The sequence below is a fragment of the Pongo abelii genome, chromosome 3 (genome assembly GCF_028885655.2).
Source record: "Pongo abelii isolate AG06213 chromosome 3, NHGRI_mPonAbe1-v2.0_pri, whole genome shotgun sequence".
NCBI classification, from domain to species: domain Eukaryota; kingdom Metazoa; phylum Chordata; class Mammalia; order Primates; family Hominidae; genus Pongo; species Pongo abelii.
In genome coordinates, this window is record NC_071988.2 from 151,474,519 (window position 1) to 151,546,607 (window position 72,089).

The 72,089-nt window shown below is 35.4% G+C and overlaps 1 pseudogene; it reads left to right on the forward strand.

The window, feature by feature from the left end:
- Positions 1-7,114: 7,114 nt before the first annotated feature.
- Positions 7,115-14,837, forward strand: LOC100439193 (elongation factor 1-gamma-like; annotated as a pseudogene).
- The last annotated feature ends 57,252 nt before the right edge of the window (positions 14,838-72,089 follow it).

Here is a 72,089-nt window from a genome sequence, read left to right on the forward strand (position 1 = left end):
GCAAGACTCCGTCTCAAAAAAAAAAAAGGAGATTTCATGTGCTCTTGCCACAAAAAAAGAAAGAAAATGGTAACTGTGTGAGGAGATGGATATGTTAATTTGCATGACTGTAGTAATCATTTCACTATGTATATGAATGTATATTAAAACGTCATGTTAAACTTCTAAAATACGTATAATTATTTAAAAATAATTTTCAAAAAGAGAGAGATAAGATAGAATGACAAAAAGTTGATAGATCCAGAGAAATAATGGCTCAGAAAATGTTGATAAAATCCTTTCCTATATTCTCCAAATGAAAAGATCTTTAAAAGAGTAGATCTTTGTGAAGCTATTAAGGAAAATGAAAAATGGTTTGTAAAATTTGAATTTTGAGGCTATTGGGAACTCTGAGGAGCAGGAGAGAATGTGGGCAGATGAGACTGAGCAAAAGATGGGAAACAAGAACTTATTAAGTACCTGCTGTGAGACATTAGTTGGAAAATTAGCTCTATTGGTTATGGCACAATGTTAATGAGCCCAAGGTTGAGTGTTCCCTATTGACTTTGGGATGGGTTAGGTGTGCTGTTCAGTGGCCTCTGAATCCAAGAAAGCCTTGGCAAGCTGTTTACATGTGTTGCTGGGGCTCAGGGTACAGAAATGATTGTGGGAACTCCATAACTCATCATTTCTGCTGTATGCATACTCTCAAGCCGTGCACATTCCAGTGGCTATTGAAGCATCATTTGGCTCTCTCTCTCTCTCTCTCTCTATATATATATGTAAACAAAAATGAGATTTCTTCTTTTTACAGTTATTTTCTTGATATTCTCTTTTGATGCTATTATTGGAGAACGTGGTGACAGTTCAGTGAAGTATTGGATATTATGTATAAGAAATCATAAACAGTTTCATATACTTTAATGTAACAATTTATCTTCTGAAAATTTAGCTTTGAAATAATTTGATAACTAAAAGCTCATATCTATAAAAATAAATTGTAGAGTTATTTATGTTAGGTAAAAATCAAATACAAGCTAAATAAAATGTCCAATCATAGAAGAATACCTCCACAATTTTAGATCATTACTGTATATAATGTTATTCATGAATAAAATAAATATAATTATGGCAACTGAAAAAGAATATAGGAAAAACTTAGAACACTGGAAGAAAAAAGCAGCATAAAATGTGAAATACATTATGAATACAACTTTTGAATATTTTAATATGAGTACTACAATTGAAATGCACACACATGCACTGACACACACACACACAGAAACAGAAAAATGTAAGAACCTGGTTAAGAAACAGAAGTTGGATTAAGTGGGGACAGGCAGTATAGATGAGTGCTCATTTCTGCAGATTCTCCAGTCACATTGGCATGGTCTGGATTTTCACTCCTCCATTTACTACCTATGTGATCATGAGCAAGTTATTGCAACATTCTGTACCTCAGTATGCTCATCTTTGAATATGGAATCATAATGCTCCTAAACTCACAAAGATGTTTCATGGCTGGACATGGTGCCTCACGACTGTAATCTCAGCACTTTGGGAGGCCGAGGCAGGCGGATCACAAGGTCAAGAGATAGAGACCATCCTGGTCAACATGGTGAAACCCCGTCTCTATTAAAAATACAAAAATTCACTGGGTGTGGTGGTGGACACCGGTAGTTCCAGCTACTCAGGAGGCTGAAGCAGGAAAATCGCTTGAACCTGGGAGGCGGAGGTTGCAGTGAGCAGAGATTGTGCCACTGCACTCCGGCCTGGCGTCAGAGTGAGAGACTCCACCTCAAAAATAAATAAATAAATAAAAGATGTTTCACAATTGAATGAGATGATATATGCAAAGACTCTGACCATATATTGGTACTCAATAAATATGTATTGTTATTAGAACAGTGATCATAGTAATTATTTTTATCATTAGTCATTTTGTATTTTTCCAGTTTTCATTTTTTAATATTAATAATGATAGCAGGAAACATTTAAATGTTTACCTTTTGACAGGCAGGGGTCAAAAATATTTACCTCAAAACCAAGTATACCTGAGTTTGAGAGCAGCTCTGTAATTTTCTAGTTTTGTAGTATCAGAAATCTTAGCCATCTTCCCTGTTAGTTCCACTTTCTATAAACAACCCACTCATGGGGTGTTGCACAGATTAATATATGATGAGGCTTATAAAGCACTTAGAAATTATTCAGTAAAAGGCAATTATTTCACTTACATTTTACAATTCCAAAAGATAGTTACATACAGGATCAACCTTATGTATTGCAGTTAAGGAAACTAAGATTTGGAAGTCAAGAGCCTATCCCAGCCACGCTGCTAATGAGAGGCTGAATCAGGATTTTAACTCCTAATTGATCCAGTTTACTATTGCTATTACTATTTGTAAATAACCATTTGCTATAGCCACATCAATTTCAGAAAAATAAAGCAGTAAATAAAAGGCTGGAGTCACAGCCCTTTGAATCCTGGCCTAAGGGGAGGGGATAATGTCGTGGGTGAGGGGTTAATGGAAATCCTTTGAGGTTTTCACAATTCCCATCCTTTTTTTTGCTCTCACTTGGGTCCCCTGGCTTGTGGTGCCATGTAATGTCCTGGCTCTGCCATCAAGCAAGCTGCTGCAGTGCTTGCTTACCCTCACTGCACTGTTTCTTGTATTTCTTCTTCTTCATGCCTCTCGACTCACATTCACATGGCCACGTTTGGGGTAATGTACTCTGACACACCTGAGATATCCGGTCAGCTTGAGACATTGGATGGCTTTCTTCCTTATTTGCTCCTTCTCCAGCTGAGGAGGCATCAAACTGCTCAGATTCCTAGTCCCTTTCCTGGACTGGAACTCCTCACCCCATCCTCCCAAACCTGTAATCCCCCGAGAGTCTGGGTGTGAGGAGAAATGGGTGATTGAGACACTCCACCACTAACTGGTGTCATGGGCGGAAGGAGAGAGAACTTCACGACATGCCTCTGCAAGGTGACTTTGTGTAAGAAAATGATCAAGTAAATAGCAGTTTCTTGTAATGTAGCATAAAAAGACACATGACATTTAAATAAAAATGTTGTTAGTATCTTAGCTTGTTTCAATAAATGTTAAGCAGAAGTATATTTATTCAGATATTTTCTCCTCTCATATGTTTTGAATCTACAGTCAAATGTTTTTCCTTTATATTCAGTTTCCCATACCTTTTCCATTTGGAATCGTGTCAATCAGTTTTGCAGCTAAAGACAGTGACATGCTGAAAGAAGGTGAAGACTACACGATCTGGTGTCTGCTTAAGTTTGGTGTTTAATGCTCTAAAAATTTGGATAAATTAGTTTTTAAAAAGCTGGTAGTAAAAGCCTCATAAAAATTAATCTCAGTTAATAGTATTGTAGGGAATCCATGTTGCCAGAGGAGGATAGTACTTAAATCACAAAATCTTGGCTTGAGAAGGAACCAGTTTTCTTATTTGAGGGTGTGTGTGTGTGTGTGTGTGTGTGTGTGTGTGTGTTCATCTTCTTGATGTTTGTGAACCTGTTCTTGGAACTCACTTTCTTCCCATAATTTCATGAGCCGTAATGCAATGATTTATCTTTTTTCCTTTCATTCATGAAAGGTCTTTTTTTTTCCTTTTTGCTTATATATATTCTTTTCTGTTCCTGCACTACTCAGTTCCCACCTCTTGTTTTGAGACTGTATTCCCTGCCCTGTATAGTTCATGACTGTAAAAATACCAAAATCTTCATCCCAATCTCTGAATTCTCCCACGTAAAACAGTGTCAAATCTCCAAATATCTACTATAACTGAGTTCTTCATGGTTACCTGAAACTTAACATTGTCAAAACAAAATTCATTAATTTCTCTCCACATCAACTTTATGAATACTTTCATGTCATCACATTTATATCCATATATGCAAAATATCTATATGTTCTAGGCTTATGTATCAGTAGAAACTGAGGCCTACTGCCAACAGCTACATGTGAGGGCTTGGAAGAAGATACCATGATTCTAGTTAAGCCTTTTGATAACGGCAGCTCCAGCAGATAGCTTGTTTGCAGCTTTATAAGAGACCTACCACTAGAGACAAGTAGCTAAGCTTCTTCCAAATTCCTGACCTGCAGAATCTGTGTGAGATAATGAATGTTTTTTAAGCTAAGTTTTAGGATAAATTTTTGTGTATCAGAAGATAACTAATGCAATAACTTTCTAATATAAATAGCATATCCATGTGATTAAACTGTTTTTTAACATAAAAAGGATGGAGAAGGATCCAGCAGAGCTTTGCTGGAGTTGTGCCTTCCTGAGAAGTCAGCCTTGGGGTAGAAAAAGGACTTGGTGGTCCTGGAAGCATGGATAAACTATCCTTGAGTTTCTGTTGGAAATCATAAAGGATTTGAGTCATAAAGATGGTTAAAAGTCATCTAAATTAAAACTTTCACCTAAAGCAGCCATCTTCTCTCCAGTCTTGACAAATAACTGAAAGGATCTGAAAAGAAGAGATTCACTTAGGAGGGTTGAAAATTATATGGTGGCTATAGTGAGGACCCAAGTCATAGCTCAGGCTCTGGTGAAAGAAAGTGAGAAATCGCTCCTTTATCTTTTAATCTTCTAATTATAAAACATGAATAGACAAACTTTTGCTACACAGATGGCAAATCTGGCAATGCTGCTGGCACTATGCATGAAATAGTTGGTTTACAGGATGTTTTCTACTCTAAAACAAAATATTCTTGCAGTGTTTCATGTTCAAGAGTGTATTCATCAAATTCCAAAGAGTTTTGGCCTGACTTCAGATAACAGGTAAGCCGACATCAAAGAAAGCAAGAGTTCCTCAGAAACAGACTTAGCTGATAAACTGGAAGCATATGCTCAGGATCATGCCACTTTGCAGAATCAAGAGAAGACTAAAGCAGCAGCAGTCTCCATGGAAGTTTCAGCTGAGATAACAACATCATTAGCAGTAGTTTTCTGCAGCTTATTACTGGCTTTAAGCGTGCACTCATAGGATGTGCTCAGAAAGTGTGATGGTATATGTTCCTGTGAAGACTGAAGTCGATCTACCATAGTCTTCTGGACTTCTGGAAATAGGAAATTTGCAAATTGCAATGCCCTATTAAGATATGAATTTTTGAAAATTAACTGCAGTTCAGTTTTCTGATGTAATATATGTGCTCCTTTCATCACACTGGTTTATGAACTGACAGTGAGGAACAACTTGTCTACTCGAAAAGTATTCAACATGAGTATACAAGTTAGAAAGCTTTCCTAGTGGAACAATTTAATGTGTAAAGGAATATCAGAGGCTGGGTAATTTATAAGGAAAAGAAGTTTATTTGGCTCGTGGTTCTGCAGGTTGTATAAGCATGGCACCAGCATCTGCTTAGTTTCTGGTGAGGCCTCAGTAAGCTTTTACTCATGGCAGAAGATGAACAGGGGCAGTCATGTCACATGGTGAGAGAGGGAGCAAGAGTGACAGGGAGGAGGTGCCAGACTCTTTAAGAATTAAATCTCCTGGTAACTAAAAGAATAAAATCTCATTACAGAGAACTAATTACCACAATGGGGGCACCAAGCCATTCATGAGGGATCCACCCTCTTGATTCAAATACCTCCCACCAGGCCCCACCTCCAATATTGGGGATCACATTTCAACATGTGATTTGGAGGGGAAAAATATCCAAACTGTATAAGGTACCAAATGCTTCTGCCTAATATTTCAAAAAGTTTTCCAAAAGTGTATAGGACTTTGATCTTTGAATGAGAGTAGAAGTGGCTGACAAGATGCAATATGTCAAACACGAGTAGCAATGGCAAAAACTATAATTTACACTCATGCAAAATATAAAACAAAGATAAGAGTGGAACCACATGGGAGGCCCATTAACTCATCATTTTGGTTGATTTGAGGTATAAGTCATAGATTCAACATATCTGTTATTAAGAAGAAAAAGGCTAGATATTTTTATACATTTATTTGGTAAGATATAAGGAGTAGACCAGAGTAAGAAATGGTTCAAACAATAAAGGATATTGAAAAATATAGACTCATTAAATCTATAATACGTGTTGCACTATTAGAAAGGTGCTGGCTGATGGACTTCTAATGATTGAGATCAATAATCTGATTGGTGTTGTTATTATGCACTTTGCCCTTATATTTTCTCTCTTGGCTTCTATGATATTAACAAAATTGAAATTACTCCACCCAGAAGTTATACGAAACTTCCTTTTGAGTGTTTTGAAAACTTTAGAGAAACTGAGTCCATTACTTAACCAGTAAAACTGTTTTTAAAAATAAGTTATAAATCAGAGATAGCATACAGAAATGATAATAAAAGAGGTAGATTTTATGAAGCCACATTTTGTATGCATGGCCACAGCAACTTGAATTATTCATTGTCTCTTAAGGATATATTTTGATGGATGGGAAGGCAATATTGATCAGTGGGTAGAAGGTGAGGCCCTGACCTCTATCCTGTAAGGTGGTATCAATTAACTAGATATCAACTACAGCCTTGAGTAAAGTACACACAGATTCCTCAAAACAGAAAAAAAAAAATCTAATCCCAGCAATGCAAAGGATATGAGATAAAAGTTACATTATATCTAAGGAGTCACTAGGAGAGAATTATAATAAAGGCACATCTGATCAGGAAAGCAGTGGCTCTGCCAATTTCTACATTTAAAAAAGGCCCATCCACTGGCTCATAAAAAGCTTCAGAGGGGAATTTTACACAAAACAAATTTATTACCAACCCAACTGTACCATGGCCTAACATTCAACAGAGTGTTGAGATTTGTTCTAGATTTGTCAGGTGGCTGAGGAAACTATTTTAGTCAACATAGTGGAAGTGCCACTGTATGAAGACAGACCATTTTTCTATATTTGAAGTCTTCAAAGAAGTTTTAGTGCTTTTTCACTTCGCATTTATGTATTTTGTTAATGAGAACCAAAAATTTAATTCTTTGGTTAAATTATTAGTAATTGTGGCACTCTAAGGGTTAAAAGAAAATTAAAAATGGGCTTAGCTGGCAGGAACAGAAACAGGGATAGAGGACAGCGAATGTTCTGAGAAACTGGGCCAACTGTAAATGGCTCACTTGCAACCAAACATTAAACCCAAGTGCTCAGCTCATGGCTCACCTATGCCGGGTCCGTCCTGCAGACCCTGGTAGAGAGAAGGATGAAAGGAGTACTCAGACACAGGTATGCAGTGTAACAGCAGCTAGGGGGCTGCCGGCACTAGTGGCTGAAGAAAAGAGCAGCCTCGAACAGCTGGAGCTGCTTATTCAATACACACATAATGCTGAAAGCCTGGAGCAAACACAATCTGTGGGTAATTAACATTATCGTTGCCCCTTTCAGGGAGCAGTCACACATGTGGATGCTCAAAGGTCGTTTTCTGGACAACAAAAGTAAACAAGCCTATTTAAGATAAATCCCCCTACACTCCCTTGTACCTATTCCTCGCCCTCTGCCTCAGGGTAGGAGAACAGCTGCCTTCAGCTTATTCTCCCCCAAAGCTATGCAGAGTCTTCCAACCTTTCAGAAGGCCTGCTCCTTTCCCTATAGCTTCTCCCACCACTCTGACTGATCCCCCACACACCTGCACCCAAGCATCCTGTTTCAAGCATTTAGCCCAAGCAGCATGACCCTTTAAAAACTCCTCTAGTCTCCACTTCATCGCAGACCTTCCCTCTGCTGTTTTGCCCATTGCTCTCTTGCAATATATCTCCCCTTTCTCTAATATATCTGCCTTTCTAAACTTATGACTGTCTTGGTAAGTTCTTTTACCACCCATGCTGGCCTCAGGCAGTAATTGACCATGAAATTTTGGTGACCTGTACAGGAAAACTCTCTCCCTGCAGGAGACTCTCTCCCCTCTTCCTTTCTGTCTTCCCACTCAGGATCCTCTGTGGACAGCACCCAAGATGGAAACAACTGACAGTCTACGGCCAGGGCTATACTCTGGTGAAACTGAAGGGTGTCTGCATGGAAGTGTCTGACTACCACCATCCACTCAGGTGAGGGACCTAAGTTCATTTTCTTTTTTCAGACTTCCAGCAGCCGACCTCTAGTAGCACTCTGGTAACTAGTGGTATCTGGCCAGGGAAGCTTCCTGGTGTTGCCTGAAGGCCAAAGGGCAAACATCTGGCTGCCTTCCAGAAGGGAAAAATGTTGTTTCCTATCCTTTCTGGTCAGAGGTCTCCAATCCCTGCATGTTGCAGAATTAGCAGCAGCGGCTCCTCTAGGGCAAATCCACACACATTTTGGGTGACATAAACCCTCTCTTCCTCTTACTCTAATTCTCACATAAAGGCAGCCAGACCTCCAGCTCCAAGTGTTCCCAAATCAGGCGATTGCCAGTGGCCTCAGAGTGATGAGTCTCCCCATTCCCATCCCTTCTCCTGGGGCTGGTTCCAGGCTGAGTTCTCCCTTCACCTTTATACCTCCTGCCTGGACAGGCCATCTAGTGTAAGGCCCCAGCGGTATTATCCCCAGTGCTGGGAGGTCTTTCCAAATAGGTGCAATACCCCTCTAGGAAGGACATCTCAGAAGTACCCCAGTGGACTTGAGTGGTATCCTTTCCCCTGTCAGGATGCCTTGAGAGAAAGTACGCTTCATGTCCCTAGCAGATATCAGCCTCCAGTGGCTCATCATTTTCCAGTCCCAGCATGGGGCAAACTTTGTGTATTCCTTCAGACTCACCTCTGTGTTGCATCCTAAAACATTGAGACAAATTTCACCCTCAGACTCTCAAGAAGAATTGCCTAATTTTCTTGTGTAATGTGGTTTGGTCTGTTGATAAACTCTCAAATCAATTAGCCTAGACTCTGAATGGGACTTTGGATTTTAATACTTTTTGCAACTCAATCTGTGTTGTCAAAATTCCTCCAACTGGCCTGAGGTTCTTTTTATCCAGGCTTTTATGTCCCTGGGGTTGGGACCCAGACCTTCAAGGAAACTGTTGAATGTGCCTAGAAAAGTTCTTACTTATCCTGACTCCAGACATTTTAGATGAACTCTCTTTCATGCTCCCATGGTCAAGATACTCCCCACCTTCCTCCTCTTCCTCCTCCCCAACAGTGTATCTACTCCTATGCCTTCCCCTCCTTCCACTCCACCTTCTACCTCCTTCTCTCTGCCTCTCCGCTACCTGGAACCTTTTTCTCCCCTCATATACTGGATAGGGAGCCATTTATTTTCCCACTTCACCCCCAGGAAAAATTTTGCCACTCTGAGAAGTGGCAAACCACTTTAAAAACAATCGGAGTCCATGTTCCTTTCCCATTTTGGACTTCTATCAGATACAAGGTAAACTTGGCTCCTTTAGGACCAAGGCCAGGACCCTTCTCGCTTCATAAAAGAATTCAGAGTACATTTTGTTTTCTCTGATCTCATTTGTCTGGACATTTATATTATCTTTACCAACTGTTGTACTCATGAGGAAAGGTCCCACATTTTGTCTCTAGCTCAATGGTGGAAAGATGAAGTTCATGACCAGAGCCCTTAGGATTCTGGCCTGGGGAGAACAGCAGTTCCTGATGTTGATTCTAGATGGAGCTACCAAGAGGGAAACACTGGCAGGGAATGCCATAATCATATAATTACTTGTTTAACTGAAGGCATGAAAAAGGCTGCCATAAAACTGGTCAACTAAGCCAAACTAAGAGAGGTAACACACAGGTCAAATGAAAACCTAGCTCTATTTCACTCCAAGCTGGCTGGAGCCAAGAGGAAATATACTAATGTGGACCCCAAAAGCCTAGAAAGCCTAGCTATTTTGGCTGGTTTTTTTTGTTTGTTTGTTTGTTTGTTTCATCAGCCAGGCGTCTCCAAATATTAGACACAAACTCCAGAAACTACACCAAAGACTTACAAACACCATTTCCCATCTTGCTGGACATGGTCTTCAAGGTCTTTAATAATGGGAGGAAATATCACAGTCTGAATGGGATAGGAAGGATTGAGAAAGAGATGAGTGGCAGGCTCACTACCTGGCTGCTGACATTGCAAACTCTCTGCCTGTATTAAGGGCCCCCGGCCAGCCATCAGCGTGGAGCCTTATGGGCACAAAGGAGTTCACTATCTGCTATTGCTGTAATCAGCCAGGGCATATCAGCCAGAATTGCCAAAAGCCTCCTCAACCATCTCTTATTTACTGCAAATAAGTTGGGCATTGGAAATGGATTTCCTCTCTCTTCCTCTTGTAGAAGGGTCATCCCACAACCAGAAACCCAGTTTGGGAGCCAGTTTGGAAGAACAGCAATGGCAAATGCCCCTAACTCTGTTCCTCAACTGCGAGGAAGCTGATGGAACTGAGAAAGCAGAAAGAGATGACTGACAGGGCTCAGAGGCCATCCAGGCCCCTTATTTACCATTTCTATGGCTGAGCCTCTGGTAACTCTAAATAAAGCAGGGAATAAGATTGAGTTTTTACTTGACACAGGAGCTACTTATTCAGCCCTAACTAGTTTTTCTGGACTTACCTTTCTGTCCTTGATCCTTCTCACCAGCATAGATGGCAGACCAAGCAGTGATGCTTTATCTCCCCTTAGTATGCACCCTGGGGAAAAAATGTTTTCACTTACTCTTTCCAGGTTCTACCAAGCTACTGTCCTATCCCATTGCTTGGGACATAACAACAAACTCCAAACTAGCTTTAAATTCCCTGAGCATGCCTGCTCAATATTGGTATTACTAGCTCCTCCCACCAAATGCCCCAATGTCCTAAAATCCTCCATTTTACAAGTTCCTCCAGAGATATGGAATATCTCTACTCCAGAAAGTTCTTTGTTTGCAGACTCTGTAAAAATTCATCTAAATACCTAATATTTTCCCTAGGATCCCACAACATGCCTTAAATCTTGAAGCCCAAATGGGCCTACAGACTCTAATAGAAAAATTCTTGGTCAGGGGGTTATTAAGTCTTTGCAGCTGGCCATGGAACCCTGATGGTAGCTGTGAAAAACTCAGATAGCACATAGAGAATGGTACAAGACTTAAGGGCCATCAGTCAGACAGTAATCCCTACACACCCCAGTCGTTTCCAATCCCCATACATTTTTAGGGCAAATTCTCTCTGGCACTTCCTGGTTCACAGTATTAGATTTTTAAAATGCCTTATTTTTCATTCCAGTACATTCAGACTTCCAATTCTTATTTGCCTTTGAATGGGAAAACCCTTCCACCCATGTTTCTCAACAGTTAACCTGGACAGTCCTTCCCCAGGGATTTAGAGATAGCCCACACTTGTTTGGACAGGCTCTTGTTAAGGACCTGTCCACCCTCCAACTCTCTCCAAATAATGCCCTGCTTCAGTCTAATGGAGAGGGGCCCAAAAACCTGTCCCTCTCCTTAAACCCCTTCAAAGATGAGGGACTCTGCCAGGGGAGGACTGGCAACTAGATTTTACACACATGCTTACTTGCTAGTCTTTGTGGATACTGTCACTGGATGGATAAAAGCCTTTCCCACAAAAACTGACTGGGCCTTTGAAGTCATCATGGCCCTTTTGGACCAGATACCTCCCCATTTTGGGCTCCTTTGTTCCCTACACTCAGACAATGGCCCCACTTTTATTTCTTAGATAACACAGGGAGTAAATGAAGCTCTTCAAATTAAATATTACTTACATACATCCTGGCACCCACAATCTTCGGGGAAAGTAGAAAGAGACAAACAAGTCATAAAAATATTCCTTACCAAATTACACTATATCTCACTCTCAAATCTGACCAAATTCCCACCATTTTGGGCCTCATCTCAGTTAAGACAGTACTGCTCCGAAAATCAGGATTATACTTTATTTGTGTAACTAATGCTTATATATCCCTGCTTGTTCTCTGGGATATGTAACCACAGCTCCCAACTCTATACTGCCAACTTAACTGAACTAATGCCAATGCTAGGCCTCCAATAGTCTCCCATATACTGAGATGAAAGGGCCATTCACCTAATTTCCTTTCTTGACAGTTTAAGTATAACTGGTGCTGCAGTGGCAGGAATTACAGACGTTGTCCTTAGCTCATCTTTACCCAAGAATTTGCAAAATTCCTAGATACAATCAGAGAAACATTAAATGCAATGAATCAACAATCATTCCCCCTGCTGGAGTAGTCCTACAAAATAGATGAACCCTTAATCTACTCACAGCAGCCCAGGGAGGAACATGCCTGTTTCTTCAGGAAGAATGTTGTTTCTAAGTAAATCAATCAGGAAAAATCCAACAAAAATCAAGGGACGTACAGGAACAGGCCACTTGATTATTAAGAAAACCACTTTCAAATGCCTAATTTCTTAAAGAAGGTTCTAGGAGGCTCTAGGAGGTCCCTCTATGGGGACCAATTGCATCTATACTGCTACTTCTTTCCAGCCCTTGTCTTTCTAACTTACTGGTTAAATTTGTTTTTTCCTGAATGTTGCAGTTTCACACCAAGCTTCTGATGATGCAAGGGTATCAGCAAATTGTCCCCAGAGACCCCAGAGTCTCCTTTAGACTCTGCTAGACATCAGTTCCGTAGAAACATGCTCTCTCTCCTAAGACCCATCTTCCAGGTGTGCCCAACCTTTTAAATCCCATAACCAGAGACAGTGGTCCATGGGGGTCCCTTGACCCACCAATAACTGTAGGTAGAGTCAGCTGTATGTCCCAGGCCGGTGGAAAGTAGTTGGAAGATGAGACCTCTGCCCTAATGCCTAAGATTTGTCCTTGTTATTCTGTCGGAGAGGGTAGAGCAATGTGGAGCCCAAAAGAGTTAAAAGAAAATTAATAAATGGGCTTAGCTGGCAGGAAAGAAACAGGGATAGATGGGAGTGAATGTTCAAGAAACTGGGCCAATTGCAGATGGCTCACTAGTACCCAAACATCAAACCCAAGCACTCAGCTCACTGCCCACCGACACCCAAACAACCTGTTCCAAGCATTCAGCTCAAGCAATGACCCTTTGAAATACTCATCAAGTCCCTGCTTTGTCGCAGACAGCCTTCCCTCTGCTGCACTGTCCACTGCTTTCTTGCAATGCATCTCCTCCTTTCGCTAATAAATCTGCCTTTCTAAACTCATTACTGTCTTGGTAAATTCTTTAACTACCCTTGCACCAGCCTCAGGCAGTCACTGACCACGACAGTAATCAGATTAAAGAAAATGATAGAAGAGTAGAGTTGTGAATATATGGAGGAACTGAAGATGTAAATAAGGCTATGGGGTACAGGTTGAATATGTCGGGATTTCAGAAGTTATACCACTCATATATCTAGTGTGCTTTCTTGTAGAAATATGCAACAGAATCATCATGATTAATTCATCACCTGATTGTGAAAGACATAGTTAATATTTAGGATGTTAGCATTTTACTATAGCAATGTTTTCCACTTTTACGGAAGTATTTTCATTCACTGATTTTCTATTTGGAGTTCTATATGATGCCAGAAAGCACTACAGACTGTTCCATGTTGCATATTTTTATATGTTATATGTTTATATTTTTATATTGTATATTTGCTATAAATTCAAAATTATCCTAACACTAAAATATTAAATTGGGAATCACCATGGTAGCTGGGACCCTGTTACACACATCCTAAAAACTAGAGGGGCTTCAAGGCCCTCATCGCTGTTCAGTACAGCGGGGCTCAGGTATGCGTGCTCTCTGCACTATCTCACTTCCACTCTAGCCAGACCAATAGCAGCCCCGAATTTATTCGCAAATTTCTTGCCAGCAAGGTTCCAGCATTTGAGAGTGACGATGGATTTTGTGTATTTGAAAGCAATGCCATTGCCTACTATGTGAGCAATGAGGAACGGTGGGGAAGTACTCCATAGGCAGCAGCCACTGCACCAGATGGTGCAGTGGGTGAGCTCTGCTGATAGCAATGCAGTGTCCCCAGCCAGTACCTCAGTGTTCCCCACCTTGGGCATCATGCACCACAACAAGCAGGCTACTGAGAATGCAAAGGCGGAGGTGAGGCGAATTTTGGGGCTGCTGGATGCTCACTTGAAGACGAGGACTCTTCGTCTGGCTGACATAGCAGTTTTCTGCACCCTGTTGTGGCTCTATAAGCAGGTTCTGGAGCCTTCTTCCTGCCAGGCCTTTCCCAATACCAACCGCTGGTTCCTCACCTGCATTAACTAGCCCCAATTCCGGGCTGTCTTAGGGAAGGTGAAACTGTCTGTGAACATGGCCCAGTTTGATGCTAAAAAGCTTACAGAAAGCCAGCTTGAAAAAGACACCCCATGGAAAGGGAAAGGTTCACGGGAAAATAAGCAGTAGCCCCAGGCTGAGCGGAAGGAGGAGAAAAAGGCAGCTGCCCCTGCTCCTGAGGAGGAGATGGACGAATGTGAGCAGGTGCTGGCTGCTGAGCTCAAGGTCAAAGACCTCTTCGCTCACTTGCTCAAGAGTACCTTTGTGTTGGATGAATTTAAGCGCAAGTACTCCAACGAGGACACACTCTCTGTGGCGCTGCCCTATTTCTGGGAGCCCTTTGATAAGGACGGCTGGTCCCTGTGGTACTCACAATATCGCTTTCCTAAATAACTCACTCAGACCTTTATGACTTGCAATCTCATCACTGGAATGTTCAAGCGACTGGACAAGCTGAGGAAGATGCCTTTGCCAGTGTCATCCTCTTTGGAACCAACAACAGCAGCTCTATTTCTGGAGTCTGGGGCTTCTGAGGCCAGGAGCTTGCCTTTCTGCTGAGTCCAGACTGGCAGATGGACTACCCGTCAAACACATGGCAAAAACCGGCTCCTGGCAGCGAGGAGCCCCAGACCCTGGTTGGATCGTACTTTTCCTGGGAGGAGGGCCTCCAGAATATAGGCAAAGCCTTCAATCAGGGCGAGATCGTCAAGTGAATATCTCTTGCCATCTTCCACCTGCCTGCATCTGCCCTTCAGGGTGATAGGAGTCATTAAAGGAAAATGAATATTGAAAAACTAAACTAAACTAAATAATAAAATAAAATAGGGATGGTCGACAAGAGTCTATTTATGGGATCTCATACTCCATGTTGGAGAATTGAGGAAATATAATATTGTCCTAAGTTGAATTTCTTTTTCTTACTAAAATATACACCCCTTCCCCAGGAATGAAATTCTCTTGTTTTTCTGATGTTTTCCTCAGTCTCTGAAATAGTGTTTGGTATAACCAGATCCCAAAACAGGTGTTCTGAATTGCCAGGAAAATCAAATTAAAAGTTGTTTAAAGGTAAATTGATTTCACATTTCAAAACATTTCATCTCTACTTTAAGTATGTCAAATGTGTTAGAAAACTAATCTGCAAGGGAAATTTTTTTATTTTCTTAAAATTGAACACATATGACAGGAATTATCTTTCACTGATTCAGTAATAATTTTAACAATAATAACTGACTTACGTGTTTTTAAACACTTTTTTCACCCAAATTTTTTAAAACGTTAAAAAGAGATGTTTATTTTCTCTATTTTTTAAAAAACTTTCTAATAAATTGTGACTGAATGAGAGAATTTTAGCTTTTCCAGTGAGGAACAAACACTAAATGTCAAAAATTAACTGCGGATGTTCTAGAAGTGTTGCTGGATCTAAGCCTGGCCTCTTCAAATGGTAATATTGATCATTTCCTCTCGAATACAGGTAGAGCTAATTACAAATTAGTCAAAATGATTAACTTCTGCATTCCTCAGCCTGTGAATTACTTTAAAAGATGTCAATGAAAAGCCCAAGGAGACTATTGTTGTTAAGATTTTATTTGAAGCCAAAAAATGCACAGAAAGTTAAAAACTATTAACTCATCATTTACATTAGGTGTACCCTAGAACTTAAAGTATAATAAAAAAAAATATATAAAAGAAAGTTAAAAACTAGCAGTTTGCTCTTCTAAAATACTTTCTTACTTCTCAGTGTAATAGCATTGGTAATGTTCACAGTTTTACTTCATTTTAAGCAAGAGGCATTAATAACAAAGTTGCTACTGGAAATAAAATTTGTTATTTTAAATGAGTATATGGAACCATATGTTGACATTTTCTGAAACTGACTTTTTGGAGACATAAACACAGTTCAAATCAGCACATGTTGTTTTTCATTAGTTATATATGTATATAATATATTATTTATTATTATTATTGTTTATATTAATAATATAAATTATATTAATAATAAATATTATTATTTATTATTATTAGTTATATATATGTAATTTCAGCTGATAAATTAATGGACACATATCGTAAACCAGTGGTCCTCAACGTTTGCAAATTTATGGGCCCCATTCTAGAGCTAGTCAATTAGAAACTCACAGGTCTAGACTAGCAATCTGGTTTTAAACCAGCCTTCCAAGTGATTCTTATCCATGTTCAAGATAGAAAAGTATTGTCCTAAACCAACATCATTGAGGAAAACCTACTATTAAAAATAGCATTGTAGTACTTCCCAAATCTGAAACACTGAAGAATGTTTCCATAAAACCAAATGTCTATAATACTTTCAAAATAAAGGTTATAAGAGTTTTTGTTTTCAGGGTCAGTGAAGTAAACACAAATCTTGGTTTTCGTTACTCAGGCACAAGAAGCCAATTGTAGGGGAACTGTCTGGGGAACTGAAAGAAACATTTAGGGATATGATTTGGTAATTTGGTTTTTTAATTATTCATTTGTAGCCATGTTTATTAGCTTCCAAATCTAGAGCAAAATGATGTATTGGCTATTTTAGAATTTTCCACTCAACTATGAAATATATATCAGTAACATCAGTGCAAAGAGATATCCTTGATTGAGTCCTGTGAACAGCAGTTAAAGGAAGATGAAGAATTCTGAACATCAAAATGAAATTCAAATTTCTGTTGATTAGGAGGATTCTTTAATTCATACTAATAATGAATAGAAAATAACAATGCATTGGACTTTATGTCTTAACCATAATTCCAATTATACAATTTAATGGTCCAATCCTCCTTTATAGTTTGAAATGGATTGCTCACCTTGGATCTATGTTTTTGATGTTCATATATATTTTGTGGGTATGTGCGGGTTTTATGGAGAATGACAGGGAAGAAGGAGGAGTTTAAACTCTATTTTTTTCTTTTTTGCTGTGTATGAAGAAAGCTAAAGCTGTTATTAGCTTACAAACCTATCAATACCTACTTCCATCAATCTTTGTATTATGTTATTATGTATCCTATACTAATTTATTAATACAGCAAATTATTTTAAAACTTAAAAAAATAGGTTCAACTGAGCTTCTCCTTTAGTTTTTCATTTGAAAAAATGTCTAAATAAACTATAGTCTTTTGGATATATAGATCACTATCTCTGCAGATTTGATATTTAATTTTTGGATCAATTGTATAATTTGAGAAAGTAAAATTCTCACATAAGATATACATATAGATATAGATTTATAGACACATACCACCAAATTCTTCTCCAGAAAATCCGGTATAGTGATCTCTACAGAAATTTTATGTACTGTGCATGTGTGTGTGTGTGTATATATATACATATATACAATTATATATGTAATATCAGTTGTATTTAATATGTAATTCATATATCTATATATAATTTTTGTATATAGAGATCACTATACCACATTTTACATATAAACTTATTATATATAAAATATAAATTATATATATTTTATATTATATAGAGAGAGGAATAGAGAGAGAAAAACTAAGGATGAAAAATAAATATGTTTGCAAACTACTCCTACAAAAATGTAATGAGCATTTTCTTATGAAAAGCCTTTGAACACAAACTATTTTAAACTACATACTTAAATATTTTTCTAAACTATGGACAACATAAAAGTGATTTATTAAATAAAACATTTCGCCCGTGCTATTACCTAAACTTGCATAATATGCAGAGAATCACTACTTGGCTTACCTCAGAATAGAAGTCTGTCAGTAAGAACCACAACCACTTTTGAAGGTAACAATTCATAGCCAGAATGTCCTTCAAAGTCACCTGAGAAATTTAGATACATATACTTAACTGGACCCCATTCTAGAACTACTAGAAAATAATTTTCAAGGCATGAAGTCCAGAACATTTTCTTAATTTATGGTAAGAAATTTTTATTTTAAAGCAAATAATCTAGAGAATATGTGATCCACTGGAAAACTGAGGGAAAAAAGAATCTCTGCTATGTGGCTGTTTTAGATGTTTTACTTCTCTGGGATTTGCCTGGGAGGATCATTAGAAGTATTATCTTGGTTTCCTCAGCTCATTCTCCAACTATTCAATCTATTCTGCTTTCCAAGTAAATCTAAAATGTGTGATGGATGATGCTATGGTCTTAATATTTGCGTCTCCCCCCAATTCTATTTTGAAACTTAACCCCATAGGTGATGATATTAAGAGGTGGGGCCTTAAGAGGTAATTTGGTTGGCTCAGCTCATAAGGCGTAGTGTCCTTACAAAAGAAGCTCAACAGAGCTTGTTCACCCCTTTTCCCATGTAAGGACACATAGAAGACACCATCTATGAAAAACAGGCCGTCACCAGACAAGAGAATCTGCTGGCATCTTGATCTTGGATTCTCCAGCCTACAGAACTGTGAACAATAAATTTCTATTGTTTATAAATTACCCATTATTTTGCTATAGCTGTCTGAAAGGACAAAAGCAACTTCCTTTTTCCAACTTCCAGCACAATAATTTCATTCTCTCTTTTGTTCTTGTCCAGTTGTCTATTATTTCAATGTCCCTTTGTTTGTGAAAAGAAGTAGAAACTCATGCTTAGTCCATCACATTTAACCAAAATGAAAATTAATTTGAGTGATCTAATATGAGCCATTTTAACCTAGAAAATTTCATTTCTTTTCTTTGGGGGAAGAAGGTTTTTCTGAAGTATGAGTGTGATTATTGCTTTTGTTCTCATTGACCAAGTCATGTGGCAAAGAGCACAAGTTATTTTTGGTTTGGATTTATTTTGTTTGTCTTCTATAGACATACTCTACTTTTGATTGGTTTTAGTTTTTGACTGTGTTCAAAGAAGGGTTTTGAGGTTGTTCTAAAGTGTCCCTGAAACTTCTCTTCAGAATATCCAGTGTCAGCTCTGCCTTTCACTGCCTACAATGTGTCACTTCTGCTGTTTCTGCTCTCCTGCCTTCTGCCTTATCTCTCACCCAGAATTCTTCCCATTCCAGCATATCTTAAAGATGTCTGGCCACAAGTCTTAGAAGTAGCACTATATTGTAGCATTAAAATTGGTGGTTCATTCTAATATTCTTTAAACTCCTATGGCAAATAATTTCCAGAAGTAAGCCCATTCTCAGGGTAATATTTCTTACTTTTGTTCTTTATTTCTTTAGGCAAATGCATTTGTTTCCCTCTATTCATTGTTAGAAGAGAGGAGATTACATACGAGACATATACCAATAGATAAGTTGACTATCTTGACAGCAATCACAATAGTCTTTTACTCATACCTACTCTTCTTCCCAAATCTGTATTTGAGGTCAGATTGCCCTGTGTAATTCTTAGATCAATGTACATAGTCTAACAGAAATAAATTAATGTATTATTTTTAAAGTTTGAGTTGGGATAGAAAAAAGCAAAAAGGCATGTACTGGTTTTCTGACAATTTGAAGTTTTGTTAATGTCAAAAATTCTTTCAGAGTCCCTTTTACTTTTCTACCTATAGAACTTTAATTGTTGAGATTTTACCTCCTAAGATTACAACATAAGCCAACTTCTTTATGTGGTATTATAAGAATCAATGCATTCAAATTGATATATGAGGGTATGAATGGTTATTTAGACTCGTTCATTGGCCATTTGGAAAACGTTAGCCACATGGCTGAGAAGACTGTGGCATAGAGTTTTGATTAGTATAGTCCCTGAATCTTTGACCCAGAGGGAAGATGAAAGAATATGAAACTCTCTGTTTTGATGGTTTTGAAAGGGTAGAGAGGTAGGAAAGAAGATATTTACCCTGCTTTCGGTAGGAGCATTGTATTTCTCGTGGCAAAATATGTTAACTTTGAATTATTATCTCTTTCAAATCTATACTTGTTATAGTTAAGAGTTCTCCTTTGATTTTAGAAATAGATTGACTGCTGCCTTAGTAGATGGTAGTTTTCTGAGGTTTTGTCTTTAGTGCTACCTCCATAAATTTGGGAGGAATTTGGAATTGGTTATATTAGGAAAATAGACATAATTTTGATAAGGCTAGATAGACTGGATAAACGAAATGTGGTAAATATACATTGTGGAATACTATGCAGCCATAAAAAAGAATGGGATGATGTCCTTTGCAGGGACATGGACAGAGCTAGAGGGCATTATCCTTAGCAAACAAACACAGAATGAGAAAGCCAAATACCACATGTTCTTAATTAAAAGTGGGAGGTAAATGATGAGAACACATGGACACATAGAGGGGAACAATACACATTGGGGCCTTTCAGAGGCTGGAGGGTGGGAGGAGGAAGAGGACCAAAAAATAATTAATGGGTCCTAGGCTTAATACCTGGGTGATAAAATAATCTGTACAACAAACTCCCATGACACAAGTTCACCTATATAACAAATCTTCATTTGTACCTCAGAATGTAAAAGTTAAAAAAAGTTAGTATGTATACATCAAAACACACAGGAACATGCTGTATTAATAATTGAGTTAATTATTGCTCAAAAGTCTGAAATTTGTATTGATAAAGGAATTAACTTTTCTTTTATGAACATGGCATTCAAGATTGCTTTGCCTAAAATGTTGGGTGGTCAAATATCTTAAATGAGATTGGCAGTATAATCAGTGTAGTGAAAGATGAGATCTGAATGTTGAGTTACTTAAGAGATTGGCACTCTTAAAGCATTAAACAGAAATTTTTTTAAAAAAGGACAAGTAATTTCAAATTGACTATTTGCTTTACTGTTTGAAACTCTCTGTTATACAGTTATTTTTTCTTTCAAAGTAGGAAACTGTGTTTAGAAAGCTTGGAAGTTTCAACATATTCTTGGGCACTTAATACCTTTTTGGTTTTCTTGCCAATTCCACAAAGGAACCACGTGTATTCCTGATCAGGTTCTTTGTGCTTACTGCTTCTTCAGATTGTTTCCCTAGATGTCACCTCCCTCATTGTTATGCTTCATTCCAATTTATGTCAAATTATTAATTTCTCAGAGAAGCCCTCCTAGATCAACATGTTTAAAATTGAATTTTCCCAACTACCTCCCTACTTAGCTTGATTGTATTTTTCTTTATAACACTCACCAATTTTTATTTTTCTTATCTTTTAGTATTATTGGTCTTTCAACTAGAATATACTTTCAGAACAATGATATTCTCAATTCTAGAATATGAGCAGCACATTATTTATTTATTTATTATTTTATTAATTTTTTTTTGAGACGGAGTCTCGCACTGTTGCCTGGACTGGAGTGCAATTGTGCGATCTCGGCTCACTGCAACCTCCGCCTCCCAGGTTCACGTGATTCTCCTGCCTTAGCCTCCCAAGTAGCTGGGATTACAGGTGCACACCACCACACATGGCTAATTTTTTGTATTTTTGGTAGATACGGGGTTTCACTCTGTTGACCAGACTGGTCTCAAACTCCCGACCTTGTGATCCACCCGCCTCGGCCTCCCAAAGTGCTGGGATTACAGGTGTGAGCCACTTTGCCTGGCCACGAGCAGCACATTATTTATGATAGCAGACATACGTTATGGTGCTCAGCCGATATGTACAGCATGAATTAATTCATAAGTGAATAAATAGAATGACTGACTGACTCAAGTTCATGGTACTTGAGAGGTCTGAGTGGGAGGGCACTATACATTTGTATGGCAAAAACCCCTGGATGTAGAAAGGGTAAGGAATTGGAGACATTCATGCATTTAATTACACATTCATTGTATACATGGAAGGAAGACAGTTTTAGGGCAGACATCTCAAGTCCAGATCATATAAAACATTTCAGAGAATTTATTATGATAATATTATCCCTTGGAAGTCTTTTCCCAAGCATGAAGTCAAAACTGCTGAGTATAGTTTTGTAGAAGCACATCCAAAGGAAAAAAAATCATCTAAATTGTCATTTTGGTTCTGTTTTTAAAACAAAGTATGTGTAATTTGTTTTTTTCTTTAAAAAATATTACAAACATGCACTGCTAATGAGCACAGAATTTCTATTTGAGGTGTTAAAAAATTCTGAAGTTAGATATTGATAATAGTTACACAACTCTATGAATATACAACAAACCACTAAATTGTACTCTTTAAAAGGGTAACTTTTATAGTATGTGAATTAATCTTAATAAAGGTGTAATTAAAATATTTAAAACTAGTAGTATCTTTAATGTTGTTTTACATATAAACATGAAATTATATTTATTTTATTTACAGGTTTTGTTTTGTGCTTAAGTTTATAAACAGTAAAGGAAAATTCCTTTTTGTTCAGTGTAGAATTTTGAATAGTTTCTTAAAACTTATTTTATTATAGTTCTCAGTCAAGTATAATGTAAAACCTTAAAATAAAAACATAGAAAGACCCAGGAGTTCAAGACTAGCATAGGTAAGATGGCAAGACCCTGCCTATACAAAAAAAAATTAATTAATTAATTATCTGGGCGTGGTGATATGTGTCTGTAGTTTCATCTGCTCAGGAGGCTGACGTGGGAGGATTCCTTGAGCCCAGGAGTTTGAGGAGGCAGTGAGCTATGATCATGCCACTGCATTCCAACGTGGGTGACAGTGTGAGACCCAGTCTCACAAAAAAACAAACAACAACAACAAAACAAAAACAAAAAACACTAAATGAGATGCTGTAATATAAATCAAAGTCCTTGTAAAACATAAAGCACTATAAAATGAATGTCATTATTATAGTAAAATAAAAGGGTATAAGTTCATAATTTGTAAAGTTTCAAATGTATTGTTAAAATTTGTATTGGTTCTGTAGGCTTTTCCCTCCCTGAGTTCCTTTAACCATGAGTCACTAAGAAAATAATCATATTTTGATATAAAACATAAGAACACTATAAAGTTCCTATCAAACAGAAAGCACAGGCACTGGGAAAAGATTAGGAATGCATTGAACAGTAGGAAAAGGTTTTGCCTTCAATATTAGAAAAAAATTTAATATCTAGACCATAATTGAAAGGTTGTTTTCTGAATTTATTTTTGTCATTGTCCTGGATTCTTTTCACTATGAGTCATTTAATTCTTTAGAAAGATGTTATTTGTGGATTTGATGATGTTATAGCATAAAGTAAATATTTGCATTCTTACATTGTCATGTTACTGTTACATATTAAATTTTGCAAAATACTCTTTTGATGTGACATTCTAATAGGGACCTTGTCATCCATACAAAAAAATGTACTTAAGTAGTTTTTTTAAACTTATGGTTATGATTCTATGGCATGAGTCTTCCTTTAGTGAGACGTATATAAATTAAATATTTCAAATTAAAATTAGTCATTGTGTACATAAGAATTATTTTTAAAAGTGTAATGCATGTAAATTAAGCTGATAATTTGATCTTATTCTGTTTTTTCTCAGATTTTTTTTAGTAAAAATAAATATTAAAAAAATCACATTGGATCAGATGAAATTGCCATTTATAGGTCCAAGATGATTATATATGGGCAATATCCTGTGGTTCAAATAAAACATTACGGATAGAGAGTATATTGCATTATACAAAGACATATTTAGTGTCTTTTCCCCCACAAAACTGTATTTTCCACTTGATAGAAAGAAGATATTAAGTGAAACTCCAAATTGGTTGGCATTACATTTTATCATGGTTAAATTCCTCAAGACGACAGGTTCCTGGATACAGAATCAGTATTTCTACTATGCTAATCTCTGTGATTTTGTTACTAAGAGTAATATAGGGTTATTGTTTAAAGTAATCTATTTATTGTAATCAAAACCTGTGCCATTCTAAATAGTTTTTGCTGGATTACTATCTAATCCACCTTCAGATTCTCTCTCAAAATTAATCTAAACCTGAAAAGAGAATGTGGAAGCAAACAGAGGGCAGAATATTGTCCTTAATATGAAGATTTATTTTGAAAAGAGTATTTTAGTCATAATAATTGTAATGTGCTGAGGCCATCATAGAAGCTTATCAATTTGAAATAGATGATCACCAGATAACCTGGCTTGAGACAAGGGATTTCGTCTTCTTAGTACAAGTATTTTAATTTCTTCCTGCATTATTTTTTGATCTATATAATATCAATCATAATAATATGTTCTTATTTCATTGTAGAATGTTTTTGAGATTAAGTATAGTAATACTCATAAGCATCATTTGAAAAATTTAAAAATAAAATTAATTTTAATTTTTACATTTGTATTAATTTAAAATCGCAGTAATGCAAATCACTTTAAATATTGACAAAAATAATCCATGTTTCAATAGGGTCTTAAAGATAGTTATATGGCACTAAATAAGACAAAATAAAATGGCTCTATTTTTAAAACATTAACATAATGTACTACTTTTATAATAATCCTGCTATATAAAAATCTTTCCTCTAAAATTTTATATACAGGATTGCATTTTTAAAACTTTTTGAAAGAAAGCTCATTCAATTGTTTATTTTCAAATTTTTGTACAATCTGAAACATTGTTGTAACCTGAAACACTCTCATAGCCACCTCTTCAATTAACTAAATTAGTTTTATTGTACCACTAAGTGTGAATAGACCTTTGCTATTTACATTGAAAGCAAGCATGGGATTTCTACTTATTAGTACAAGTATTTTAATTTCTTCCTGTATTTTTTTATCTTACAGTAAGTTGTCCTTTGAGAATATATTCTTTATATTAAATATAAAACAATTTATTGTGTTAGCTGAAATGCCTGTAGCTGAATGCATGACCCAAATTCATTCAATGAAAGAATATTTATTATCTAATACAATAGTAATGTACAATTAATCCAGGACTCTTGACACATTGGTCCAATGATGTACTCAAAAATATGAGGTTCTTTTCACCTATCTTCTCTACCATGTTGATTTGGCTTTGTCCTTATGGATGCAGGAAGACTGCAGATTCAGATAAAATATCAAAATATGAAAATATCCCGATGAAGAGACAATCTCATCTCATGTTATCTAAAAATTGAAACTTCACACAGGACTTTTGTTCCTTTGTATGCTCACTGCTAAACAAGTCACTGCCAAGGGGAATAAGATTGCCATATTGGCAGAGATAAGTCATTTAGCATAGCAAGAATGATAGAAAGTCAATCACAGAAATCACTCTAACTGTGCACTGTTTTATTATTCTCATATAAAGAAGGGTCATCTTATGTACAAATCTTAATATAAAAATAGTCCTTTTGATGTCTATTTTTTATATTCAGATGCAAGAGGAAAACTTGCACTCCAGATTAGCACCTAATCGCTCCCAACTGCTAAGAAACAAAAACAAAACAAAATGAAAATTTTATTTATTTCATCTCATCTTGTGTGGTGTTTAATCATGCATGCTTCTTTTTTCTCCACTAGAGTTATTTCTTCATGTCAGAAAATACATTGAGTTATATATTTCCTATGAAAGCTTACAAAAGGCAAAATGTGGATTAGGTAGTCCAAAATATGTTCATTTCATTTAGTTTCAGAATTTGTAAGTAAAGGTAGTTGAAAAGTTCTTTTAGTCCCTCCCTCTTACATATACACAAATGAACAAGAATCATCAGATATTTGATGAAAGCGTTTACATAAAAGAAGTCTTAACAAAGAAAAATGAATTCAGAGGAAATAAAATTTACAGAGAATGCTATATAGATAAAATATCTTTGTGTATGTGTATAAAGATAAAAATTGAGGAAATTTTTCAGGAAACTAAAACAGCAAAAGACAAGGAAATACACTAGAAAAAATATATCCAAATTAAAAGTATCCATCCAGTAGTACCAACATCTAATAACAGAATTCCAGAAAAATATACAAAAAAGAAGTAAATTTATATTTTAAATTTAAGCAAATGTTTCATAACTGAATAATAGTTTTCAGAAGGATACGAAGATTATTATGAGCAATGATTTTTAAAAACACCTCCAAAACCAGTCATCTTAAAAATTCACAATAGGTATAAAGTTCCTAAATTCTTAAAGAGGGAATAAAGAAAACATGTCACCTACAAAAAATCATATGATAAAATGTCCTCAGACTTCTTACTAAAAGCTAGAAGAATGTGAAATAGTGTCTTAAAAATTCTAAGGCAAGATGGTGTATATTTAGCCAGACTATGAAGGATTTGTGAAGGTTGGAGAAAAAGATTTTCATGTCCTCAAGGTTTTGATGCACATGCACATTCTCAGGAAGCTACTGGAGTATGTGCTCTGTTCAGTAGCATGAGAAAAACAAGAAAGCGAAAGAATGAGGACCCTGAAAAGAAGGCTTTCCCACGGAAGAAGAATGAAAGGAATTCCTGATTTAATAGTCAAGGGAAGAAAGTCCCAGGTTGACCAGTGAGCAATAATTCTAGAAAGCACATAGTTCAGATTGAAGCTGGAGTACAGAAGACTTCAGCAGGGATGTCTCAAAGAAAAAGTTAAACTGAAGAGTTATGTGAATGTGTTTCAATTCATTGAAAAGGTATTTAGAGATTGATGAGAATGAACTACTGATGGCCACGCTGGAAAAGAACCAAATGAAAAAATTAACTCCAAGGCAATAAAGAGTTGAGCAAAATATAAAATGTAATGATAATGTAGTGATACTATACGGAATATTTTACTTAGCTTAGCTACAAATAATAATTACATGGTCACATAATGCAAACATTAACTATTAAGTTAATCAAGCCCTTATAGGATTCTATTGGAAGAAAGCATGTATGAATGTGTGTGTGTGTGTGTGTGTGTGTGTGTGTGTGTGTATGCATATGCATAGGTTTATACATGTGTTTATGTATATGTGCTTTGGCACGAAGAGGGCAGGATATAAAAGGCCAATTTTTCTCTTCTATTTTCCACTTTAGGAGGTCCATAGATATTATGTAGGACTAAATACTTAAAGAAAGAATACACATGTGATTTAGAAAATACAAAAGTAAGTAAAAGAAGAAACAAGGAGAAATGTTGAATTTGGTTAACTCTGGAGACTGACAATCTGGAATATGGAAAAACAAGAAAATTGCTTTGATGCAAGATTTATACTATTTTCAACAATGGTAGTATGATTTTTATAAAAATGGAAACCAAAGAAAATGTGAATAGATAGAATATTTCTGAAAACAAAAGACACATTTATATTTAGTATCCTCCAAATGGAGAAAGGAAATGGCTATGGAAGCAGTCATGTTTTGCATTTGTCAGTTCTTTTTATACCTATAAAAAATGTGCCATGATGTGCATTCAAAATTAATATGCTCTATAAAGAAAAAAGGAAAACCAAGAACTGTCATGATATATAATCACTCACTCCTTAAGTACACAAATAATTTTAATAAAATGGTGCCCGGAATATGTGGCACAAAATAGACAATAAATATGTATAAAATGTCTTGAAGAGAATGGTATATAATGAAGTTCTGTTTATTTTAATGTCATTTGTTTATGAATATAGAGCTTAGAAATAAAAAATAAACATTAAAATTAATATCTCTTCAAAAACTTGTACTGAACACTTACATATCCTTTCAATTTCTCATTAAGTGGAAACAAATGATGCTCCATCTTAACGATTACATATTTGATTATTTCTGAAAGTTAATATTTTCATATTTGGGTATTTATGCAATAAGACATTCCTTTTTAAAAAATTTTGTATTCTACCAAGGCACTTTGTAAATAGAGCATGTATCTATCCCAGGGTAGCAACTACCTAGTAAATAGGTCCAGATGTTTGGGATAACAACTTTCCACCTGCGTGTCTTTAAGACTCCTTTGCCTTCCCGCTCTCTCCCTCCCACCAAGTTCCCTTCTGTCATATCTTATTTAATGTAGCAGATGTGGAGTAACTAGAGACAATACAACAGCTTTTTAGAAATTGAACAATTACATATTTTATCAGCATGGTAGTAAAAAGCTATCATGTCTTTCAAGCTCAGAAGACCATTCAGTGTTAAAAATTTTTAAATAAGCTTATAATTCTCAGAATACGATTCACTGGTTTTCAAAGAATACTTCACAGGCCAGCCACAAAGCATATAAAGAGGGAGGATGGATTTTTCTTGCAAAATAAATAGTTTAGTCTAAATGTTATTGCTGCACTGGAAACAAAGTAGAGTTAGAGAGATGACAAGGTTTAATTTTCTAAGTGAGTGACATAAAGATAGAACTTGAAGGTGAAATATGTGTCCTGTGTGATATAAAAGGAGAGTGTCTTATGTATACATATGTGACTAACCTGCACATTGCGCACATGTACCCTAAAACCTAAAGTATAATAATAATAAATAGATAGATAAATAAATAAATAAATAAATAAATAAATAAATAAAAAAGGAGAGTGTCTTTAGGAAAACCTGTCCTATCTGAATAAAGGGATCTCCAGCAATATTTTGAGTGTACCCAAGGGTTGATCTATTCTCATGCAGATGCAATAACAGTGATTCTGTATGGCAAACTCCCCTCCATGCATGATGCTGGCTCCTATGCCAACCTGCTGAGGGAGAGAAAAGTGATTACGTTCTATGTCCAATTGATTCTGCCTCTCTTGTGGAGTGTGTCAAATAAATTGCATTTTTCCTGAGCCCATTTAGATAGAGTATTATCCTGCTGTGTTCCTTTGGATCCTGTACAGATTCCTGATTGCTGAATTGTAACACTAATCATAATAATTATCTATGTAATAAGTTCACAATATGAATTGTTACAGATGGTCACATTTTCTATCACAGAGCAATCAAGCCTATTTATACAATCTACTTGCTTCTAGATAAAACAAAAGGCAACATGTAAGTTTCTGTATGTTCATCACACATTATAAGTGGCAATTTAGGTCTAGTAGGTCAGAGAAAATGAGACATGATAAGAGCGAGTGCTAAAGAACTTTTCAATAAAAGCATATTTGAATTTTGCTATTAGTTTTACAGATATTATCATTATATATCCAATTAAATACTAAAGATTTATTTTTTCCACAGCAAGTAATTTCCTTTTTTCCTATCTAAAATCTGAAATTCATTTTGACAATGGAGGACATGCAAATGAATTATAATTCAAATACAATAACAATATAAATATAAGTTATTGAAATAGAATGTGAAGCATATTTATGACCTTCACAAAAATACTCTTCTAGGATTGACTACAATTGGCAGCAGTTATTTTCTCTGTCACTTTAACAGTTGCCGTGTGAGGTTTTAGTTAATGAGTTAAATCTGGTCACCATACACAAGTGATGTCATAACTATAATGTTGAAAAGATTCAGGCATACTTCCTTTATTGCTGTTTCCTTTTTTTCTACTTTACAGATATTGCATGTTTTACAATTAAAGGTTTTGTGGCAACCTTGCATCTAATTAAGTCTATAGGTGCCATTTTTCCAACAGCATGTTTTCACTATGTGCCTCTGTCACTTTTTGGTAATTCTCACCATATTTTAGATAGTTTATTATTATGATGATCTGGGATCAGTAATTATATTAACTCATTTTGCAGTATGAAGGAATATCTGAGGCTGGGTAATCGATATGGTTTGGTTGTGTTTCCACTCAAATCTCATCTTGAAGTGTAGTTCCCGTAATCCCCACATATTGTGGGAGGGGACTGGTGGGAGGTAACTGAATCATGGGGGCAGTTACTTCCATGCTGTTCTCATGATAGTGAGTGATTTGTCACGAGATCTCATGGTTTTATAAGGGGCTTTTTTCCCCTTTTGCTTGACACTTCTTACTGCCACTATGTGAAGAAGGATGTGTTTGCTTCCATTTCCACCATGAGGCCTTCCTGGCCCTGCGGAACTGTGAGTCAGTTAAGCCTCTTTCCTTTATAAATTATCCAGTCTCAGGTATTTCTTCATAGCAGCATGAGAATGGACTAATAGAGTAATTTATAAGGAAAAGATGTTGATTTGGCTCACAGTTCTGCAAGCTGCACAAAAAGCATGGCACAAGCATGTGCTTCTGGTGAGGCCCTCAGGAAGCTTGCACTCACGGTAGAGGGCAAAGAGGGAGCAGGCATGTCACGGGGTGAGAGAAGAAGCAAGATAGAGAGTGGGGAGAGCCAGACTCTTTTTAACAAACAGATCTCATGTAAACTCATTACAGCAGGGAGGACACCAAGCCATTCATGAGGAATTCGCTCCCGTGACAAAAACACCTCTCACTAGGCCCCACTCCCAACAGTGGGGATCACATTTCAACATGAGATTTGGAGGGGACAAATATCCATACCATATCAATGATATTTGATGTTACTATTGTAATTGCTTTGGGGTGCCGTGAACCATGCTCGCACGTCACCAAACTTAATCGATAAATGTTTTGTGTGTTCTGACTGCTACACTGAGTTGTTGTTCCCCTATCTCTCTCCATTTCCTTGGGCTTCCTTATTTCCTGATATATAGCAATATTGAAATCAGACTAATTAATAACCCTACAATGGCCTCTAAGTGTTCAAATGAAAGAAAGAGTTACATATCTCCCACTTTAAATCAAAAGGTATAAATGATTAAGCTTAGTGAGGAAGGCGTATCAAAAACCCAAGTAGGCCCTTAACTCAACAGTTAGCCAATTTGTGAATGCAAAGAAAAAAAAGTTGGAAGGAAATTAAAAATGCTACTCCAGCATACACATGAATGATAAAGTGAAACCGCTTTATTACTGATATCAACAGTTTTAGTGATTATGACAGAAGATTAAACCAACCACAATATTCCTTTGAGTAAAAGCCTAATCCATAGCAAGGTCCTAACTCTCTTCAATTCTATGAAGGCTAAGAGAGGTAAAGGAGCTGCAGGAGAAAAGTTGGCAGCTAGCAGAGGTTGGTTCATAACGTTTAAGGAAAGAAGTCCATCTCTGTGACATAGAAGTGCAAGGTGAAGCAGCAAGTTTTGATGTAGAAACTGCAGCAAGTTATCCAGAATATCTAGGATAGATCATTGAGGAAGGTAATTACACTAAACAGTGTTTTATGTAGAAGAGACAGCTTTCTATTGAAAGAAGATGTCATCCAAACTTTCCTAACTAAAAAGGAGAAGTCAATGCTTGGCTTTAAAGCTACAAAGAATAGGCTGACTCTCTCATTAGAGATTAATTCAGCTGGTGACTTGGAGTTGAAACCAATGCTCATTAACCATTGCAAAAATCCTAGGGCTCTTCAAAATTATGCTGAATCAATTATGCCTGCGCTCTATAAATCGAACAACAAAGCCTGGATGACAGCATATGTCTTAAGGCATGTTTTACTGAATATTATAAACCTACTGTCAAGATCTACTACTTAGAAAAAAAAAAAAAGATTTCTTTCAAAATATTCCTGCTCAGTGACAATGTACCTGGTCACCCAAGAACTCTGATGGAGATGTGCAAGGACTGTAATATTGTTTTCATGCTTGCTAACACAATATCCTTTCTGCAGCCTATGGATCAAGAAGTATTTCAGCTTTCAAGTCTTATTATTTAAAAATAACAGCCTTTTATAAGGCTATAACTACCATAGACAGTCATTTTTCATGGACCTGGGCTAAGTAAATTGAAGACGTTCTGGAAATTATTCACCATTCTAGGAATCATTAAGAATATTTGTAATTCATGGAAAGAGGTCAAAATATTAACATTAACATGAGTTTGGAAAAAGTTGATTCCAACTCTGGTGAATGACTTTGAAGGGTTCAAGACTTCAGTGGGGAAAGTAACTGCAGATGGTGGAAACAGCAAGATAATTATTATTAAGAGAAGTGGTGCCTGAAGATGTGTCTAAATTGCTACAGTCTCATGATAAAACTAAGGAATGAGGAGTTGCTTTTTATAGATTAGCAAGGAAGTGGTTTTTTGAGATGGAATCTATTCCTGGTAACAATACTGTGAACTTTGTTGAAATGAAAACAAAGGATTTAGAATATTACATAAACTTGGTTGATAAAGCAGCATCAAGATTTGAAAGAACTCCAATTCTGAAGGAAGTTCTACTGTGTGTTAAATGGTATCAAACAGCAGTGCATGCTACAGAGAAATCTTCTGTGAAAGAAAAAGTCCATCAGTGGGCAAACTTCACTGTTGTCTTATTTTAAAAAACTGCCACAGCCACCCCAACATTTAGCAACCACTGCCTTGATCAGTCATTTATAGCCATCAACATTAAAGCAGGATGCTCCACTGGCAAAAAAATTTATTTGCTGAAAGCTCAGATACCCAATAACATTTGTTGGTAATAAAGTATTTTTAAATTAATGTATACACATTATCTTAGAGACAATGCTATTGCATACTTAATAAGCTATATTATAATATAAACATAAAATTTATACGCATTGAAAAGCCAAAAAAAAATTGTGTGACTCACTTTACTGCAATATTTGCTTTATTACAGTGGCCTGGAAACAAACGGTAATGTCACCAAGATATGCCTGTATCTTGGTTCTGTTTTCTTGTTGCTAATTCTGAGATATGGCCCAATTTTGCTGACCAATGTTTTCACCTAGTATGTCAAAAAATTTCATTGCATCAAAGAGACAATTACTTTTCCTCAGACTTTCATTCAATATTTTATCTAAATCAAAGTAGACTTTCACCTGATGAGAGTAGAAGTATGGAAGAACATGCTTGAAAGGGCTAGCAACCCTAATTATCTTATTCCATCTTGTATCTATTAATGAACAAATAGTAGACATAAATATACATCTATTTTCTATGTATATATACATATATACACATCTATATGCATGTATTATCTATGTCAATGTATAATCATATAATCTATTCATCTAAAAGTAGGATTATATTCTATTCCTCTGTTCTTTTGGTTCCTTCCTGGTTTTATTAATGTTTAATTTTTAGTCACTAAGAATTTTCACTGTTCCATGCTGAAATAAAACCAGACATGATTTTTGCTTAGTAATTTCCCATCAGTTACGGTTACATATTGTACCATTTCCATTGTATTCTCAGTATTAAAGCAGTTTTTAGAAGTGACAATAGTGTAATTTTTGAATATCCATTTAGTTACACATATATGCCTTAATACATTTTAACCTGAATGAAAAAAATACATTTGAATAAACACAATAGTTATGTTCTCTGAGAAGCGAAGAATTCAAATATTCTTCAAAAAATAAAAACATGTGAAGTGAACCTTCTTTCTTTAGTTTGTTCTTTTCACTCTGATATCTACCTGGTAAGTTTCCTAAAGCTAATGCAATCTTTAACTCTGTATTTTTTTTAGCTACAATTCTGATTTCTTTGTAGTTTCTGAAAACTTGAATTCTTCCTTTTTTGTAAAGAATAAGCCTTTAAAATTCCCAACTTTCTAATTTGCAAACCAAAGGAATGAGAACTCTTCTGCAACAGCCAGAGAAATTACTTAATACATTTAAACTTCAATAGAAAATAAAGAAGACAACAGATATCACGTTCCTTTTGGTGCCTGACAGATATTTAACTGGATAATTTCAAAGTGTTCAACTAAAAATAAACAATTCACACTCGATATTATTTTTATTAGATATCAAACTATACATAGGTGCAGAAAAAAAACATAAATATGCCACAGAGGTTTCTAAAACCATGTGCTTTCTCTCTGGCTACAGATGTCTGAATTTTTCCAAGTCTATGTTGTTACATAAATGGTTTTTAGGCTAGGTTACATATTTCTTTGGGTCATTTTTAAGAGTGAAAGTTACAATAACTGATATTTATTGTGTGCTTATTCAGCTATGTATTGTGGTAAGTGCTCTATATGTATTATTTTATTTAATCTCTACAAATTCATGTAGAGGGTACAAATATCATCCCATAGATCTTATTTTCAAGAAAAATATTCTGGGTTATGGAAGATGTAGACTTACAAAAGATTCTGTAAATGTCTTTTCTGGTTTTTTTTTTTTTTTTTTTTTTTTGATACGGAGTCTTGCTCTGTCGCCAGACTGGAGTGCAGTGGCACGATCTCGGCTCAATGCAACTTCCTCCTCCCGTGTTCAAGCGATTCCCTTGCCTCAGCCTCCTGAGTAGCTGGGACTACAGGAACGCGCCACCACGCCCGGCTAAGTTTTGTAATTTTTTAGTAGAGACAGGGTTTCACCATGTTGGCCAGGATGGTCTCCATCTCCTGACCTCGTGATCCACCTGCCTCGGCCTCCCAAAGTGCTAGGATTACAGGCATGAGCCACTGCACCTGGTCTCTGTAAATATCTTTTCTTACGAAATATTACTTCCAGATTCCAGGTGTCAAAGCATAATTTTCACAAGTTAGAATTACCAAAATACAAATATAAAATGGATGTTTCTCAAAGATTTATTAACTTATTAATGATTGAAGGCATATATGCGTAATTAAATGGATATCCAAAAATTACACTATTGCCACTTGTAAAAACTGCTTTAATACTGAGAATACAATGGAAATGGTACAATATGTAACTGTAACTGATGTGAAATTACTAAGCAAAAATCATGTCCGGTTTTATTTCAGCATGGAACAGGTTAAAGTTGTTTCTGAAAGTATTTTGAGGAACTCGGAATTTATAGGTATTTTAAAGTTTAAATACAGAATTGGTTAATGTCTGACAGAACAGTAAACACTATATGTTGGAGACTATCTTTTTAAAATGAATATTCCTTACATCTTTATCAAACAATGAGAAGTTAATGTATAACTTTGAAAGTCTGAACTCTTCAATTCAAACAGAAATACATTCCCCTACATGATTAAATAATCTTTGAGTGAGCTTAATAAACAATGTTTCCGTACTCTCTTGACCTTATTTTTGTGTTTTTGATAATTTTTCTTTACACAATTGTCAGCCTTAACTCTTGGCACCTTGCTTGTGGTTCTGATGTCATTCACACCCTGAGGCTTGCTTATCCTGCAATCTTTCTATTTAAGCCTTCTTCACTTTCTGATATTCTGTAATTCCCCTACAAAATGTAAGTATGGGTTTTTCTTTATCATTTCTCTTTAGAACTTTCAGGGCCCTTTCAAACTGGGACATCAAATGATCTGGAAAATGTATATTCATTATTACTTTGAGTAATTATTACTTTTCATTTTTATTTCTTATGTTTTTGAAATAAATATGTTATCTAAATATGAGCACTTTGGTTTCTAATCTCCCTATTTCTTAGCTTATCTTTTAATCTTTTACATTTTTTAAATTATTTCTTTTTCTGAGAAGTTTTCTTGAGCTGATCTTCCCATTTACTAATACATTTCTCATCTCTAGCCATATAACTTAATTCTACCTATTATTTATCTATTGTATATTATATATTCTATTTATTTAGTATTTTTTCCTACTCTTGCTGCATTTTTATATTATCTTCCCATTTCTTTTTTAGTTTATTATTTGGCTAGTTTTAAATCTTGATACGTATGTTTTAATAACTCTACTTCTGACAAAACCAGTAGTGTCTTTCTCAGGTGTCTTGTTATTCGTATCTAGGAGTTTATTTTCCCTTAGGAATAAAAGCAATTCTGTCAATGCTTACGGAGGAAAGTCAGAAATCAAGTGTCAACTCCAAGATGCTAAAGGAATTTTGGGGGAAAGGAGGTTGGATGAGCCCCAGAGGGGAAAACCCCAGTTATCAATAAGCCATTAATAATGGCTGATCCCATTAAACAAATCCTTAGGTAAATGGTTTCACCCTTTGACTCCCAAGAAGAATTAGCTTTAGAATCGAGGATCTCTGCAATAGATACTAATCCACCAATCAGGGAGTTTGAAGGAGAAGGTATAGGAAAGTAGCTTTCCAAATTTATTCCCAATTTTGTCAGCTCCCCATAAGCACAGAATTTCTGTGTTGTTCTGATTTTGTTCTTGAAGATACTTGTATCAGAGCTCTGAATAGTCATAGGTGAGGACAGGAACCTTTGTTTTAATGTAGTTTCAGGAGAGAAACAGAAGCAGAGCTCCCATAGATCCTTTCTGTTTTTTATGGGCTGACTTCTGCCCAATCAAAGCCACCCCCTCACTCATACCAGTTCAAACTTCTCTCTGTCACCACAAAATTTTCTGTATTTCCAGTTGTTTTGATTTGCTTTGTATTTTTACTTCTATGGTTAACTGTCATATTAAATTTAAAATAATACTTTTTATTCCAATTATAGTAGTTTTAATATGAAATAAACAGTATAAAGTAAAAAAATACAGTTTAAGCACAAAAATTCATTATGCAGTTTCTATGAAACAAAATCATAGTTCTTTTAATGGAGTTGTTCTACAATCTACACATATTTCTTTGCATTATTTTAAGTGAATTGCATGGGGGGAAAGGAAAGCCTAAATATCTTTCTATCTTGATTTTTTGAATAGTGGCTATAACTGCATTATCATTTGAAAATACTCTATTTTGCAAGGTCAGGAAATGTAGCAAAAATCTTTAACATTAATTTAGAACTAGTTGAAAGGCAGCAAAATCTAGGCCTTTCATCTATTCTTGAATGATTTCTTATTCAAACTCAGCTGGAGTTCTCAGAGCAGAATGTTCTGCTTTCTTGGATCCTCAGTCAAGGAAACCTTTAACTCACTCTATTTCATAATAAATCCAGGTAGAGCCAGTTATAACAAAATACATGATGGTGTGCCCTACTTTAATAGTGGATGGTTTTCAATTCTGCTCTAATGTATGTTCTCCATTCATTGATTTATTTCAAGTAAAAACAAGTAAATCAATAAGCTAACTATATATCTCCTGAATCAATTTTAAATATATTTAAGCTATTCTAAGCAATTTTAGGTTAAAAAAAAAAGTCTGCTATTTGCGAAGACTATGAGCAACTGAGTTACATAGTTATTGTTACAAAAGGGTCATAGCTCAGCTTTTGTGTATTAATTATTTTGCAAGCTATTATTATGACTGGCCAAAATGTGTGTATGTTCTTTTTTTCTTTTTTTTCAAGTTGTAAAACATGCACAGCATGTGGTTATCTGAAAAACTGATATAAGTACTCAAGACTTTTGTGGAAAGATAATACTGTACTTTAAAGTTAAATTTTAATTGTAAGCTCCACATCTTAGAAAATGGAAGGAAGATAAATTAATAACATACTTCTACAGAATTAAATTGGGAAGTGAAATGCATTTGGTATGTGAGACGATTACTACTAACTATGGGAAGACTTGGTTATTACCATCCATAGGATGATAGTTACTGTTTATCAGAATGCTACCCTCTAGAGCTACTAGTTCATTGGGAGTACTGATGTAAATTTTTGATCTTTTTATAACAGCACTAGATGTGTTTCTTATATCAACTCTGGCAGAAGCAAAAAAATTTCCCAAAAAAAAGATGTGAATGAAAATGGTTTGATCCACAAGTACTTCAAGTACCATTGTTCTTTTGTGTTTCAGGTTATAATGCATGTCCTTAACACAAATCCTATTTTTCACATAATGTAATAACAACACTGCTGTTACATACTGATTGGTATTATAAAATGTGCTGTGAGATAAATGCTGTTATTATGAAAATCCTATTAGCAAGTCCCTATGTACTGTACATGCAGGGCAGATTTATTAACATACCCTCTGTAGTCACTTTCCTAAAAACAGTTTTACCAGCTATGAAATACTATGCAATAATGCCATTAATAAATGTATCTAATTGCAGTATATAAAAGTGAAACATTGAATAGCTTGAAATGGTTGCTGTGAATGGTGAGATTATTTCAAGTAGATGTATTGAGTAATGGATAACTATGCTCCCCCTTTTCTATACTGCCACATGTCAAGTAATAGATCATTTAAGTGCTTAGTCAGACAGCTGGGCTAACGAGACAAAGTTGTTTCTTTTATAAAAAACTGTCAGTAGATGGCAATGTGACTGTTTTATAAGGCATTTTTGTTCCATATGGAACTACAAACTTGAGATCATTCACATTTGCTACCTAAATTACTGTAATTTTCCCCAAAAAAAGAGCTCCAAGAGCCCTTTTAAACTATTCTTTAAATAATTGATAGTTACAAATGAAAAGCCAAGCCTAGAATTTCCAAAGTGATCAAAGTTGTTTTAATTTTCCATTGGTCAGGGTTGAATAAAAATAATGTTACAAACTATACCATCAATAACTAGGAATTGCAGAACCTCCATTTCAAACTGAAGTACTTTTAGCAAATCCATATCATACCCTCACTTAAACACTGCAGCCAGCTATGGCCCAGTGGTGCTGCACTATTAATATAGACCCAGAGGAATGCTGTTGCATTGAAAAAAGTTATTTTGGTATGTTTTCACTGTTTCTTTTATCCTTCCACCCTTCTCCAAATAAATAACCCTTGATGTTTCTAGTGATATGTTATGTAAATACACATGCATATATAATAACATATAATATTAAATATGCCTTAAAATTTAAAGCCTGCTAGGCAGTCTGCATATACTTCAAAGGCCATGGCTTCTGAACTCATTGCAGATTATAAAAACTAAAAAGGAATAATAAATTCTGGAGAGAAATTCTAAGAATTTTAACTAATGGGAAAATTCTGAGAATGAAAAAATATGTTAAAACTCTTGAATAAATTCTCACAGAATATACTAAGATATTATTCAGTTCTACAGAATTATTTCAATGTATTGAACCTTAAACTTGTGATTCCATTTTGGGTTATGTGAGGAGTTAGGAGATATACAGCAATTCCCCCTTATGTGTGGTTTTGCTTCCTACTGTTTCAGTTACTTATGGTCAACTACAGTCTAAAAATATTAAATGAAAATTTCCAGAAATAAGGAACTCATACATTTTACTTTGCACACCTTTCTGAGTGGTGTGATGAAATCTCATGCTGTTCCACTCTGTCTTGCCCAGGAGACGAATCAACGCTTTGTCCAGTGTAGCCACATGTGCATGCTCCCGGCTCATTTGCCACTTAGTAGCCCTTTTGATGATTAGGTCTACTGTGGTGGCATTGCAGTGTTTGTGTCAAGTAACCTAGATTTTTCTTAATAATGGCCCCGAAGTGCAAGAGTGATGATGCTGGCAATTTGGAGTGCTGAAGAGAATATTTAAAGTGCCTCCTTTAGGTAAAAAGCTGAATTTCTTTTTTCTTTTCCTTTTTTTTTTGAGATGGAGGCTTGCTCTGTAGCCCAGGCTGGAGTGCAATGGTGCGATTTTGACTCACTGCAACTTCTGCCTCCCAGGTCCAAGCGATTCTCATGCCTAGCCTCCCATGTAGCTGGGATTACAGATGTGGAACACCACACCCGGCTAATTTTTGTATTTTTGTTTTTTATAGAGATGGGGTTTCACCGTGTTGACCAGGCTGGTCTTGCACTCCTGATCTCAGGTGATCTGCCCGCCTGAGCCTCCCAAAGTGCTGGGATTACAGTCATGAGCCACCATGCCCATCCAAAACTTCTTGACTTAATAAAGAAACAAAGAAAGAAAGAAAGACAGAAAGAAAGAAAAAAAAATCCTATGCAGAGGTTGCTAAGAACCTTGGTAAGAATCTTCTATCTATAAAATTGTGAAGAAGAATAAAAAAATTTTCGCTAGTTTTGCTGTCACACTTCAAACTGCAAATATTAAACCAAAGTGCATGATAAGTGATTAAAGATGGAATGGGCATTAATTTGTGGGGAGAAGACATGAACAGACAACGTGTTCCAATTGGTGGCAAGGTGTTCTTCCAGAAAGCACTGAATATGCACAGACATCAGCAAAGAATTCCCTGAAATGAGTGACACCAACCTACTTATTGGAAGTAAGGAAAGGCTACACAGATTCAGGAAGAAGAAGAGTCTAAGTACAGTACATTATTTTGACAGAGGGAGAGACCATATCACATACTTTTATTTTACTATATTGTTATAATTGTTCTATTTTATTATTGTGGTTAATCACTTATTGTGCCTAATTTATAAATTAAACTTCATTATTGGTTTATATGTATAGGAAAAACATAGTATATACAGGATTCGGTACTACAGGGCATTTCAGGCATCCACTAGGGGGCCTTAAACCCTATCACTTGATAATGGGGATGAGTGTATTATCAGGAATGAGAGTCTATGAAGGGGCAATGTGGTATAATGAGGAAACATTATTCAGTTAAGAAATGTAGGCACTAGTCATAGTTTCATCTACGAAAAGTCCATTAAATAATCTGGGTTGCCATTTTATTTGTAAGAAGAATGAAATTAACTCATAGATATCTAATATTTCTTCAGTTCTCATTAGCAACTGAAGGTCTCACCTCACTTTGATCAGCAAGGTACCTAAAAAAAGATAAATCCTGGGGATCCTACTCAGTTCAGAATCTCTAAGACTTGATTAGATTTCTCCCCAAATGAACTGCTAATCAGTTCAAATCTCAGAAATCAATAATTACAAGGGATGGCTTCTTTTTTCCCCCATAATTCCTTAGCATAAGTCTTCTTGAATATGGTAAAGGAAAATTCATTAACTGCAAAAGATCCTTGGATCCATAGCAGAATAACTTTGACAGTGTTTAAATTAAGAATAGCATTGAAACCACATTTGCAAAATTATAACTGAGGAAATTATGTCAGAGATCAGACCTAACCGACCCCATCTTCCCTTTAACCTCTAAACTTTCTGTTCATTCCTGGGTGTAAGCCGAACTGGCTTTGGGAAGGAATTTCGTTTATAGTTTAAACTCTGAAACAAAACGGATAATAGCTCTTTCCCGAAAAATCCCATCTTGCCTGGGGACCAGTCTGCCTTTGTAGGACTAACAAATTAGCTATAAGACTGGATATCTCACCGGTTGAGGGCCACGTAGCCCCTGGCTGCAAGAGTCTAGAACTCCCCAAATTCCTCCTGGGAGTAACATCACTATTGCAAAACCTAAGACCGGTGCTTGAGATATTTTGCAGACCCTGCATTCCGATGCAGCAGATGACACCACTCAGACTGATAATCTGGCTCAACCAGTTCTGCGATCCCACCCAGAACTCAGCAAGAACTCACTTCGACTCCCTATGATTTCATCTTCAACCCCACCAATCAGCACTCCCCACTTTCCAAGCCCACACCCGCCAAATTATCCTTAAAAACTCTGGTCCCCAAATGCTCCGGGAGACTGATTTGAGTAATAATAAAACTCCGGTCTCCGGCACAGCTGGCTCTGGGCGAATTACTCTTTCGCCATTGCCATTCTCATGTCTTGATGAATCGGCTTTTTCTAGGAAGCGGGCAAGATGAACCCCTTGGGTGGTTACAGCATCTCTTGTGGAAATAATGAATATAATTTCAAATTTAGATATATTTAAGAATTAAGGGACATAGTAAACTTGCTTTTTAAGTTTGATTTTAATAATTCTTAAAAAATCAGTACTTCTCTTTTAATGATTTATTTTCAATAAATCTTAGTAGTTTGTATTGTTAGGACAAATGCATACTAAAAATAAGAGGTTTGATTTTTCCTGTTGGAAATGAAAGATTTTTATCTCTTCTTTGTTTTTTCAGAGGATCTTAGCTTGAAAAAAATGTGTATTTTCTCAACTCTTTGAAATGCATATAAATCCTTTTGAAGACTACATAGGCCTTTGTTGGCTTTTTATGACCCAATAATGTCTTTCTCAAGAGCCTGGGAGCAATCTCTTTAACATACAACCATCCAGGAAGATAGCACCCCTATCTGCCAGTTTCTGCCGGTGAATAGGAACCTAACCTCCGTGGTGATCACCTTGCCCCAAGTTGCAAAACTACCTACTGTCATAAGAAAATGATGTGTGTGTGTGTGTGTGTGTGTGTGTGTGTGTGTGTGTGTGTGTGTGTGTGTGTGTGTGTGTGTGTGTGTGTGTGTGTGTGTGTGTGTGTGTGTGTGTGTGTTTTCAGGTAAGGCTATTTAGCTAACACAGGTAGTCATTTTAATTACCGGGTAAAGTTAGGGTGGGTTATTTATGACAAATGATGTTTTCAGGTCCTCTTACTTGAGAGCTAGTTATTGTGTATCTTGAAAACATATAGGTAATGGGTTGTATCTTGTTGGCTATCTGTTAATAAATAGTGAGATTTCTGCTTTTATAATCTCCTAGCAGATTGCCTGTGATGCTCATTACAGTCTAGTGTAATGTTTACATATACAATGATAAAAAGGTTTTCTTTCTCTACTACCTTTCTGCAGAGGATTTCTGAACTGGGATAAAATTTTGTTTTCAATTCTATTTCCGAAAAATATTTAACGAGAATTCAGATTTGCTTTTCTTGCTTTGGATTTTCTTCCTATCAACTCAATTCAACCTTAACTATTGCCCTCGGCAAGAATCATATTTCTATACTAGTTACCAATTCCTACTGATGTAGTTGCAATTTATCCTCATGATGTTTTATTCTTTACTGATGGTAATTGTACTCTTTGTAGTATGACACTTTCTTGAAAATAAAGCAATCAAGCAAGATACAAAGAAATAAGCTAACAGGGAAATGTTAATACTTTTTAAAATAAGGAAGCAAACCCTTTAGAAGAATTTTCATCTAAAAAATATTTGAAGTTGTAGATGAAATGTTTTAGTTAATATGAATAGCTTTGTTTGCCGATATTTGTGGCTAAACGGGTGTTAAAAAGAAATGTAAAGCAAATATAATACTAGTCAGAATTCTATCATTCCATTTGTGAAGAAAATTATACTAACCATTAAAAAGGATTTATGCATATTTACTATTAAAATAGAACTTTCTCTTCAAGGAAAACATGAGAAGACAGAGACTTTTGGATTTCTTTAGGAAGTAGACCTTAAAATAATTAAGATCTATATATTTTAAAGTATCTTTCTTTCAAATACCCTTGAAGTTGGTCTTTAATCAGTAGTTTCATTAGACATTTCTCCATCTGCCATCATCACATGCATATGCAAGTGAGAAAACTTGTTCTGTGAAGTGATACTTTAATATTATTTTTAAATCAAGTGTCTAGATGGAAGGTTATACATCTTCAATTTTGCAAGATTTTCTTAAACACTGACTAAAACACAAAAATATATTTTTGCTGTATAAATGACAATATTTCCCCTTTGTAAAAACATAGGCAATTTTTTACAATATTAAATAGATTTTAAATGACCATAAAACATTCATAATATTTTTCTAAGTTTTATTCTTGCTGTATCTGGGGTATAAATTCTATACAGAAACATGAAAGTTCATTGACTCACCGTTCATTTTTTTAATAGAGTTTCGATATGAATCTTAAAGCATAGATTTGGTTTTTCAAGAAGAGGGAGTTAAAAGAATAGCATCTATAATCTGGGTATTCTTAATGTCTGAACTCCACACTAGCTAGGCCTACTAAATGATTAGTGTTGAAGGTTAGATTGCACGTCATTCAAAAGACAATTTTCTTTGAACTGGCAATAATATTATAGACTGGCCTAAGACCTCAAAGTCATAAGTTATTATCAATCTGTCTTCAGAAGAGATGTTATCTTACAAAAAATCTCTGAAGTTAAAGGAAAAGAATCAACTTGCATGAAACATATATTAACTCCCCTGTTTGAGGGACAGTATACAGCACATTTTCTATACACTTATTGTTTCTGGACAATTCCATGATGAATGGATTGTGAAACTCATTACATTTTGGAGATCGACATTTAAACTCTGATTGAGACCAAGTATATTTTCTGCATGCAATCAGACTTCATTGATGTCTATACTATTCTAAGTATTATGCCAGGTACTATTCAGATGCTAAATAAAAGACTGTTAGGTTATACCATTGAAAATAAAAGTTTCTTGACTTCCCAATAGATTTATTCTGATTTACTTACTTAGATTTTTAGATGTAGCTTTTATATCATACTGAGGAGTAAATATCTGAAGGCTAAACGGAATTGTAATCCTCCAGAGTTGAAAGCATGCTAAGAAACTTTTAGTTGGTTTCTTCCTTCAGTCAGGACTACACTATCTCGGATATGCAAAAATAATTCCAAGAATATTTTTAATATACAACAATTGTTTTACAGTATAAAAACCCTGAATCTAAAAAAATCTGGCTACACAACTAAAACATTTACTGAAGAAAATATTTTATCTTAGATGAGTAGAGTTTTCTGACAGCTTTTTTGATGACATCTAGGACAGTTAAGTTATGGCCCTCAATTTCTGGCTTTCCTATTTGAATAAATACTTTTTTTTCTTATGATTTTACTCTTTGGAAGATAAATATGCTTAAATTAGCTTTAAGTACACATATATGTCAAAATAATATCTTGGTTTCTAATCATGTTCAGGTAAATATATATTGCATTTCTCAGAAAGTCATTTAAGCTTTTTAGCTTGTTTTTTGTGACTTAAAGAGTCTTTTACTAAAAACACAAACAAAAAACTATTTGCTTCATAAATTTTTTTTAAAGAACTAAAATACTCCAGAGCTTAGATGTATAGTTTTAAGTTCTGTAAATTAAGATATTATTTGGCAGCAAACTTTTTTTATTTGTTCAGCTAGATCTATTTATTTTATAACCAGCACTTTTAAATTTATCATTGTTATAATATTTCATATATTTAAAAATTATTCTTACTCTGATTTATATCCAGAGCAATAATGAAATCACTCTTTTTCTGTAACATCTTCAACTAGATTTTACGTTCTGATACTATTTCTCTTTGGAGGACAACTTAGTTTTATGTGTCATCACCATGCAATAACTGGATAAATAATTGTTTATTTAGATCTAACTTACTTCCATAGAAATCGTGGCAAAATAAAGAGAAAATTGGATTGCTCAAACGAAAAAATTATTAGTAGTTTTGCGTGTTGTGAACTCCAAGAACCATTGTGGGGATTTTTTTAGATCCAGTGGTATTTGTTCCTGAGTTTGCAGTGAGTTTCACAGTACTCCAGAGGGTGGGTTTTTAAACAGTTTTATATATTTAATTGTTTCACTTCATATGTATTTACGGTAACAATTGGTATTTATTAGCAATGGCCAGGTCTCTATTACGCCCAAAGTTTAGGAATACTTAAACATGGCTGTATCCTTTTTTAAAGTTGCATAAAAAGGTCCTTATATACAAGTATTTGTCCTGATAGAAAATAATTGATTAATAATGTACAAGGGGATAGTAGCAGCTGCATGGTAAACAAGGAAGTTCAGGAATAGAACACTTTAAGTAAGAGAGGAAAACCGTGGGCTTGGGAATTTCTGTGTCTAAAATGAGCATAGATTTTAAAATCTATTCATGTGTTTAAATGTCATAATATTATTGATATTCATATCTTAACCAGATATTCATTCCACAGCTAATATTTACACTATGATTTCATTATTACTTTCACAATTTATATCATTAGGTTGGTCCAAAAGTTATCGTGGTTTTAACCAAAAGAATGGCAAAATGCAATTAGTTTTGCACCAACCTAATATTCATTTTAAAGGTCATTGTATGTGGATTATAAGATATTTTTATAGCTTCCATTCTGCATTTTGCTAATGCACGTTTATATAGGTGAACAGAAAACATTCTCTCTTACTGGTATCTAATGCTAACATATTTTAACGGTAAAATTTGAGAAAATTCGCTAAGATTTTGCACAGAACTAAGATCTTTAAAAACAATGTTTTATTAAATGTATCATGAATCTACACTACAAGTACACAGTCTATCATCCACAACTCTGAAATCCAAAAAGCATCAAAATCACAAATCTTTTGGAAAACTATTTTTTTTAACATAACCTACCTTTCCTGAATAAATGTATTGCTATTTATAGTGTTTATCTAGCTTAGAGTGATATGCATACATTTTGCTGCATATATATTAAGGTTTGATTACTATGTGAAGTGCTGATCCTACTGTGAGAATTACACAATACACAATATATGCATCAAATTAACCTTATAAAACTTGACAAATTTAGAATTATTAACATATCTAGCCCCAAGAGTTTTGGATATAGAACTGGGACTTGTGTTATTTAAACCAAGGTGAGATTTTAAAACCCTCTGTTCTGAAGTTGCATATCTTAAATTATTTATGCACTATCAATTTGCTGTGAAGGTCATATAGAAAAGCAAATATTAAGGCTGAAACGTACTTAGAACTCATGCACTTCAATACTGCCTTTTCAACACAAAAACGTATGGCCAATAAAACAATTGCTTTGTTTGAAATCACACTGCCAATAAGTGAATGATACAAGGACTGAATCCAACTCTATGTGCTATTATCACCCATTTAAACAAAATTCAGGTGAGCACTTGTTTTGTTTTGTTTTTTTTGTTTTGCTTTGTTTTGTTTTTTTTTTTGTTTTTGAGACAGAGACTCACTCTGTCACCCAGGATGGCGTGCAGTGGTGCAGTCTCAGCTCAATGCAGCCTCCACTTCTGGGGTTCGAGAGATTATCTTGCCTCAGCCTCCTGAGTAGCTGGGATTACAGGCTCATGCCACCACACCCAGATAATTTTTTTTTTAATTTTTAATAGAGATGGGATTTTTCCATGTCGCTCAAGCTGGTCTTGGACTCCTGGCCTCAAGTGATCCACCCGCCTCAGCTCCCAAAGTGTTGGGATTATAGCCATGAGGCACCGCACCTGGCCTGGTGAGCACTTTTATATGCCAGGCATTTCTATATGGGTGATAGTTGACACCTTAAACTCAGCATACCCAACACTTGATGTGCTTCATCTTCCCCAATTCTTAAACCTCCTCTCATGCTCCATTCTGGTTACAGGCATCACCACCCTACCAGGCACTCATTTTTAAAACTTTCATATTGCTTGTGGTCTCTTTTCTTTCTTTGGGTCCGTATCCACTCAGCTAATGAGTACACTGAATTCTATCTCCTTGTTTCTTTCCCTCATTTCTTCTTACTCTTGTTGACATTGCTTCACTTAACACAGGGCTAAGTAGTTTATTGTCTGGATTATTGCAAGAGTGTAAGAGCTGCCTCTAAGGATCCCTACCTACAATCTCTTCATTATCCTCACAGTCATCAACAGCTCACATTGAAACCTCGGAGAGCAAAATTCTGGCAATGGGTCATCCTTTAATGAATAAGTAGTCATTAAAATTCTACTATATGCAAAGCAACATGCCAGCTATTTTGAAGCATTCAAAGAAAGGTAAGGCAGAATTTCTCGCCTTGTCAGAATTAGCTTAGCATCACTAAATTAGACCGTCTACTTTAACCAGCACTCCAATGAATGAATCAATCAATCAACAACAACAACAACAAAAAAATAGCTCTATAGGATGCATGCCTTGTAAAACTATGTATGTGAAAGAAAATTCTCCCATAATACCTGTGGGCTTCTTGAATGAAAATATAGTGGATAGTCACAGTGTTTAATTCCCATAAACTAAGTTTACCACAGGAGTCTTTCTCAGAGAAGTCGAAATGGCTCAAAAAGTTAAAAAATAATTTTAAATATTTGTATAACTAAGGGGTTGTTATCAAAGGGTACATGTCTCTAGTGTTTTGATTTTTGATATATTCTAATGTACCTAAAAATCTCAATGTAAACAAAGAAAGATGAACAGAAATAAGCTTCCATCGCTAATAATAATTATTACTATTATAAAACATAAAATTCTATCTCAGCAGTGGGCAGGAGAAACTGGGCAGACTACATTGCAGTTAGAAAATACTTTCCTTTATGGCTTTTATAAAAAATACAAAAAATAACAAGTGGTGGTGAAGGTGTAGATAAAAGGGAACCTTGTACACCTTTGATGAGAATGTACATTGGTGCAGCCACAATGGAATACAGTATGGAGGTCTGTAAATACATTTAAAGTAGAACTATCATGTGACCCAGCAATCCATCTGCCGAATATATAGAAAAAGATATTAAATCGGCACCTTGTAAAGACATCTGAACTCCCATGTTCATTGCAACATTATTCGCAACAGCCAAGATAAGGAAACAAACTAAGTGCCCATCAAGGAATAAATGGATAAAGAAAATGTTATATAAATAACAGAATATTATTATGCCTTAAAAAGGAAATCCTGCCATTTTTAACAGCATGTATGAAACTAGAAGACTTTTTTATAAGTGAAATAAGCCAGACACAAAGGAAAGAATGGAAGAAAAAATGCTACATGATCTCGCTTACATATGGAATTAAAAAAAAAAGAGAAAGATTGAATACATAGAAGCAGAGAGTAAAGTAGTGGTTGAGGGGTGGTGAAAGTCAGTGGGAAACAGGAAGACATAGGTTAAAAGCTATGCAGTTATGGTGGTGAGTATGTCTAGAGACCTAATGTACAACATGAGGACCATAATTAATATATACTATTATGTGCTGGTAATTTGGTAAGAGAGTAGATTTTAGGTACTCCACTGTAAAAAGGGTAACTATATGAGTGATTAATATATTAATTTGCCTGACTGTAGTAATCACTTCATTACGTATGTGTATGTTAAGAATATCAAAAGACGATGTTATACACCTTAAATGTATACAATGCAGAAAGAATTTTTTTAATATAAGTTGTCATAGTCCTATTCCTGAGAATTATGTTTTTCCTTTAGAAATGTGTGTACACATGAACATGTGTTTACTTGCTTTGTGTTAAGTCCTAGTTAGCTTACAGTCAAAAAGAATAAGCCCGCATATCTACTTTTTTGGCAGAGAAAATTCAGAGAGCTAGACTTGAAGGGCTTAAGTTGAATAACAAAATACACTGCAGCATATACATTCATGCCTAAGGGTGAGCTTGAACTGCAACAACCCTAGGGGTTTCTTTAAAGACAGGTAAAGATTCAGTGCTTAGGAATTTTGAAGAAGGAGGTAGTATTTCCATAGGTGGCATAGCTAAAGACATTACAAAGGGCTAGGAATTAATGTATATGTAAGTGCATCTGCTTTAAAGATCTACTTTTTTCCCTTTCAGTTGTTCCCCAAAACAGTCATACTAATAGCCATTAATATGAACATTATGTTCATTAGCATAAAACATTGCCATTCCATGTTTTATTTCTCTTTTGGTAGCTCAACAATTCAATAAGTCTGATGCAGTCACACAGTCTTTGGGTTTTTACATTTTGGGGAATAAATGAGCAGTGACCCTCTGCAAATATTGAGACAATAAGAAAGATAAGATTACATAACAGCAAGAAAAGTCATACCTGGGAATGCCTGCTTATTTCTCTTGTCCTATGGAGGAAGTTCAGAGTCTACAGTTTTAATGAATACTGTGCGATATAGCATTATGATGACTACAGCATTGAGAATAACAATAGTACCTACTTCATAATTATTGCAAAATTACATTCAATTAACACATGTAAATTCCTTAGAACATTTCTAGCATATAGTGAATATTACAACACTAATTATCATTTTAAGTTACAATAATAATATCATTTACTAATGAGGATTAAATATAATTTAGTGATGCCTGAAAATTACTTAGCGCATTACAAGTGCTTTCTTCTTTTTCTCTTTCTTCTTCTCCTCCTCCTCCCCTTTTTCTTCCACCTCTTCCTCCTCTGCCTCCATCTCTTTCTCCTGATCTTTCTTTTTCTCCTTCTTCCTTTATCAGCTATAAAGCACAGTTTAAAAGAGGGAATTAAAATTGGTCCCGTTATGTGAATATAGGAAGATTTAATCTTCATTTGTATCTAAAGTGTCTATCTTCCTGTACTGCGGCCTCATAGTGCCCTTGATCCATATTCTTTGAGTGATGAAAGAGTCAGAGGGATTAAGCACCATCTATGTGTTAAAATATATCACAAATTGAAAGAAAAATAAATTATTTTACAGTTTTATATGCACAAGACACTGTGGAGGCACATTTTATGCTATGATCAAGTTCAGTTATTCTAGATGTGTCCCTTACTTACAACTCTAGTAACCAAATGAAATAAAAGGGAGATGTGTTTAGTTTAATGTAAATCTACTGTATATTATGAGCATTACTACTACATTTAAACAATTTCACCAAATTGTGTACTACTGTAATTGTAAATATTATATGTCTTGCTAAAGTTGAAAGAAAAAATATCTAAGCCTGAAGAGATTAAATAACTGTTTCCCAAGATCTAGAATCTGACACTACCAAAGAAAATTAAATAAGATGGGAGAGCAAATTAAAAGTATCTGCAGGGAAAAATGCTTTTCTTAGTGTGTCTTTAATTTTTTTGGAATAGGGTCAGGTAAAATATTTTCCTTTAATGTATGTGTAACTGAACAGCTTAGCAGCTTAGCCTCAAACTGCATTTTCAAACTTTTTTTCCTTTCCCCTTTCCACCTACCCCAACCCAGTTTCAAGATGTAGCTGTGAGATAAACCTTACAACCCCGAAATGTTTTCTTTCCCTTCCCTTTTCCACATTATGCTCCCGTTATGCACATTTATTTACCTAGACTTTTTTTAAGCACACACCATACTCACTTATATAGTCATCTATTTCCTTAGAAGCTTCAAGGGTCAGATCCTGATATGGACCAGACACCACTGAATTCTCTCTCCAACAAAAGATTACTTCAATGCAGGAACCAACTTCCAGCTGAACATTGATTACAAGATTAGCTATGATTGGCTGGGCACTGTAACTCACGCTTGTGATCCCAGCACTGTGGGAGGCTGAGGCAGGTGGATCACCTGAGGTCAGGAGTTCGAGACCAGCCTGGCCAACATGGTGAAACCCTCTCTCTACTAAATACAAAAAATTAGCCGAGCGTGGTGGTTCATGCCTGTAATCCCAGCCACTCGGGAGGCTGAGACAAGAGAATCGCTTGAACCCAGGAGGTGGAGGTTGCAGTGAGCCGAGATCACGCCACTGTACTCCAGCCTGGGTCCATCTCAACAACAACAACAACAACAAAATAACAAAATAAATAAATAAATGAAAGATTGACTATAATTAATTTATAACCTGGCAGGACCCATGATGGTGCCAGCCCTTTCACCAGATGGAACAATAACTCAAGATGAGCCATCTGAGCGAGTCACACCACTTGGCACCTGGTAGTACCGACCTGCGACCCTTTCTCTAAAAACCTCTGCATTCCCTCTACAAATTGAAGAATGGAATTGTTTTCTGTTCTTCCCCTTGCTGGCACAAATAAAAAGTCTTACTCTCTTTTTTTAATCACATCTATTATTATTTTGGCTTCTTTCTAAAAGTGGTGAGCAGCCAGACTCTTTTGCTGGTTACATACAGATTTTCATTTTGGGGTTTCAGGCTCATTCAAAACTACAGAAATTTACAAGTAACAAAGAGAGAGGAAATCCATAAATGTCTTGATAATTAAAGCTTTATGAAATAAACTCAAGAAAAATATAATTTTAGACCTTCCAAGCTAACTTAACACGTTTAATTTATTATACTTTTTTGGCTCTCAAGCAAGCTGTTATAAATAGAGTAAGAGGTCAAAGAAAAGTATTGCTAAAAAATTCTTATTCCCCTTCTTGCATCCCCTACCTTGATTAATGTCACTACCATCTACCTATGCAATGGGGACCAGAAATATGAAAGCTCTTTTCATTTCTCTTATCCTAAGTATCTTGGAAACTGCCTTTTTGAAATAGGTACTCAATAATATTTTTGAAATGAATGAGCAAATGAATGAATAGAAAGCTACTGAGAATTTACTGTTTTAATTAAAAACTAGAGAAGAAGAGTCTATCACTTTTTAAAATTGCCCTAAAAATTTGGGAATAAAAAGATCCCCAAGAAAATACTTTCTTCTTCAGTTGAGTAATTACATCAGGTAATCTATATAAACCAATGGATACTGTCTACACTGCATTCTAAGCTCCCTTCTCCTTCTCTTTATAATGCTTCACTCAGCAAAGTTTGTGATACCAAGATGAATGTAATGACATTTTGTGACATATTGGCAATAAAAATGCATTCTCTGTTGAAGCGACACTATACAAGAACAGTTTAGAGGAAGAGGTACAGATACGTCAAACAAGCAAAACAAATATAACATATGGCAGTGAGAATATTTGTAACCTTATGTAGGGTAAGAAAATATTTTTTCTATTCTTTATTCCTTTCTTCCTTGTACTAGAACTACACTTATTAAATTATGTAAGTCTTCATATAACTCTTTGAAAGCAAAATCTTAAGTATTTTAACAAAATCCATTCAGCTACAATCAACTCTTCTATTTTATTGTTTAATTAGAAGGTACTTCTGACACATCTAATCCAAAGCTCTCATTAAGTACCAGCAATAAAAGCTTTAATGCCAATCATGTAGAAACTATGTGAATTTGACAAATTCTTTTAAACTATCACATAAACGTATTAAAAATACAATTTCACGACCAAGAAATTTAAATAAGATGAAACAATTTTTATTTATGTAAACAAATAGAGGAACTACATTTAAAATTAAACACCACCCAAATCATTATTGTTAACAATGTACTTCGCTTACACATGAACTAAAATATTACATATTCGTTTTTTTCATACCAAGTGCTTATTGTTCATAGAAATAATTTGTTCCTGTCATTTAAAACCCTCAATCAAGTTTTACAATATTTTCTTTACCTAAAATTTAATTTAAATTGAAAAAATAGTGTATCTAAAAGGAAAACATGGTTAGCAGTAGAATTCAGATTTGAATAAATTCTTTTGGCTCTTATTTAAAAATATCATGGAATAAAATAATTTGTATCAAATGAGCAATAGCTTTCCACATGTATTTAGTTTATCAATTACATTTGTAGCCCAATAGTCCAATCTTGAGTCACTTTGCTAATATATGTATATAATTTAAGGAATTTAAATTATTTCCCTAGTTGCCATTTTAATATCTGTTACTTTCATGAGTTACGAGATGATTTATTTACAAGAATAAAAAAATGATTAGTCATGGTATGTTATTATATTGTTAAAGTCCTAATTTTAAGCCATTAACTTATATTCTTTTGAAAACTTTCAGCATCCATAAAGTAGCTCAGATTTAAATGAAAAGAAGATTTTTCTATAGATGGAACACCTCTGTTTTCAAAAGTTGCCTTCTTCAGACTTGATACTACATTTCCATTCTCTAACACCACATTGTTTTAAGTAGAAAAGTGAATGAAAGCTGTTATTTTTAATAATTTAGATTGACTCAGTTTGGGAGTTATTGCTTATAATCCAATCAAATGCTTTGAGATTATTTTAACATTTAGTTTTAAAAGCTATTTTAAAATGCATAACTCCCCGCTTCCCTGATATTTGGCTTGCAAAACATAGAGGCAATGGAGTAAAATTTTGATAAATGAGATGAAAATCAAATTCTGGTCTGTTGTGTAAGAAAAGCGTATGTTGAGATTTGGTTTGAGAATTTGGATAATTTCAAATAGTGACTAACATTAAACATGGAACTGTGATTTGTAGCTATAACCATCAGTGCCCACTCTTGTACACAAAACATTTCAAAGCATATATTCTGTTTTTAAGTAACTTGGTTCATTGTAATCTAAAAATGAAGAAATGCAATCATAATTTCCCAAGATCCAGGAATAGTTTAGGTGCTGGGAACATTACTTCCTCAAAATCATTACCTAATATGATCATCTATTTACTATATCACATTCAAACAAGTAAAAATAAAAATAAAGATCAATCTTAGTAAAAAAAAAAACCCATGCATTGTATTTCTCATAGAAATGCAAGTGACTATGGAATCAGCACTGTGGAATTCATGTTACTATTTATTTTTATTTCCACAAAATTTTGACCTCTGTCCTCAAATTCCTAATAGAGTGGAGAAATGGAAATTTCAGGTAGTTTCAATTTCTCCAGAACATATCTCCTGGCTGCTATTTGGTTTTACTGTAATCTACAACTAAGGTTTTCATGTTGATCTTTCCATTATCCTTATTTTGGCTTTCTAATCTCTCACAGAATCAGCATCAAAGATTGGTGAAACATTGTTGGTGACATCTTGTCAAGAAATATTGTGGACTGCTTCTAAGGTTTTTAGGGTTTTAGGTCTTACGTTTAAGTCTTTAATCCATCTTGAGTTAAATTTTTGCATAAGGTGTAAGGAAGGTGTCCAGTTTCAGTTTTCTGCATATAGCTAGCCAGTTTTCCCAACACCATTTATTAAATAAGGAATATTTTCCCCATTGCTTGTTTTTCTCAGGTTTGTCAAAGATCAGATGGCTGTAGATGTATGGCACTATTTCTGAGGCCTCTGTTCTATTCCATTGGTCTATATATGTGTTTTGGTACCAGTACCATGCTGTTTTGGTTACTGTAGCCTTGTAGCATAGTTTGAAGTCAGGTAGCGTGATGCCTCCAGCTTTGTTCTTTCGGCTTAGAATTGTCTTGACTATATGGGCTCTTTTTTGATTCCATATAAATTTAAAGTAGATTTTTCTAATTCTGTGAAGAAAGTCAATGGCGGCTTGATGGGAATAGCATTGAATCTATCAATTGCTTTGGGCATTATGGCCATTTTCATGATATGGATTCTTCCCATGATGAACATGGAATGTTTCTCCATTTGTTTGTGTCCTTTCTTATTTCCCTGAGCTGTGGTTTGTAGTTCTCCTTGAAGAGGTCTTCACATCCCTTGTAAGTTGTATTCCTAGGTATCTTATTCTCTTTGTAGCAATCACGAATGGGAGTTCACTCGTGATTTGGCTCTCTGTTTGTCTATTATTGTTGTATAGGAATGCTTGTGATTTTTGCACATTGATTTTGTATCCTGAGACTTTGCTGAAGTTGCTTATCAGCCTAAGGAGATTTTGGGCTGAGACAATGGGGTTTTATAAATATACAATCATGTCATCTTCAAACAGAGATAATTTGACTTCCTCTTTTCCTATTTGAATACCCTTTATTTCTTTCTCTTGTCTGATTTCCCTGGCCAGAACGTTCAATACTATGTTGAATAGGAGTCGTGAGAGAGAATATTCTTGTCTTGTGTCAGTTTTCGAAGGGAATGCTTCCAGCTTTTGCCCATTCAGTATGATATTGGCTGTGGGTTTGTCATAAATAGCTCTTGTTAGTTTGAGATACATTCCCTCAATACCTAGTTTACTGAGTGTTTTTAGCATGAAAGTCTGTTGAATTTTATTGAAGGCCTTTTCTGCCTCTATTGAGATAATTATGTAGTTTTTGTCATTGACCCTGTTTATGTGATGGATTACATTTATTGATTTGCATATGTTGAACCAGCCTTGCATCCCAAGGATGAAGCCAACTTGATTGTGGTGGATAAGCTTTTTAATGTGCTGCTAGATTCTGTTTGCTAGTATTTTATTGAGGATTTTTGCAGTGATGTTCATCAAGGATATTGGCCTGAAATTTTCTTTTTTTGTTGTGTCTCTCCCAGGTTTTGGTATCAGGATAATGCTGGCCTCATAAAATGAATTAGGGAGGAGTCTCTGTTTTTCTATTGTTTTGAATAATTTCAAAAGGAATGGCACCAGCTCCTCTTTGTACCTCTTGTAGAATGTGGCTGTGAATCCATCTGCTCCTGGGCTTTTTTTGGTTGGTAGGCTATTAATTACTGCCTCAATTTTAGAACTTGTTATTGGTCTATTCAGAGATTTGACTTTTTCCTAGTTTAGTCTTGGGAGGGTGCATGTGTCCAGGAATTTATCCATTTCTTCTAGATTGTCTAGTTTATTTGCGAAGAAGTGCTTATAATATTCTCTGATGGTAGTTTGTATTTCTGTGGGATCAGTGGTGATATCCCTTTTATTATTTTTTATTGTGTCTATTTGATTCTTCTCTCTTTTCTTCTTTATTAGTCTGGCTAGTGGCCTATGTATTTTGTTAATGTTTTTTAAAAAAATCAGCTCCTGGATTCATTGATTTTTTGAAGGGTTTTTTAGTTCTCTATCTCCTTGAGTTCTGCTCTGATCTTAGTTATATTTTCTCTTCTGCTAGCTTTTGAATTTGTTTGCTCTTGCTTCTCTAGTTCTTTTAGTTGTGATTTTAGGGTGTCAATTTTAGATTTTTCCTGCTTTCTCATGTGGGCATTTAGTGCTATAAATTTCCCTGTAAGCACTGCTTTAGCTGTGTCCCAGAGATTCTGGTACAGCGTGTCTTTGTTCTCACTGGTTTCAAAGAACTTATTTATTTCTGCCTTAATTTTATTATTTACCCAGTAGTCATTCAGGAGCAGGTTGTTCATATTCCCTGTAGTTGTGTGGTTTTGAATGAGTTTCTTAATCCTAAGTTCTATTTGATTGCACTGTGGTCTGAGAGACTGTTTGTTATGATTTCCATTCATTTGCATTTGCTGAGGAGTGCTTTACTTCCAATTATGTGGAATAAGTGCTATGCGGATTTTAGAATAAGTGCTATGCGGTGCTGAGAAGAATGTATATTATGCTGGTTTGTAGTGAAGAGTTCTGTGGATGTCTATTAGGTCTGCTTGGTCCAGAGCTGGGTTCAAGTCCTGAATATCCTTGTTAATTTTCTTTCTTGTTGATCTGTCTAATATTGGCAATGCGGTGTTAAACTCTCCCAGTATTATTATGTGGGACTCTAAGTCTCTTTGTAGGTCTCTAAGAACTTGCTTTATAAACCTAGGTGCTCCTGTATTGGGTGCATATATATTTGGCATAGTTAGCTCTTCTTGTTTCATTGATCCCTGCACCATTATGTAGTGCCTTTCTTTGTCTTTTTTAGATCTTTGTTGGTTTAAAGTCTGTTTTATAAGAGACTAAGATGGCAACCCCTGCTTTTTTTTGTTGTTGTCCATTTGCTTGGTAAATATTCCTGCATTCCTTTATTTTGAGCCTATGTGTGTCTTTGCACATGAGATGGGTCTCCTGAATGTGGCACACAGAGGGGGCGTGACTCGTTATCCAATTTGGCAGTCTATTCTTTTAATTGGGGCATTTAGCCCATTTACATTTCAGGTTAATATTATTATGTGTGAATTTGATCCTGTCATTATGATGCTAGCTGGTTATTTTGCCCATTAGTTGATGCAGTTTCTTCATAGTGTCCACAGTCTTTACAGATTGATATGTTTTTACAGTGGCTGGTACTGGTTTTTCCTTTTCATATTTAGTGCTTCCTTCAGGAGCTCTTGTAAAGCAGGTCTGGTGTTGACAAAATCCCTCAACATTTGCTTGTCTGTAAAGGATTTTATTTCTCCTTCGCTTACAAAGCTTACTTTGGCTGGATATGAAATTCTGGGTTGAAAATTCTTTTCTTTAAGAATGTTGAATATTGGCCCCCACTCTCTTCTGGCTTGTAAGGTTTCTGCAGAGAGATCTGCTGTTAGTCTGATGGGTTTCCCTTTGTGAGTAACCTGACCTTTCTCTCTGGCTGCCCTTAACATATTTTTCTTCATTTCAACCTTGGTGAATCTGAAGATTATGTGTCTTTGGGTTGCTCTTCTTGAGGAGTCTCTTTGTGGTGTTCTCTGTATTTCCTGAATTTGAATGTTAGCCTGCCTTGCTAGGTTGGGGATGTTCTCCTGGATAATATCCTAAAGTGTGTTTTCCAACTTGATTCCATTCTCCCTGTCACTTTTAAGTACACCAATCAAATGTAGGTTTGGTCTTTACACGTAGTCTCATATTTCTTGGAAGCTTTGTTCGTTCCTTTTTATTCTTTTTTCTCTAATCTTGTCTTCATCTTTTATTTCATTAAGTTTATCTTCAATCTCTGATATCCTTTCTTCTGCTTGATCTATTTGACTATTGATACTTGTGTATGCTTCATGAAGTTCTTGTGTTGTGTTTTTCAGCTCCATCAAGTCATTTATGTTCTTCTTTAAACTGGTTATTCTAGTTAGCAGTTCCTGTAACATTTATCAAGGCTCGGCTCTTTGCTTCCTTTCCTTAGGTTAGAACATGCTCCTTTAGCTCGGAGGAGTTTGTTATTATCCACCTTCTGAAGCCTACTTCTGTCAATTCATGAAACTTATTTTCCATCCATTTTTGTTCCCTTGCTGGTAAGGAGTTGTGATCCTTTGTAGGAGAAGAGGCATTCTGGTTTTTGGAATTTTCAGCCTTTTTTGTTGGCTTTTCCTCATCTTTGTGGATTTATCTACCTTTGATCTTTGATGTTGGTGATGTCCAGATAGGGTTTTTGCATGGGTGTCTTTTTTGTTGATGTTGATGCTATTGCTTTCTGTTTGTTAGTTTTCTTTCTAACAATCAGGCCCCTCTTCTGCAGGTGTGCTGGAGTTTGCTGGAGGTCCACTCCAGACCCTGTTTGCCTGGGTATCACCAGCAGAGGCTGCAGAATGGCAAAGATTGCTGCCTGCTCCTTCCTCTGGAAGCTTCGTCCCAGAGGGGCACCTGCCAGATGGCAGCTGGAGCTCTCCTATGTGAGATGTCTGTCTACCCCTGCTGGGAGTTGTCTCCCAGTCAGGAGGCATGGGTGTCAGTGACCCACCTGAGGAGTCAGTCTATTTCTTAGCAGAGCTCAAGTGCTGTGCTTGGTGATCCACTGGTCTCTTCAGAGCCAACAGGCAGGAACGTTTAAGTCTGCTGAAGCTGCGCCCACAGCCGCACCTTCCCCCAGGTGATCTGTCTCAGGGAGATGGAAGTTTCATCTATAAGCCCCTGACTGGGGTTGGTGCTTTTCTTTCAGAGATGCCCTGCCCAGAGAGGAGGAATCTAGAGAGGCAGTCTGGCTACAGCAGCTTTGCCATGCTGTGGAGGGTTCTGCCCAGTTCGAACTTCCTGCTGGCTTTCTTTACACTGTGAAGGGAAAACTGCCTACTCAAGCCTCAGTAATGGCAGACACCCCTTCCCCCACGAGGTTGGAGCATTCTAGTTTGACTTCAGACTTCTGTGCTGGCAGTGAGAATTCCAAACCAGTGGATCTTAACTTGTTGGGCTCCATCGGGATGGGATCTGCTGAGCAAGACAACTCGGCTCCCTGGCTTTGGCCCTCTTTCTAGGGGAGTAAACGGTTCTGTCTCACTAGTGTTCCAGGGCAACTGGTGTACAAAAAAAAAAAAAAAAAAAAGAAAGAAAGAAAAAAGAAACTCCTGCAGCTAGCTCAGTGTCTGCCAAAATGGCTGCCTAGTTTTATGCTTGAAACCCAGGGCCCTGGTAGTGTACACACCTGAGGGAATCTCCTGGTCTGCAGGTTGCAAAAACCTTGGAAAAACCATAGCATCTGGGCCAGATAGCACTGTCTCTAATGGCACAGTCCCTCATGGCTTCCCCTGGCTAGTGGAGGGAATTCCCAGACCACTTGCACTTCCCAGGTGAAGCAACACCCTACCCTGCTCCTGCTTGCCCTCCATGGGCTGCACCCACTGCCTAACCAATCCCAGTGAGACAAACTGGGTACCTCAGTTGGAAATGCAGAAATTACCCACCTTCTGCATTGGTCTCACTGGAAGCTGTAGACTGGGTCTGTTCCTATTCAGTCATTCTGCCAGCCCCTTGATTATTTCAATTTCTTTAACCAATTCATATAGCCTCCAATGCAAATATACTATGTTTTTGTTTATAAGCAACTTAGAATATGTTATCATGTTAATCTCTTAAACTTGTGGCATATAAATCAGGTAAGGCTGACCGCACTTGACAAACAATTTAACAGCCTAACTTGAGACATTTAGCTGGGAATTGATAGAACTTGGATTCAACCTTACCTTCTACTTTCAAGCCTAGTCTTATTTGTATTACTTTAGAGTTACTAGAAATACTTGGGGATATGTATATTTTTTATGAAAAAGTAATTGATTATATCCTTTGACAACTTTAATTATTCTCCCTCAATCAACTATTTAATACACTAAGTCAAGCAACAATTTTGGTTAAACTATTTGACACATGATTGACTATTAATCAATTAAGCTGGTGGCTTGTAGACTCAGTTGTAGCAGTGTTAAATTAACAGTCAAAAGCAGTCTTGAATCCAATTGAGGCTCCTTCATCTGCTTGTGTAATACTAGAGAATTTCTCACTAAAATATAGTTTATTATAATTATGATATTACAGTTATTATTATGTGTTTGAGGGAAATAATTTCATTGTAGATTTTTTATATTTGTATATTTCTTCATATTTCTTCAGGTTTTCTCTTCATAATACCTACATCATCTAGTAGCATAACGTAAGGCAGAATCCTTCAAAGGTAAGGAGAGACTCCTTCACTGAGTTGCCTTAAAAATGTTCATGGCAGAGATATGGTTTATCATTTTGGGCTGTCCTTGGTAAAAGCTATGTTATTATAGTCATCATCACAGCGTTAAACACTCTAACTCTGCAGTCCCAAGGTATATCATTCAGTGTGATGTGGTGGATAAACCCCTGCACTATAGGTAAGACCTGGATGGGGTCTCAGCTCTGGCACTAAAAAATTATGGGGGAATCTTAACTTCTCAATCCATAAAACATGCTTCCTGAAAAGTGTGGAGTTTCATCACCTAAAAATTATCTTCTACTTCAACTGTTCTTTCACTGTAGACTTGTTTGCTTGAGTAAAATCTATTGATTTTATGTAAACATGACAAAGGCTCACTGTTTATTGTTTAAAAACAAGTAAAACAAAAGTTAGTCCTAATCTTTGTATTGAGAATTTGGGTCCAATCCTAATTAGTTCCTGTGTTTTATGTTCATTAGAATATACACTTGTATTGGTAGTAGTATAAAGGACTGCTGTTAGTTTCGTGCAAAAGTAATTGCAGTTTTTTCCATTAAAAATAATGACAAAACACAGTTATTCATAATTTAGTTTCTTTGTATTTCTTTTCATTAACTTTAATGTAATATTTCCATGATAAAAAAACTATACAGTAGCAAAGTGAAGGTTTCATATTTCACTTTGATGCAAGTAAATATGTGGAACTCTATATATATTATGGTAATTTAGAATAAAGGTATCATATTAGATTTTTCACAAGCAAAATAGTTGTAGTACCACTGCAGAATAGTGTTGGCAGTGTAATTCAAATACTAACTTTTGTTTTGTTAATTTTAATAAGACATAGAAACAGCATTAACAATTTAAAAACATATTATATTGCTTATGAAACTATTTAAGCACTTTTAAATTGTAATAGGGTTTTTTGTAGAGTGCTGACCAAGAAATCATCCTCTAAACATTTCTAAAAAAAAAAAAAATAACAAATAACAAAAAAACTTATAGTATTACCAACATTTTGCAAAAATATTTACTGATTTTACTAGTATGTAAAATTTTTTGCATATCAATCTATTAAATATTAAGAGTATTGAATTTAGTTTACTGTATTATTTTTAGTTATTTCTACTAAGTCAGTATTTAGAGAGCATTTATCCATGTGCATATTAGAGAGATAGGGGGATGTCCGAGGACCAAAATAAAGAAAAAAAAAATGGAATGAAGTTTTACTTCTCCTCTTGCCTGTGAAATGTGGTGTCTGAGGAAGAATGAAGATATTCTTACTGTCCGTACTCATCATTTTTCAGATGGTTGGTATTTTTACAGAGAATGTCATCCTAAGTCTCGAATTATGGTTTCAAAACTATGTCTAAGTAGCACTTACCCTAGATATCCCAAACGCCTGGCTTAATACTCCATAACATCTCTTCACCATCTTTCTTGAGCTGCTCTTTTTTCACGCTTCCTCAAGACAGGCTTTTATTCATGGCATTTCTTCAGCTTGGAGCATATTTTGCCCCCGGTATAAAGCACAGTTGAATATTTTTTTCTTTCAAAAGTTTTCCCCCAATATCATGGCCCCATCTTTTTCTTCCGTTCTCTGATCCACCCTCCTACACAGGAGATAAATATTATATAATTGTCATGTTTATGGTAGACTCACCCTTACTGTAAGTTCCATGAGGGCATGGATTTCATCTCATTTGCCAGCATTCAGAACAGTTTTTGACACTGATTGAATATTTTTTAAATAAATAAGTGTTTGTCTCTTTTTTTGTTCTGGAGAGATACTTTCTTTTACATGCAGTTATTATGCTTAGATGCGTAGGGAAATACTAGGTGGTTAACCTAAGTTAACCAGAAATAAATTTTCTGGAGAGTATTTAAGATTATGAAACATGTATTTCCGCAATATGCTTCTAGAAAAGGGAAGAAAGAAAGGAAGGAAGGAAGGAAGGAAAGAAGGAAGGAAGGAAGGAAAAGACAGAAGGAGGGAGGGAGGAAGGGAAGGGAAAGGAAAAAAGGAAGAAGAAGCACACTCAAAATTACAGGAACACCACAAATTACATTGTAGTTCTGAAAAGACAGTTATCTAACTTTGAATTATCTCTTTGAAATTCACTAAACTGAAAATGCACGCTTAATATACCCACATAATACCTTGAGTATACAGACGGAATGCTTGGTGTAACATTTATTCTTTTTTTCCTCTTAGATTTCACACCCTTGAAAAAAAAAAAAAAAAAACCCTAGGAACAAGTGCTAAGTCATTTGATTTACTTCAAATTTCTTTGCTTTAGGATTATAAATCAGACTCTTATTGTCACTTTAATGCAGAAAGGATTCTTTTGTGTTCATAATATAGATCAAGATGTGATTTAAGTCGAATCTTGTCAAGGTAACTCCTTTTTAAACTATGAGACGAGACTTGGCTGTAGCCCAAAACTAATGGGACTCATATTTTATAATAAAAAGCAATATGTTAGTAATAGAGGCTTTGCTGCTTCTTGCTGTCTCCACAAGCACAAATTCTTGTCAGTTTTCACAGCTAATGCATTTTTTGTCAAGTCGTAAGCACTTTTAAAAAGTCTCTACTTAATATTGTGGAAGACAGAAATTCTAATTTTCCAAAGGAAGCAGTGAAAATAGAGATCTTAGCCTGGAGGAATAAGATATAAGATGCTTGACTATCAAAAGAATCCCATTTTGAAAAGACAGACCATCAGAAAGTAGTGTGAATATAAAACTGAACAAATCTTCAAACTGAACATAAAGGGGTGTCACACTTCCAGTATCTTTCCTCTTCCCCACATTTTAGAAAGGATCTTTCAACTGATGAAATGTAAAAGATGACAGGAAGTAATTTATATTGTTCACATCTACTATTTAATGACTTCTTTGAGAAATGAAAGCTAATTTCACTTGTGTTTGCAATATACTGCAGACGCTTGTCACACATTGCATATAGCTCTTGTAAGGGTACTTGTCTATAGTGTCGAGTTAAATATTGATGTGAAATTATAGCAAAAGTTTCAGGACAACTAGTTACTTAAACTTTTAAACTCTGTGACTTCCAATCTGAAAAAGCCAAGGGTATATTGCACAGAAAAAAATACCAGTGTGAGCAATGACTAGTCAAGTGGGAGAAATTAACTTAGAAATTGCTGATTATATTAATAAGTCATCTTCCTAGAAAACCAAGTCAGTTTTACTTATTAGATTAACAAATTTTATAAAAATAAAAGACTAATTTAATTTAAAACATTCCCTTATGGATATTTAACTGATTCTTCAACTATTACATTGTATGTAGGATTTCCAAAGCTAACATTTGCCTAAAATGATACTACCTAGATCCTCAAAGAGTTTCAACATTTCAAGGACATTCATATGATATTTTAATATTTACTTTTCAATTATACAAGTGTACTATGCTCCCACTGTTATGCCTTACTTCATGTTTTTTTCCCCTTCGTGGAGGTGTAAAAAATGGAGGAGAATACTATTCTTTGATGTCAGTATGGCTGTCTTCAAGAAGTATTATCGGTGGCTTAGTAGCTGGGACCTTTCTTCTTTACTCCTGAGTGCCCCGGAATAAATTTATTATGTCACAGATAGATTCCTTTTTATTTTTCTCCTTGAAACTTGTGATAATAGTGCTCCTTATTTATATGATCCAATTCCATGTAGCAATTAAGCTGCCTTGCATATTGTAATAAAAGCACTTATCTCATCTTTTTTTATTCTTCACAAATTGGTTTGCACAGTAATAGAAGTATTTTTTATAACTATTTTTCACATGAAATCACTGAAGTTCACAAAATTTAAGTAAATAGTAAAGTCAGGATGTAAATGTAGGTCTTGTAACTCTATTATCCTCTTCCCCTCTCACAAGATTACTTCACATTAATTTTTAAGGCAAAGTTACCAACTTTTTTAGGATCATGAACTTAATAACTAAAGTATCTCTAAGTATTAGCAAGAGGAGTAAAGATGAGTCTTAAAGAGAAAGTTAATCCCTACAAAAATGTACACATGTGCCTTGTTATTTTCTTGTTATGAGAACTATTGTGCCCAATAAAACACTTCAATACAACCTGAAACTTTGTTTCAGATTTTCACCTGAGCTTTTCTTGAGCATCTCTAGACGGTCATATGCAGAATAACAATTGGGTTTTAGGTAAATAATTTTTAATTTATTATCTAATAAGGGGCATTTAGTGTCATTAACTAGACAGTCTGTTACTAGGACACATAATCATTTTTATAGTCCTAGAATGTTATATTCAATGTCTTCTTTAGGGCATTTTTATTTTAATTAACTTATTGATATTACTAAATAATTTCATATTATTTAATGGTTATATTTTATAATTCTTCAAACTTTTAAATTAGCTGATTTTGTCTTTGAAACCAGTAACTATTATTTAAAAATCATTACTTTTTTTGTTGATCCTAGTTATATGCTAATAATGGAGAAGTATGTGAATAACTTTGTATAAGCCCTTTGTTTAGTAAAGTGAAAGAATATCATTCACTTAATTTTATGTCTTGATTTAACTTTTCTTAATGTGTACTTGTTGTCCATTCATATTCTCCCTAAGTAATCTCATCCACTGTCATTGCTTCAGCTGCCAAAGATAGGCTGAGAACCCTTGAATTTTTATCTTCAATCTAGAACTTGTCTTGAACTACAAATTTTATGTCTAATGCCTTACTAGATGGTTCTACTTTGATGTCTTAAACACAATTTAAACTGATGGTTTCATAACCCTTCCCCACCTTCTTAACTATCCTTCCTCTGCTGTTTTAAAACATATTAAATTATAATTATATACACCAAGTTGTTGAAGCCAGCAGTTTTGGAATCATCCTTGACTCTTCCTTACTCCTCCTTCAACAAATGTTATTATTTTGTGTTAATAAAAAAATTAACTTACTAGTTATTCACCAAATGTTAATGATCCTCACCCTCTCCATCATTTTGTCAACTTCTTTTCACCTCCATTGCCATTACTGTAAGCCAGACACCCACTGCCCTTTACTGCCCAAACTAGGGATAGAGCCCCTTGGCCTTCTTTATAGTTCAGATCCAATCTTTCTTTAATCTACATTTTTCCCTGTTACAGAGTCATTGTTTAGAAATGCAAGTCTAATTACACCTTCACCTTACCAAAAACCCTTTAATAATTTCCCTTTGCCATTTTTTAGGTGTACCAAGTTCTTAGTATGGAAAAAAATATTCTACAAAATTTTGTCTCTACACATGTTGAAGTTCATCTCTCACTCCTCTCTACTCTCTTATCTATGCTTCAGGCAAATGGAATTACTTTTTTTCATACTGAGACATTAAAACAGGAAATCCTTCTTCCTAGGACTTCTGTTCACTACCACTACCTCTACCCATAGGTAGGTTTACATCATCCTTCATGTATTAACTAAGATCTCACTTTTTTTGTGTGTATCTCCCCAGAGCAGATAGGGTGCCTCAGTTAATAATTTCTCTGTATCTCCCTTCATGACATTCATCAAAATTGTAATTATTTGTTTATTGTCTTGATATTTCTCTCTAGGATTTAAATTTCATGGAGGAATAGACTATTTTATTCCCTCTGCTAAATTCTTTGTTTCTGTCAGAGGAACAAAGAATGCATGCAAGAAGCAATTGAGTAATTGAATACCGTTTTGATCCTTGACAATTTGTCCACTATACTATCCATTTCTTGAACCATAAAGCCATCTGCTTTGTGAACAAATATACATTAACCAATTTATATCCAAGTTATTTACCTTGGGGTAATTAGTATTCATCCTTTGATCCTGCCATTCCGTCAACTGTAAATAGTGATTTTCACAAATTGGGACCCTTCTCAAGCAAGCAAATTGTATTCCTCAATAGTTAAACTAAGCCTTTAACAATTATTTGCCAAATATTTTTAAAATTTATAAAAATAAATTGAACAGGACATGCAAATCTAGAAACTAAAGATGTTAGAAACCAAATTACAAACTTTTTAATCTCACAAATTGAAGTTATACCTTTATAACCCACACTAATTCCACTTATTTTTTTTTACGACAGCAGATCCACATAAGACACTTACATCCAAGACAAGTCAGAATGATTACATATGAAAGTTTTAATTGCATTGTATGGGGATATTGCTGTGTTGTGAATTAAATAAGAATTCATATTTTCTTATTATGGGATTATGATTTGATATTTTCTGTGATCTTGTCAAATGTATTCTGCATTCTTATCTCCATTCTGTTACCATGCTACAATCTACTGCTATTTATAAATCATTTGGAATTCTTTGTTTGCCATGTAATGTTCAGAAAGGGGAGTGTCACCCGTTCCTTTCAAAAACGTGTGCAATATTGCCACTTACTGCTGTTACCATCATGGACTGTGTAACACATGCAGTGGATCTGAGCTCATAACTGCTTTAATTCTGATACAGCAAGAGGCCACAGAGAAGAAGGATTCTTCACCAGATTAAGTTTTAAGCAGTACTAACTTACAAGAGTAATAATGCCTAGGAACTCTCAACTTCAAAGTACTTATGGATTTACTTGAAATGATGGATATTTTAAAATTTTCTAATCAGAAAGTGTTAGAGAAGACGTGGAGAAAGGAGAACCTCACACCCTGTTGGTGGGAATTTAAATTAGTACAGCCATTATGGAAACAGTATGGAGGGTCCTCAAAAAATTAAAAATAGAACAACCATATGATCCAGCAATCCAACTACTGGGTAGATATCGAAAGGGGACAAAATCAGCATCTCAAAGATATACCTGTGTTCACTACATCACTATTCACAACAGCCGAAATACAAAAACAGTCTAAATGTCCTTCCACATACGAAGGGATAAAGAAAATGTGGTGTATACACAGAGTGGGATAATATTCAGCCACAAAAAGAAGGAAATCCTGCCATTTGTGTTAACATATGATATAGTTTGGCTGTACCCCCACCCAAATCTCATCTTGAATTGTAGTTTCTATAATCCCCACATGTCATGGGAGGGACCCGATGGGAAGTGATCGGATCATGGGGAAGGTTTCCCCCATGCTGTTCTTGTGATAGTGAGTGAGTGAGATCTGATGGTTTTATAAGCATCTGGCATCTTCCCTGCTGGCACTACTCTCTCCTGCTACTGTGTGAAGACGAACATGTTTACTTTTCCTTCCACCACGATTCTAAGTTTCCTGAGGCCTCCCCAGCCATGTGGAACTGTGAGTCAATTAAACGTCTTTTCTTTATAAATTATCCAGTCTTGGGTATTTCTTCATAGCAGTGTGAGAATGGACTAATATAACATGTATGAATAGGGAGGATATTATGTTAAATGTTATATTAAATAAGCCAGGGACAGAACACAAATATAGTTGTGTACCACATAATCTTTTAGTCAATGGTGGACACACATGGGATGAGTTCCCATAAGATTAAAATGAAGCTGAAAAATCTCTATTCCTTAGTGACTTCATAGTCACCACCCTAACATTGTAGTGCAGCACGTTATTCTCATATTTGTGGTGATGCTGGTGTAAACAAACCTGCTGGGCTACCAGCAGTATGAACAGTAGCACATACAGTTACGTGCAATACATAATATAATAAAGATAAGTGACTATATTTCTGGTTTATATATTTAATATACTATTCTTTTTATCAATATTTTAGAGCATACTCCTTCTACATATTAAAAGAATGGCAAACTGTAAAACAGGCTTAGGCAGGTCCTTCAGGAGGAATTCCAGAAGAAGGCATTGTTATCCTAGGAGACGACAACCACGTGCATGTTATTTCCTTTAAAGACCTTCCAGTAGGACAGGATATACTGGTGGAAGACAGTGATATTGATGATTCTGCCCCTGTGTAGGCCTAAGTTAATGGATGTGTTTGTTTCTTAGTTTTTGACAAAAAAATTTGAAAAGTAAAATAAATAAATAAATAATAGGAAAAAGCATGTAGACTAAAAATATAAAGAAAGAAAATATTTTTACTGCTGTACAATGTATTTGTGTTTTAAGGTGTTATTACAAGAATCATTTTTTTTTAAATAACAGTTTCTAAAGTGGAAATAAATGTTACAATAAATTGGGAGGCCGAGGCGGGCGGACCACAAGGTCAGGAGATCGAGACCATCCTGGCTAACATGGTGAAACCCCGTCTCTACTAAAAATACAAAAAATTATCCAGGCATGGTGGCAGGTGCCTGTAGTCCCAGCCACTTGGGAGGCTGAGGCAGGAGAGTGGCCTGAACATGGGAGGCAGAGCTTTCAGTGAGCTGAGATCACGTCACTGCACTCTAGCCTGGGCGACAGAGCGAGACTCTGTCTCAAAAAAAAAAAAAAAGTTACAGTAAATTAAGGTTAATTATTTAAGAAAATATTTTTTCAGTGTAACCTAGGTGTACAGTGTTTGCGTTTACAAAGTGTTGTATAATAATGTTCTAGGCCTTCATATTCACTCACCACTCACTCACTGACTTATCCAGAGCAACAACAGTCCTGAAAACTTCATTCATGATAAATACCCTATGTAGTTAGGCCATTTTTTAATGTTTTATATCATATTTTATTGGGCCTTTTCTATGTTTAGATACACAGATACTTACACCGTTACAATTTTTTACAGTCTTCAGTACAGTAGCATGCTATACAGGTTTGCAGCCCAGGAACAGTAGGCCATTCCATACAGCTTAGGAGTGTAGTAAGCTATATCATCTAGATTTGTGTAAGTAGATGATAATGTTTGTATAACAAGAAAATCATCTAAGGACACATCTCTTAGAATATCACCTTGTTGTTAAGCAATGCATGACTGTACCATACTCATATGTGGAATCTAAAAACGTTGAATTCAGAAGTAGAGAGTAGAATTGTGGTTATCAGGGACTGGAGGTTATCGGGGTTTGGGGAGATGTAGATCAAAGATTACATAGTTTCAGTTAGAGAAGAGGACTAAATTCAAGAGCTCTATTGTACAACATGGTAACTATAGTTAATGACAATGTATTATATTCTTAAAAATTGATAAGACAGTAGACTTTCAGTATTTTTTTTACCACAAAAGAAGTATGTGAGGTAATACATATGTAAATTAGCTTTAGTCATTTTACCATGTATATGTATTTCAAAACATATTCTACATGATATATACAATTTTTATTTGTCAAATAAAAAATAAATTAAAATAAAAAACAAAATGCATCAATACAGCAAAGCTTGCTAACTTGCCCTAGTACCTATTCTCACATCACCCCTTTCCAATCTTGTTTTAGCATGATCCATGGGAATCCAGGTGGAGACTATATTTCCTGGCTTTCCTTCTCTGTTCACATGTTACTAAGTTCTCACTAATAGAAAATAAGCATCTGCCTTTATGGTAGAACAATCTGTATTCCTTTGGGTATATACCCAGCAATGGGATTGCAGGGTTGCATGGTAGTTCTATTTTAAGCTCTTTGAGAAATATCTAAACTGCTTGCTATAGTGGCTGAACCAATTTACATTCCCACCAGCAGTGTATAAGTGTTCCCTTTCTCAGCAACCTCACAAGCATCTGTCATTTTGACATTTTAATAATAGCCATTCTGATTGGTGTGAGATGATATCTCACTGAGATTTTGATTTGCGTTTATCTAATAATTAGTGATGTTGAGCATTTTTCCCTATACTTGTTGGTCATATGAATGTCTTCTCTTGAGAAGTATCTGCTTATGTTTTCTGCCCATTTTTAAATAGGGTTGTCTGTTTTTAGCTTGTAAATTTGCTTAAGTTCCTCATAGATTCTGGGTATTAGACCTTTGTCAGGTGCATAGTATGCAAATATTTTTCTTCCATTCTGTAGGTTGCTTATTTACTCTGTTGATAATTTATAATTTATTTTGCTGTGTGGAAGCTCTTCAGTTTAATTAGGTCACACTTGTCAATTTTTGTTTTTGTTAAAATTGTATTTGGAGTCTTTGTCTTAACATCTTTGCAAGGCCTTTGACCGGAATAGTATTTCTTAGGTTTTCTTCAAGAGTTTTTATAGTTTTAGGCTTTATACTTTCTGTTGATAATTTCTTTTGCTGTGTGGAAGCACTTCAGTTGAATTAGGTCCCACTTGTCAATTTTTGCTTTTGTTAATATTGCTTTTGGAGGCTTTGTCATAACATCTTTGCAAGGCCTTTGACCAGAATAGTATTTCCTAAGTTTTTTCAAGAGTTTTATAGTTTTAGGTTTTACATTTAAGTCTTTAACCTACCTTGAGTTGACTTGTGTGTATGGTGTAAGGAAGGCATACAGAGTCGATCTTCTTAATGTGGCTAGCCAGTTATCCCAGCACCATTTGTTCAAAAGGGAGTCCTGTGAGAGATCTGTCAGGGTGGTGGGAGAAATTATAAGAAAAAAGGAAAGACGCGAACCTTCTTGGAAGGCCGGGAGGTTTTGCAAAAGCTTCGAAAGAGGATTTGGATGAAAGCAGCCAGATTCTCTTATCGGGAGCCTGAGAGCAAAGGGTAGATAACAAGGGAATGTAAAGGAACTTATCTAGATAAATTTGTTTATCCCAGTCTCCAGAAACCAACCTGTGATCAATCGCATGCAGGACTGCTCTCTACTCAGGGGTCGACACTATTACCCACAAATTGCATTTGCTCCAAGCCTTTGTCATTAAATCTGTATTAAATAAATGCAAGCATCGCCGCCATGGGGGGCTGCTAACTCTCTTCAGCCCTTAGTGCCAGCAGTCCCCTAGCCTGCTCTTTCCCTGGATACCTGTGTCTGAGTACTCCTTTAATCTGTTGCTCGGCCAAAGTCTGCAGGACAGACTCGGCAGAGTCCTTTCCCCATTGCTTGTTATTGTCAGCTTTGTTGAAGATCACATTGTTGTAGGTGTGCAGCTTTATTTCTCAGTTCTCTATTATGTTCGATTGGTCCATGTGTCTGTTTTTCTACCTGTACCATGCTGTTGTGGTTGTTGTAGCCTTGTAGTATAGTTTGGAGTCAGGCAGTGTGATTCCTCTAGCTTTGCTCTTTTTGCTTAGGATTGCTTTGACTATTTGGGCTTTTTTGTTGTTGTTACATATGAATTTTAGAATAGTTTTTTAATTTTATTTCTGTGAAAAATGTCATTGGTACTTTGAAAGAAATATCACTGAATCCATATTTTGGGCAGTATGGCCATTTTAACAACATTAATTCTTCCTGTCTATGACAGTGAAATGTTTTTCCATTTGTTTGTGTTGTCTCTAATTTCTTTCAACAATGTCTTACAATTCTTGTTGTAGAGATCTTTCACTGCCTGGTTAACTGTTTTCCCAAGTATTTCTCTCTCTGTGGCTACTGTGAATGTGATTACATCCTTGATTCAGCTCTCAGCTTGGATGTTATTGGTGTATAGAAATGTTACCTTTTTTGTACATTAATTTTGTATCCTGAAGCTTTATTGAAGTTGTTTATATAAATCATTCTACCATAAAGACACATGCATGCATATGTTCATCACAGCACTGTTCACAATAGCAAAGACATGAAATCAGCCTAGATGCCCATTAATGGTGGACTAGATAAAGAAAATGTGATACACATACACCATGAAATACTAGGAAGCCATGAAAAAAGTCAAAATCATGTCCTTTGCAGCAACATGGATGAAGCTGGAAGCCACTATCCTAAAGAAATTAACACAGTGACAGAAAACCAAATACTGCATATTCTCTTTTGTAAGCTGGAGCTAAACATCGATTATACATGGACACAAAGAAGGGAACAATAGACATAAGATCCTACTTGATGGTGGAGGGTCGGTGGAGAGTGAGGATTGAAAAACTACCTATTGGATAATATGCTCATTACTTGGGTGACAAAATAATCTGTACACCAGAACCCCACAGCATTAGTTTACTTGTGTAACAAACATGAATATGTGCCCCTGAACATAAAAGTTGGGAACAAAAATCAAACAAACAGAAAAGAGAATCAGAATTTAAAAAATCATCTCAGAGAATTATTATATGAATTTCAAAGTTCTGTTTAGTATTAAAAAATATAAGCAGCTGCCAAACAGACAAATCCTATGCCAACTCCTTAACAGACTATT